Genomic DNA, 68,871 nt, shown 5'->3' with positions numbered 1-68,871 from the left:
TCGTGAATCTTCAATGTAAGATGAAGGTCGTACATTTCGGGTGCCCAGAAAGACGTGTCAAACTTTGTGTGCCATTACAATCCTTTGTCTTAGCGCCGATGTCATGTAGGGCCTGGCACTGGTATGAAATATTCATCCTGCATAATAACTTTCATAGGGGAATAAAGCATGCAGTTAATTATTAATAGCATGTATATTCAACGCATCACCCCCCCCTCATCCCAGCCCATCCCACCTCCTCCACACCATTTATTTTTCTGTTGCTCCGGAATATTCCCTGACAGTCGCTACCAGGCAAAAGGAGAATCCCCTTGATGAAGCGCAAACAGAAGAATGACAACCACTTAATGCTGATGCAACTTGCACCAAACAGCTAGCCTACATATAGCAGATACCATCAAGGGGTGGGGGGACTCCTTGGTGACCTGTGCTTATTTATTTTCTCCCTTTTTCAGAAAGCTCAAAAGCTTAGCCTGAGTATTTAGAAACCAAGCAAAAGCAGTCATTCGGATTCTGTGGTAATGATGATGACGGTGGGCGTGTGCAAGCAGGCCTCCTGGTGGACGATTTGGTTTCCTATAGTTTTGGATCTAAATCAGTTGATGAGTCATTCCTTCATGCAATTTGCACCGGCCCCCCTCGAACAACTTTACATTTGATTCAAACAGCTGATTCGACGATAAGGTGTAGATTAGTATTGGGCCAGAATTGAACTATTATGGGATCATTCCTTCATGTGATTTGTCAAATGAAAGCAGCAAACACTAGATTCAAACCCCCCTCGGACAGCACCTCCTCTGGTGAAGAACACGTTACTGCAACCGCCGTTTTTCTTGGGCTTAAACAACTTCCAGGGGATGTCACTTGCACAACAGTTTGCACTGCAAATGGCACTAGCTTGAGCCAATCAGAGACCAGCAAATGCGAGAGGGGGTGGGGAGTATTCAGGCCAAGGTCAGCTAATTGGCCCCAGCCACGTCATAATAACCCATCAGGCTTCAGTCGGGGATGAAATCAAGCCACCCCCCCCCCCCCCCCCCCCCCCCCATCTCTGATGAGGGGGAAACGCAATCTGCTTGACGATGGATCTCATTCACCACATTTCTGTCCCATTTCAACACAATTTGCGGCGAGCCTGTTAATATGCACGCTTTATCCGAATGTTCTAAGGGGGGGGTGCTGGTTGGGAGTGTGTGGGGGGTGGGGGGGTAGCATGAGGCGAGACGGACCCGTTTCAGTGTCAATTTACAGCAATTCCGGACGTCCAAAAAAAAAAAGGAGAGAGGAAGGAAAAAAAGTGTAAAGTACTCGCCGTTTCTTCCCAGATCTCTTTTAGTTTAATTCAATTGGACCTTTCAATACCTTATTTATGACGCACAGGAAGCGTCCGCCCTATTGCATTATGGGGATGGGGGGGGGTAGTTCTTCTTTAAACGCTCTCTGGTACACAATTGAAGATAAAAGCAGATAAAACTGAAGGGTTGGTTATCTAAACTTGTTTTTATTGCGTTGGGGGTCTAAGTACCTTCCTCATCGCAGCCTGTCTGTGAAACAAGAGCCACACTTAAACTGAACTTTGGCCAATAAGAGAGAATATTTGGATCTCTTTCTTTAACACTTCCATACGGGCCGTGCACCAAAGCTACTACACACAAGAGGACAGTGCATGGTTGGGTGTGGACAGGGCATTACCTTGAATGATCCAGTGATCCCATTAAGGGGTAGAATAGACACCGCCGTCTATACATAGATCCCATACTCTCATTTGGTATTATTCAAATGTAATGCCCCTTTTTTGATTTTTTTTCCAACGCAACCGCCTAGCCAATCATATTCATGGCTCATGCAAATGCTCCTCGGCAAAGATATTCCTACCCCCCCCCCCCCAGCCCGGCCCTACCCACCACCCTACCCCTCCCGCTCCCACAAATTGTATTCCCATGAAGCTGGAGCGATGGAGCCCGCCATTGACATTCACACGCTCTAAACAGGCCATGGAGATCCGGCAGCTGAGCGTGGGCCCTGTTTCCTGACGCCGGCGCGCATTGTGATGGACACATTTTGATTAGATCATCCAGCAGAGCTGCGCCCAGCGGACCGGTGGAGGAAGCTACTGGCACGGCAAACGCCCATCGACAACCACCAAATGCACAGGAGGGAATAGTGCCCCAGACCACCAAACAAACAAACAAACTAGCAAACAAACAAACAAACAAACAAACAATCAACAACAGAGGACCACCGAACAACAACCTGAATCTGGTGGAGAGAGACCAGCGCCGGGTTGTTCTGTCCACCGGTGCTGCTTCTCATCGCCTCCTTTCCCTCTTTCTCACAGCAAACCTTTCATAGAGGAGGAGGAAGAGGAGGAAGAGGAGGAGGAGAAGAAGAATAGGTCAGATGTGATCGAACAGCACAAGCGTTGAGAGCCAACACATCTCCTGGCTTTTTTCCTTCCTTTTTTCCCCCCCCTTCTTCCTCCCTGTGAATTTCAATCAATAGTGTTGGCTAATGTCTATGGCTGAAAGGGCCAGAGACGTTCCATATTTAAATAATGGGGGGGAATGGTGGTTATTGTGAGGTGAGGGGTAGGGGGTTCTGGGGGGGGGGGGCATCATAGCACGCATCGCCTCCCTGAAGTCATATGTGATTATGCTCGATTGCTACACCCAATGGGACAAAACAGAGGGGGAAGGTGGAGGGAAGGTATAGTGGAGGCAGGGTGGGGGCGGTACATTAAACAATCCATCGATAGCTCAGCTGTGGAAAACCTGGATTAGACGTGCTGATGGCCAATGTGTTGTAAAAAAAAAAGGAATAAATTATGACACGTTTGTGTTATAATTGAAATACATTTCAAGGAAACATTGAGTGTTAATTAGTCATTTCCTTTTTTTTTCACTTCACATGCAAAAAAAAAAGAAATATGGAAACCATGCCCTTAAACTTGTCCTTCAAGAACAGCGAACCCTTGAGCGCCGAGCGTAGCGTGCCCACGTATAGAGAGGAAGACATTACATTACATTCTATGGTACAAGCATGGACGGTTGCCAGATAAGGCGGTATTTAATGCAAAAAATGTCGGTTTTCCTCACTGAGGACTCGTGCCATGCTGGCTCGCGGCACCACCTTTGTCTGCGATGACTAAAACCCGTGTATTGTAACACGACACCCCCGATTTCATGCAATATGGCGGATTACAGAATCCAATGGAACGCTCGTCTCTCTTCTCTTTTTTTTTTTTTTGCAGATTTCTAAATTAGGATTTTCTGCCTTCATAATGACAGAGAGTAGTCTCTTAGTCAAAATCAATGGATGCTATTTATATGAGCGGTAATCCCTCACCCAGCACTGAACTGCCAGAAGAGAAGGATGGCTTTTAAAGTAACGCTGCAAAACAAAGGAGACACTAAACGAATGCAAATTGGTTTCCCTCTCCCGCCTTCCCTCCGAATGTCCGTCTATCACAGCTATGTCCAGGCCTCGGGGAGCGCAGGAAGACGCCACAGAAATCTACCTTTTTAATACTGAATCGCCTTGCCCTTAAAACATCTCGCTTTATCAATAAACACGCTGTTCACTGTCGCTTAAGCTTGGGATAAAATGTTTAAGCAGCTATCCCCCCATACTTCATCCCCGCTCCATTCCTCCCGCTCTCTCTGGCTCTCCCGCTCTCTCATTTCTCTGTCTTGCAGCTCAACAGAATGGGGCATGAATGCCTGACAAGTAGGCTATCATCCAAGAGATCATTAAGCACAGGGGTTGAAGTGCCATCCTCAGTGCCATGGCAACAGGGTTGAGAGCCGAGTTAAAAACAATGCGAGGCGGGGGGATGTGGGCTGACTCTCAACGATCGCCCCTGATCGATGAGACCCCCTCGCTCTCCCACTCTCTCTCTCTCTCTCTCTCTATTTTTTTCTCCCACCCTCTCCATCTCATCCTCAGCCCCCCCTCTATGCCTTCGGAGGCCGTGCAGGCAGGGTGGTAAAGCCTGGAAGAGAGAATCTCTCCCTCTATCCCTCCATCCCTCCCTCACACTCTCTCTCCCTCTCTCTCAGATGCTGGTTCCGCAGATCATTTGGTTTCACGAGGGCGGTAATTGAACAGTGTCAAGCAGTTGCATTGTTTGCTAAAGGGCCAGGGGCCTGGAATGCTTCCCGTTCTTATAAACATCTGCAGTCCATGCAGAGGGAGGAACTCAGGGACACTTGAACACACGTAGAGGAGAGACGGAGGCTGTGAGGACGCGTGCCAGCGCCCGTCGGACCCTACGGTCCATCCATTCAACCGGCCTCCATCAGAGGATGATCAAACTGATACCAGGGAAATGATTCGAGCCCATTCATCTCACAGCTCAGAAGAGAGCTGTGAGATAGAAAAAAAAAGATAGCTTTTATATTTTTAAAAGACAACAAGAGGGTGTTTTCAATGACGAATTTGCGAGTGACTGAGAGAACTACGTGTGTGTGTGTGTGTGTGTGTGTGTGTGTGTGTGTGTGTGTGTGTGTGTGTGTGTGTGTGTGTGTGTGTGTGTGTGTGTGTGTGTGCGCCTGCGTGTGTGTCTCCCTCCTACAGTACAACCGTTTAGGGCTTGATGGAGGTGAGCCAAGAGGAGTCAGGTTTATTATCTCCTGCAGCTGTCAGCTCTGTATGTATGTGAGCACTGCAGCTCAGCGGGGGGGCAGCTAAATGCCATCAGGTTACGACTGGGGTTGTTTGCCTTTTTTTTCTTTTTTTTAATTTTAAGCAGGAATGCTTTTTGAAGCGTAAGATAAGCTCTCCATGACTCCCACTCTCTCTGGGGCGTACACACTCTGCGTGTACTACACACATACGCACAAAAACACACACACCGTGCATATGCTACACACAAACGCATACACTAAGTTCACATACCCCAAAAATACACAAACACACACACACAATAAACACACAAAATCACAAAGATACCCACAATGAAGACTCGTGGAAAGACACACAGACGAACACACTCACGGTTTGGGAAGTTGGTTCCCCAACAACATGTGCTAATCAATCTGCTGAAAGCAATCTGTCAGGAAATCTTTAGCATTAAGCAACCCGGTGTGAATAGGGATGAGGCCCCTTTCCACGGGGCAGGGCACGGCGGGGACTTAGCCATAGCCTGTCTTTACGCATCCCAGAGTGTCAATAAGGATTATGAGAGCCGGCTTTTATCTCTTCAAACACACAGACCAGTCACTCATTTAAATGGATGAACAATTCAGGTCTGCTCAATAAATAAAAAAAAGAGGGGGGAAAAAAAGAACACACACCGCCGTCAATGCATTCAAATCCCAAACACTATTCAAATTCCTACCACCATATGCTTAGTTTAAGATCCAATCTCCCTCCCTCCCTCTTTTACTATTCCCACAAATTCAAGGAAGGGGAACCTTTGTGCACATAGTTGTCTAAGACTTCAAAGGATAAAGACAGACTACCTTTTGTTGGCGTCGCTGCGTGGCCCTTATCCTTAACTTAAGACCTACAGTTCCTTTGAGAGCATTCCAGACGCTCCCAGCATGCAAAGCTGTCAGGGTGAGGGTAACATGCCCGACAAAACAGACATTATTGCATTTCAGACACACATCGCCCCCCCCCCCCCCCCCCCCACCCCCCGAAAAAAGACAGGCTGAATATTAAAAGGTGACAAAACTGTATTTACTCATCATTTCAATGCCACCCTAAAATAACCTGCTTTCTATCTGGCGCCATCAAATGAAAAGGAGGCAATGAAATCTGCCACGGGAAGAACAAATAAAAGCAAATTTTGACATTTTGCTTTCCTTTTTTTGACGCGCTCGCTTTATATGTCAGTGGAAACGCCAGCCGACCTCTCATTGTTTTTTAAATGCCATTTTGTAAAGCTTGGGAAGCAGGAATTAATTAATGCAATAGGGGGATTGGAGGAGGGGTGGCTGCCACTGTCAAGAGGCAGCGCATTAAAATCAATGATTAATAAATTCAAAACACACAACAAACTCAGCTGGGAGATGAAAATAGCATTGCACACTCCATAGGAAGCGGCCCCAGAGCGGGTCCTCCCAGTGAAGGAGGCGTCCACTCAGATGCCTAATGGAAAGTAGCCGATGCCAGCTGTGTGCCTGTGAATAAAATCACTTTAATTAAAGGAGCTACAATGGACAAAAAGGAGTCGGGATGTGTGGGGAAGAATCGACAGGAAACGGCCTCTCTTGGTTGACACACAGGCATGGATTAACGAACATGCACACGCACGCACAGACACACAGACGCACACAAAATCATGCAAAAAGTCAGACAATCAATTACAAAGATGCGCAAGAATACAAACACAAGCCTATCTGAACACATCTGCCGTATACAGTCTTATAAAGAAACTCATATGAACACCCATACAGTAAACAGCTATTTATTGAAATCATTCATATTCATAATCTACACACGCTTCATTCTACTGTACTCAATGTGCTCTGATATTAAGAGACAACAAGGTATGAAGGTATTCTTTTTTTTAACGTGATGGAGACAACAGGTGAAGGTGAAGTAACACCATGGCTGGCCAAATGCTCTGTCTTTAGGATGAACAAAAGAGGTGATATAATACATGGACCAAAGCTAAAATTATTCCAATCTTAAATAGCCTTAAATAGTCTGAGTGAAGACTTAAAAAAAAAGTGTGTGTGTTTGTGTGTGTGTGTGTGTGTGTGTGTGTGTGTGTGTGTGTGTGTGTGTGTGTGTGTGTGTGTGTAATGAGGTCATCTGTGGCTCTTGACTTGATGCAAATAGTCCACTGCTCATTATGGTGTGTGTGGCATTTGTTATGATTTGATGAGTAACCTATAATTAACTGTCACGCAAATACACAAATCCTGGATGCGACAAGACCAGCTAGTTCCTCGGGGACAGCCGCCCCTCTCTCCTCTGAATATAGGGGACGCAAACTGTGCTTTCTCGATTGGACCTGATGTGGTTAATTAGAGTGGCCACAAGAGGGAGACAGACGTAGGTTTAAACACCGTGACAGAAAGACCGGCATGTGCAGTATATTCCCAGTGCGAACTGACATGTTCCATAGAGTTGAAACCTGGCAGGCAGGGGCTGTTCTGGTTCCTCATTATACGCCGGACTGGTTCTCGGACTGATAGACGTGGGTGACATGCTCTGCATTTAATTGCAGTCACTTATGCGGCATTTTCTGATCATTAACTAGGGGAGTTTTCGAGCGCACGGATACTTTCGCATGCAATTTTGCTGCAATCGGAGGAGGAAGAAAAAAAGAAAGAAAGAAAGAAATGAAGTCAGACGGGTGACATCAAAGCGTCTGCCTGATATACACTGAAGCTGCTTGTTTACACGGGACGGTGTCAGAGCCCTGAGGGAGGTCTGGCCCCGATCTAACGCGACTCAGCTGTCGCAAACAACACCGTGGGTACTCGTGGCAGCGCTGGCGCTGCGAGGAGGGGTAACCCATAGGGACCAACAAGCCTACATCTGCGATTGGAGTTTTACCCCGGTTACCCAACAATATGAGGTTTAAACCGCAACTGATCTAGTTTTCATATGACGCACTCCTTAATAGTCTAAATGGAGGAAGTTCTACATCTAAAAACGTTGTTGTGTACGGTGTTGCGTGTCCAGAATAGGGGTGGGGGTGTTCCCGACAACATATCGACAACATTATATAGGCTACGTGTACACATATAGAAAAAAAAAAAAAATATATATATATATATACAGTGGGGCAAAAAAGTATTTAGTCAGCCACCAATTGTGTAAGTTCTCCCACTTAAAAAGATGAGAGAGGCCTGTAATTTTCATCATAGGTATACCTCAGCTATGAGAGACAAAATGAAAAAAAAAAATCTAGAAAATCACATTGTCTGATTTTTAAAGAATTTATTTGCAAATTATGGTGGAAAATAAGTATTTGGTCAATAACAAAAGGTCATCTCAATACTTTGTTACATGCCCTTTGTTGGCAATGAAAGAGGTCAAACATTTTCTGTAAGTCTTTACAAGGTTTTCACACACTGCTGCTGGTATTTTGGCCCATTCCTCCATGCAGATCTCCTCTAGAGCAGTGATGTTTTTGGGCCTTCGCTGGGCAGCACAGACTTTCAACTCCCTCCAAAGATTTTCTATGGGGTTGAGATCTGGAGACTGGCTAGGCCACTCCAGGACCTTGAAATGCTTCTTACGAAGCCACTCCTTCGTTGCCCGGGCGGTGTGTTTGGGGTCATTGTCATGCTGAAAGACCCAGCCACATTTCATCTTCAGTGCCCTTGCTGATGGAAGGAGGTTTTCACTCAAAATCTCACGATACATGGCCCCATTCATTCTTTCCGTCACACGGATCAGACGTCCTGGTCCCTTGGCAGAAAAACAGCCCCAAAGCATGATGTTTCCACCCCCATGCTTCACTGTAGGTATGGTGTTCTTTGGATGCAACTCAGCATTCTTTCTCCTCCAAACACGACGAGTTGAGTTTTTACCAAAAAGTTCTATTTTGGTTTCATCTGACCATATGACATTCTCCCAATCCTGTTCTGGATCATCCAAATGCTCTCTAGCAAACTTCAAACGGGCCCGGACATGCACTGGCTTTAGCAGGGGGACACGTCTGGCACTGCAGGATTTGAGTCCCTGGCGGCGTAGTGTGTAAGTGATGGTAGCCTTTGTTACTTTGGTCCCAGCTCTCTGGAGGTCATTTACTAGGTCTCCCCGTGTGGTTCTGGGATTTTTGTTCACCGTTCTTGTGATCATATTGACCCCACAGGGTGAGATCTTGCGTGGAGCCCCAGATCGAGGGAGATTATCAGTGGTCTTGTATGTATTCCATTTCCTAATAATTGCTCCCACAGTTGATTTCTTCACACCAAGCTGCTTACCTATTGCAGATTCAGACTTCCCAGCCTGGTGTAGGTCTACAATTGTGTTTCTGGTGTCCTTTGACAGCTCTTTGGTCTTGGCCATAGTGGAGTTTGGAGTGTGACTGTTTGAGGTTGTGGACAGGAGTCTTTTATACTGATAAGGAGTTCAGACAGGAGCCTTTAATACAGGTAACGAGTGGAGGACAGAGGAGCCTCTTAAAGAAGAAGTTACAGGTCTGTGACATTCAGAAATCTTGCTGGTTTGTAGGTGATCAAATACTTATTTTCCACCATAATTTGCAAATAAATTCTTAAAAAATCAGACAATGTGATTTTCTGGATATTTTTTTTTCATTTTGTCTCTCATAGCTGAGGTTTACCTATGATGAAAATTACAGGCCTCTCTCGTCTTTTTAAGTGGGAGAACTTGCACAATTGGTGGCTGACTAAATACTTTTTTGCCCCACTGTATATATATATACAAAAACATAGGCCTAACCCATTGATTTACCCACTATTCTAACATAAAATATCTTAACTTGATTATTCATAATCATACATCATAGGATTGTGATGTAATATCATCTTGAAAATGTTTTGTATTAGTCATTTTGACAACAAGCTTGACAGTTGGCAGACAAACAGGCACACACATCTCAGAGCGCCGGTCCAAAACAAGTCATAAAACAATAATAGTATGGACTATTTACACCAGATAGATCTAAAAGACAACATTACGGCACAGTCAAAATTATTAACAATATTAAATCCCAGAGCCATATAAAACATATATATCATATATAAGCCAAACACTAAAATATACAGTGATTATTGTTTGGGCATTGGTAGACGGCCTATTAGTTTTGAAAAGAAATGTAGCCTATAACTCCAAGGGCTGGAAATCAGTATATACTGGTAGTATTTGAAATTTGTACATCACCAGCTGCAACTCATTTGAAATAGTGTATTTCTGTAGACCATTTTCTAAAAGTTTCAAATAAAACCGCCGTGTTATACTGCCATCAAGTGGTCGTTTGGTCTAATGCAGAGTACAGTGGTGAGATGCTGCATTAGCCTCAAACGATATCACGTCAACTGACAAGTTTGATTGTCTGTATAATAATTGTACCACTAATAAATAGGGTAACCCAGCTACATCAATTAAAATGGATAGGCTATGTTTACTTTAGGTTCAGCCCCGAGAGTGACCCATCATGTTGGGTCACAACCAAGGGCGTAGGAACCGGGGGGGACGGGGGGGACGGAGGGGACGTGTCCCCTCCAATATCGGAGACAGTCGCATTTGTCCCACATAAAAATTATACCGGATCTGTCAGGTTTCCGATATGTGTCCCCCCCAATGTTAAACTCATTCCTACGCCCCTGGTCACAACTAATGCACTATACTCCGTCATTGACTCAAACAGTGATTAAAAAATAGTGAGGCAGAGGGCAAACTTCATGTTTACTTACTTTCACCGTCGTCGTTAGGGGTCTGAATATATTTCACTCCCGAGTTTGACTTTGATTATCCGGGTTGAAAGAACATTCACAATGACGTGTCATAACATTTATCTCTAAATATGGCCAGCACAGTTCGACGATGCTCGTTTACTTATTTCAGCTAAATTGATGCAACCTAGAGTCGACTAGGCCATCACAACTTCGATCATTGGCTGCTTGTTAACTATCGTCGAAGCACCTGAGGCTTCTTTGTCCGTATCAGAGCCATATTAGCAAAGAAGTTGAGCGGCCTGATTTGCAGTCAAACGTCGAGCAATGATTTAACAATTAATACTGCGGTGTCGTACCAGTACGGCTCAAGTACTTCTCTTCAAACAATAAATGTTTTGTAAAATACCATTATCATTTACATAAATGGACACCATTTGTAGTGCTTTTCTAACCTATCGCCACTCGGGTGCTTTACAATTAGTGGCTCACATTCAGCCAGTCGTAAGCACATGGTGGTGTCAACCACTTGAGGGAACGTCCAGCTTTTGGGAGAATTGACGAGCAGAATGTTCATCATAAGTATATTGATATTGTAGTGTACAAGGTATTGAAAATGGAAGCCGAAGAAGTTGTCCTTGTTTTTGATATTTGCTCATCAACAGTAAACATAGGTATACATTTATATAGGTTTAAATAAAAGCCAGAATATAGAAAATGATCTTTAGACAATCTTTATTGAAAAATATATGTAGCAGCATTTCAGTTTAAAATGTCAAATATAAATCTTACCGTTTTGGTGGGAAAATACGGTTTGGGAGGGATTAAAAACCAAAGAAATACAATCGACCATTTGAGCTTCAGAAGCTGGGCTGGTTCACTTATCCATTAAGGTAGCAGGGCTACTGGTCCCATAGCGGAAATAAAAATAAAATGTCCCCTCCATCAAAATGGCATGGTAGGAGACACAAACGCATGCAGGCACACGCACACACAAACACACACACACAAACACACACACAGGCGTACATTTCCCCACCATTATGCAAAGTCCCCCCTTTAATAGCAGCACAGAGTCAAAGATGACCCTGGTAAAATGTTTGTGGGCTAGTGGGTCCCCTGTAAAAACACCTGCAAATAATAGAAATAAAAAACACTCACTCCAAACAAAAAAATATTAAAAACATATTTTCAATTAGTTCAACCTCTGTCTAAAAAAAAGGAAAAAGTTACAGTTGACAAAAGGGTCCTCATGGTAATTAATCCAAAGCGTATTCTTGTTTTTTCTGGAATTCCTAAAAGTGACTGAGTGGTCTTGTTCCAGAGAGCCTTTCAATTTCCGCCTCAACTTTCTGCTCAGCATGTAGACAGAACACCAAACATAAGTGGGCAGATAAGAAGGAGCGGCACAGGGGAGTATCCATTAAGCTATTTCATACAAAGTTAGCATTTCCCCCACTCAAAGCTCCCCCCCTCCATTGTGTTGAAGTCAATTCATCCCGCTCGATCTCGAACAGAACGAAAAAAAAAGAAGCTTTTGGTCTGGTGTGAGCAGCACGAGCAATAATTAAAAAAGGTCCTCTTCAACGATTAATTTAACAGCCTGGTCAGCCATCTCAGCTTCCGTCCCGTCAGAGTAATCCACATTTGGGGGGGGGGGGGGGGGGGGGGGGGAACTGGCGTGTAACCCTTCAGTGCGAAGAACAAGCCCGTGTCTGTAATGCTGGCCTCGTTCTTCCGGACAGGCAAAGTGAAGGTAACATTTGTTTGTTTGAAAAGGGCCTTCCGGTTGCCGCTCCTCTAATGACGCGGCCTGGGCTCCGGAGCAGAGCTGGCGCTCAGCCGTTGTCCCATGCTGCAGACAGCGGCGACTGCGGCAGCGTTGACTCTGGGCACCTCCTCCGTCTTCTCGCTGCTAAGGGGCGGAGTCAGGACCCCCGAGGGCATGGGGCAGTTGCCAGGGCGCTCCAGTTCAGAGGCCTGATACGAGTGGGCCTTGTCCTGTGAACGCAACGTACATGACGTTTTTATATGGTGCCATCAAGTGAACTGCAGGGTCATCGCTGCCATTTTGAGAAGGGGCGACTTATTGTTTCTCTTTCGTTTTGTACAATTTGCTTGACACTTAATAGCAATTGTGTTTCGGAACAGGTAGTGAACAAGCCATGTTGATCGGCTACCAGCTGCAAAGCCCTGGGTTCAATCCTCAGTGTCTGTCGGTACACTTCAGCAAAATTCCCATGAAGTGTATAGCTCTATACTCTCTGCCAATCGTTTCGATGTAAAGTTAACTTTATAAGGATGAATTAATAAAAAGGGGTTAGGACTTTGTAGGGATTGAACTATGTCCATCATTCACCTACATGTAGCAGATTATGGTTCGTATTAGAAACAAATATGTAATTTTTTTATATTTGTTGCTTTTCCGTCGGGCCTATACCACAAGTATGCTATCGGCAATCCATTTTTATTGTATTTTCCGCAAATTAAACCTTGAAGCGAGAGCTTTTCCACGTATGGCGGTGTCACAAGCCATTGGCTTTTACTTGCAAATTCAGTAGAACACACATTTATCAATACATTTGCTTATGCTAGACAATTCATACACCTCAATATGAAGGAGAAGCAATTAGTCCTATGAACAGAAGTAATAAAAATAGCCAATCAATACTTCTGAACATGAATTGCCTAGCTGCAATTCTATGTCAAATATACTCTATAATTTTTGTAATAGGTCTTGTCTTTTTGTTTTAAATCGCTTTCCATAATAAGCTTGTGTTCCATGAAATTAAAACAGTTTCAGATTACACAGTAATTTTATCCATCATTTTAGTAGGGCTAGGGTTAGCCATTTTGAACTCCCCAAGACGTATTGTAATAGAGTTAACCCGCTCAAACACCTAGCACATCGTATGCATGGTGGGGCTAACCCTTACCAGCCATGTCAGGTAGCCGGTGTGTATCTGGATATTGTGTGCGTTGTCCTCTAAGATTCCTGGGAAGGTCCTCATAGGGGAGTCGTCGCCTTCTTCCCGGATGGCCATGGCGAAGGGCACCATCCACCTCACACACTCATCCACCTCCATCCTCTTCAGGGCTGCATTTACGTAAGCGAGAGAGAGAGCAAGTGGGACCGTCAATATGGAGCTGGTCCCCCAAATACAAGGGAAATTATACAAATATGAAAGGCTTTCAGGAATACATACACCTTTGAATAGATTCAAATTGGTACGGGTCTAGTGGATTAGGGGTTTTGTCTTTGACCAGAAAGCTCCTGGCTCTGATCTCTAATGTTCGTCTAAAAGTATCTTTCAGCTTAGGTCACATAGTTTGGATAAATAATTAATAAGTAAAATAGATGAGAAACTATGTATACACTGATTAACGGTATCCTGCTCAGAAAGTCAAAGTCCTAATGCTGTGCCAGATTCATAAAATTTGTGAATTCAGTAGTTGCACCTTGTTACTTGCAACTAGCTCACAGATGCAGTGGACTGGCTGAACAGCGTTAGGAAGGACAGATGCACCCTTAACCTCTGAGCATGTCTTTTACCTGACACATTCTCCACCAGCTCCAAGGAGGAGAAATGGAAGAGGGCCGAGGCTGCGAGAACACCGTAGGGAAACTCTAGACACCGCACGTCCAGCAAGCAGAGGTCCAGCAGCTGAGGAAGAGGGAAGGGAAACGACCACTTCAAACCGCATGTCCCATATAGATACATACATCATGCAGCTGTATTTCCACGTGTCTATACCATTGCAATAGTCAATTTAACATTTATTGTAAATTGACTGGCACTATGGTTTAGGGAAGAATTACAATCCATGAATCCAGATATAGAGCACACCTTGGTAAGTGACACATCACCAAGAATCTTGGTATACTCAACAAGTCTACTCATACACACATACACACCTTCGCAATCTGTGTGAATGTGGCTTGGGGGTATCTGGGGATGAGCAGCTCCTCTGTATCTCTCAGGTAGGCCACCTGCATGTAGACGTTGAGCCAGGAGATGGGCGTCTGAGGACTCAGGCTCCAGTTCAGCTCCTGAGCACAGAGGAAGGCGTTGAGAGAAAGAAAACATTTGAATAAGCACCTGGCAGGAGGACATAACACAAACTACTGCAAAGATGGAGGAGCATGTTCCCTGCATCCCCATCTTGCCCTACCTTCATGATGATGACCTCCATACTGAGGATCTCGTCTTCAGTGCAGGCTTCGTCCGTCACATAGGCGAATTGGTGCACCTTTGGAGGGTACATCTCCTGCAAAAGAGAGGCCACACTTTATCAGAAGCAGCAATTACTATGGTGGTTGGAGCAAAGTGTGTGTATCTAGATAGTCACAAGTTTGATCCCTGGCAACTACTGGAGCATAGCTCCCTGATCCCATTTCCCCTTAAAATGATTGATTAACTCAGCAGAATACCAGATTTATGACTCATAATCAAGCAGTGAGAAGCTGGTGCATCCAAGTGCTGAAACTGATTACAGACTAGAGCAGAAGACCAACTTGGATCGGGCAACACCCATGTGTTCATAATAAAAGGACAGAGACACTGCTGATAAAAATCGTGATCTATTCAAAAACTACACCACACTTTTAACAACTAGAGTAGATCGTCATTGTGAAACATTGCATGAGAAACCCACCACACAATGCACAAGCAACATAAACAACGCACACGCCAACAGGAAAAAGCGCAATGTTTCCCAAGAGCGGCTGTCATGCTAACCTCCATCTTGGCGGCGATAAAGAGGCAGCTGATGCCAATGAGCTGCAGCGTGGACTTGAACACGTTGCTCTGCGTGGCCATGAAGCGGTCGAAGTAGTCCTGGGCCAGGTGATACGTCTCCCTATGCAGCTTGTACACCTCACTGACCTGTGATCCAACACATCATTGGTCACTTCAAGGCTGTGGTCAGAAAACATGTGTGCACTATGACAGGGCATTCCAATAGTAAAGACAAAAACATGAGCAAAACAACTGTCTCTGCAGAGTGTGGCATGCAAAACAAAGGTTAAAATGCAGCCATTTCCTTCAATTGGTGAGTAGACTTGTGGCCCTTTCCTGAACCATACTGTGCGACTCCCACAGTATGAGGCTAAGGGTGGAAATGGGCCTAATGTCTTAATGATTAGAAAGAGTTACTTCTATCTAAGGGGTAAGGTGAGTGCTTCATCATAACTATTTTGTATTTAAATAGTCCCAGCCCTACTGAAACACAATACGGAAATACCCACACACTTGGTATAGCACTGGGCACGGATGGATTTTATGAACTAAATGACTATATGACACTTCAATGAATGTTTTGAGCAGATAAAGACAAAATGCCAAACAACTATGTATGAGCCATCAAGTTTAATTGGATTTTTGTTTGACAGACCTCCATGAGCCAATCCAACAGAATGGCCCTCATCTTGGGCTGAAGATGAGGATGCTTGTCCATCATGTGGACATCCCTAATGTAGCTCTTGTCCTTTTCCAGCATGTTGTGCCACACAACGTCCTTACTGGCCCAGCTGAGCGTCAAATAAAAGAGGGTAGGAAATACATTTAAATAAATATCTTTGTAACACACAGATTGACAAACCAGTTATTTCAATTTCTGCTTTACGACAGTCACTGATTATATCTAAATCCACAAAGACGTTAGGATTTCATCTTAACTTCAAGTCCTTTACCCAATGTCAAGGCACATTAGAAGGTAAAAACTTGAATTAACTTCCCACTGACCACAAGGCGTTCTCACCATAGTGCAGGAAGCGGGGATGATCGCACAGGGGTGACAAAAATGTGGCCAAATGTGTAGTGAAGGAATCCTCCACTGATCACCGGTTGGTCCTCTTCCTGATCAGGCGTGGGGTTCCACCTCTGTGGACTTGTACAACCAGTGTCGGGACTCCTGCAATGCTTTAAAAGAGAGGAAAAAAGAATCTTAGGTTGACGACACAGAAGCTATTTACGATACTAAGGCCCCGTTTACACGAGGACGCTTGCGGGTAAAAACGACAAAATATTTTATCGGAAGTGCCTTTCGTTTAGACGGTGACAGCGTTTTTGGGGCTTAAAAACGCAAAAATCTGAAATCACCCTCCAGAGTGGAAAACTTAAATACGCTCCGCCGCAGCGTTTCCGTCTACACTGCCAAGACGCAAAACTCTGCTCAGATCTGCTCCCGTCGCGTACGCGTTTACGTCACATACAGCGTCAGGACAGGGAAATAAACAAACATGTTGGATTATTTCCATGCATCGGACCGTCAAGCTGCTCTGGCAGCTCTATTAAACTTACAGGAGTCTTTCCACGAAATGTACAAGATATGTACAGATATTATTACTGAACAGAGAAGGATCTGCAATTATGTTTTGGTTTTCGCGGCGCAGATAAGAGAAGGAAGATTCTCCGCATGCGCTCAGACATGGCGGTGTTGTGCGATAGTGTATCACAGCACCATCTAGCCGCCTGACATGCATACCCAATCGAATTCCACAAACTTTTGCGTCACGGTATGCACGCAGATCTCCTCCCGAAAACGCTTGTCTAAACGCGGAATAAAAAGTGAAGACGCGACGCCACTTTTGCGTCTTCTGTTCAGACGGTCATCATGTAAACGTAGCCTAAATGAAATGCAACAAACACTGATTTGCAGGGACAGCAGCATTTAAAACCTGGAAAACTATTGGGGAGCAATTACTGTTAATTTATCTTGGAATGATAAAACTTCACCAACATTTGACTAGCCGTAGGGGAAATGTGGGACAGTATTGCCCTGATGGGTGAGATCTAGGCAAATAACTACCTTTGAATCCCGAAGTTTCTTCTGGGTCATCTCGGCCACCTCCTCATCTGGATCAAGCAAATACTGAGGAATGAGCATAGAGATAGGTGAGCTTCATATGCTGCTGCCTTGATATAGATGTGGACGCAATCTGTCAAGTATTAAATGAAGGTAAATATATAACTGTACCCGCATCATCATATGCCATTCATGTCAAGTACTTTTGAATCACATAACTTAATTAATAAACACATATCAGTCTAGCAATGTGACCTAGACAGCTTCATCCTACTGAAATATATACTTAGGACACCAGTATCAGACTAGATTAATGCGTTCAATGTATTAATCTACCCAAGTACTTTATTCATTATAGCTACGTCCTCCGTATGTTCATGTCAGACATGTAACACTGCAAAGTAAAGCTACAGCAACACTCAACAAGTAACCAGCTTGCCATCCAATAACTTACAATAGCAACATCTGCCTTCCTCTTCCTCGACCGCGTTGCATTATCATGAGGAAGCGCAGCAACAGACTTTGGTTTTGCCTCTTGCCTGCGAAAAAAATAAAATAAACATCTGTAAAATGCAATGTAGACAACGTTGACCTTTGCATTAGGGTTGAACCCCGTTTCAGTAAAAAAAGGGGAGATATAGTAGCAGCGGGCTAACTAGCTGAGCCCGCTAGCAACACCAATCCACACAACTTTCTGTGACGCCACACTGTAGGCTCCATAATAACGTTAAACTTACCTTGTTCCTAGCATTATACCCAAAGGCGTATCCCTCTGTCTGAGAGCAAACCTAAGGAGACGATGTTGGCTGTTAGTTTATACAATTTTCCACTTTTAAAACACAGTAAAACACAGTCCCAACCCCCACTCTCAGCTCGTTTTCTGCGGACACAAAGCCCAGCTCAGCGCGGGGAAATAAATGGAAGGCGGACATGATGTGTTCACGTCAACAATATACACCGAATATTGCAAATATTACTCTTACAATCACATTGATGGCAAGACCGAAGTCTATATGTTGAACATCGTATGTTGGTGGAGAATATCGTAAATAGGAACACCATTATTTTTTGCCAACTTTGGACAGCTGGCTTGCAAGATAATGGCCGAACACCAGGCAGCTGGGATCTCTAGGGTTTCATTCATCAATTCTCTTATACGACTTTTATTGCAATGACATGTCGGTGATGGTCATTGGTAGGGATTAACTCGAAAATATGCACAAGCTTTTTAATTGTTAGACCTTAATTAGCATTAGCTTAGCAATAAAATAGCCTAACAAAGTTAAAGTGTACACTGTACTCAACTCACCTCAAGATTGCCCGCTTGAAGTACACTCTTATTGCAAATAAGCGTTGCTTTTAGTACGCAGGAGTCGGCAAATTGTTAAAACACTAAGAGTGTCAGTATGGTTGGAGTCACACAGACGGTTGTGTGTGAGCCGACAGCTTGCTGGTTCTTCTGAGCTGCTGGCGCGACTATTTTGCGCCTTCTTTGGTAACAGATGACTTGATGCATTACACGTCAGGAGGTTGGATTTAACTTGGCGCTAAACAACACACTGCCGGTCCTCTTTATACCGCTTTATATAAAGCACCTCGGACCCGCTCGGTATTCTCCCTACAAAATAGTGTTTCACAACACAGTTGCTTTAATAAATACCCCATAATATAAAAAAAACAAAATTTCACATTTTACCGGCAAATCGAGGGGGGGGCGGGTCGGCGGCAATGACAGAAGGGGCGGGGCTTACAAACAGGAAGTGTTGAATACCGCGTGGCTACGCGGTCAGATGTAAACAAAGAGCTGTAGCCTTCTCCAAGCAGCCAAATAAACTATATTTTATTATTTTATTTCGCAGGGATAATGGCTACATCTTACGGAATCATTTGCAGCAACAGAAGTCCCATGTTGTCATTGTGTATAAATGTCTGCTTTGGCAATTATTATCAGGGTTGGCGTGTCAAATCGCATAGCTCCTTGCACGTCAACGCGGGGGACAACAATCTTTAACGCTTTCAAGCATAACATCCACGGAAATGTGCTTGGATGACCTTGATACATATCAGTTTCCATTGTGATCTTCAATCTCTTCAAATAACTCGTTTGGTTAACTATTTTGATTAGTTGTTCAGTAAAGTAAACTTGGACATCGGACTGTCACGTGACCCAGATAGCCTTTCCCTCAAAAACACTGGTTTCATAGCTGTATTTGCATTTCTTGACCGTACGAAAATGAAGTTCTCGCAACTTTTTGGGCGACTTAAATCTGTAGTTATTGGAATGATTCATGTCCAAGCCATGCCAGGTAAAGCTTTATTAAGAACTACTGTTTTCTGATTTGTTGATTATCATCCAAACGTTGTCTTTGTACTTTGAAATGATTAAATATTTTATGCCATGCTGTATGATATCCCAGGTACGCCTTTGAATAAGATGAACATTTCTCAAATTATCTATGAGGCATGCAAAGAAGCAGAGATATACCTAAATGTGGGGATTGTAAGTAGATACATTGCACTAAGAATGGTCAAGAACAGCTATCAAATAGTATGTTTGAAGTAAAGTTTTGTATTCCTCTGTATTCCTTTTTAGGATGGCTTGATCATTGAAAACATGCATGATATCCCCTACTCCTTAGCCGTGGGGCCCGAAGTGTGTGCCTCCATGACAGCAGTGTGTACCACTGTGAGGGGCCTCTGTCCTACTCTGCCCCTTGGAATACAAATACTGTCTGCTGCTAACAAACCCGCCATAGCTGTGGCTCTCGCTTCAGGTACAACACCCACTACTATATTTGAAGACATCTGTTCTCTGTTCATGCCTCTCAGATGCATGAACAGATGCATGATCATTTGTTGTCATTCAAAATCCCACAGAATCAAAGGCTGGGTTTTCTGAAGTTTACCCACATGTTGCTCTATATCCGTGTTTTCGTATGGTGCCTTTTTATCAGGTCTAGATTTCATGCGAGCCGAGGGCTTTGTGTTTTCCCACGTGGCGGATGAGGGCCTTTTGAATGCATGCGCTGGGGACCTGCTGCGGTACCGCAGGCAGATAGGAGCAGAGCATATCCAGATCTTCACTGACATCAAGAAGAAACACAGGTGTGCTCACCAGAAGTAGGGGACATGGGAATGAGTTGGAAGTCCGATTCCCTAGGCGAGAGGCCCTGGGTTTATTTCCATAGACCCACCTGTAGGCCTCTAGATGCTTTGGATGCATAGTAAATCACAGACTTTCAAAATAGCTGCATATTGCAATAGCTAAACATTGTCTACTACTACAAACAAAGACGTATGTCATTAAGAAACCTTTTCACAGGCCCGCTAACCACACACCATCTAGGTTGATGCTCGAATACGGCCTTGTCTTGGTCTTTCAACAAGTGTGTTTGTGTGTTTGCTTCCCAGTTCTCATGCCCTGACATCTGATGTTAGCATAGAAGAGACAGCGAAGGCAGCCGAGTTCTTCCTCTCAGACGGCATCATCGTCACGGGGATCGCGACCGGTGCGCAGGCAGATCCACAAGAACTCAAAGGTGGTTTTCACCAAAAAATTATGTGTATAATTACTGTCCTGCCGTGTACACTGTCTTTACAATGCCTTATGCAGAAGTTAAGGATAGTCTAGCTGTAAGGGTGACACGCTGCCCAATGGTTGTGTGTTTGAACCCCTGGCTTGTGACTGACTTAGTGTAACGTGGTAAAGGGTAATAAGCCCTCTCAAATGTGATCAAGAGGATTCCCCTTTGATTTAAGGAGCACGGCAAGCACTCCCAACATTCCTGATGTAACTCTCAAGTCTGCCAGCTAGAGGGCCTCCATGAGCGTAGCAGGGTTTGAAATCCAGACTTGGTGTCAGCTTCAGAGTTGACATGGGTTGTTACCCAATAAGGCAGGCGGAAATATGGTTGTTGGGCTTTTGAGATTCTGCTTTCTGAGGAAAGCATTTGTACAGATACTGTACACAGACCACCACAGGCATGCTCCTTGTGAAGGTTTTAAATGAATAACTAATATAAATTATCAAGTTTATAATTAGAATATGAAACAAACTGAACACATAGTTTCAAATACAAAGTTCAGTGACCATATTTGGGTCAGTAGGACATTCAAAACCTCTGACTTACCAACAGTCTGTGATAGTTTAATTTTAAATGAATGTGGGCAGGACAACCTGTTCAATGTGTGAAGCACACTGTACAAGCCTGGCTGTTCCCCCATGATGTGACACTCCAACTTAGCTCGCCTGCGTCAAAGTCTCAGTGTCCTTGGGACTTTCCAAGCTAATTTGGGCCTCGGCATTACTATTTAAAGCCCCCTGATCAACCCACCACTTCAAAATACAGTGTATTTCTTATACACAAAGACAAAGACATGCAGGCAAGAGCTGGGAGCAGGGATCAAATCACAGTGTCAGGGAGGTTAGCTTTTACAAAGTCTGAGGTTGCATGTTTGTCGAAACCTTAACACTTCTGGGAAGTATCCTACGCATATGTGACAACTGCAAGAAACCTGCACGAGTGTCAGTCAAAGAGAGAAGAGTGGCAACACTTGAAACATTTACATGTAAGGTTGAAGTTGAGGTCATTTGGGATACCGCTTGTGGAGGAAAAATAGGCCACGTTGACCCTTGTTCCCACGCATGAGATACATTACATCTGGCTATAGCTGGCCGATGCCCTTTTGCACAATATTTGGGGGCATGTGTGTTGGGTTGCAAGGGCCCTCAGCTGATTGGAAGGTTTGTGATTTGAAGTGGTGTGCCTCTCTGTGGTTGTTGTTAATGAGCTATATACTGGCAAGGGCCCTGACTTGGCTGATTCTTGACTTGGGGTCTTTGTAGCTGAAGGGGCTGCGGAGGGTAAGGGCCCAGGAGAACTGTGGATTTGACAGCTGCTTCAAAGTGCTTTCAGTGTGTATTTTTGGAAGCCACTTGTGAACACTGTACACCATTTCAAACTGCTATAGCATGACTCATGATCATAATTCAATAATGGCTTACTTTTAAGAACATATATGCTAGTTGCATCCTTTTTCAAAATCAATGCCAAATAGAAAAAGCATAAAATAAGCTTAAGAAATATTACCAGTTAAGCAGACAACATCAAGAGATTTCATATCAAGAATAATTCCAGAAATTGTTGTCAACATGCAATAGATAAATGACAATATGGTCATCTTTTTGTATTGATCCATTCAGCGGTTGCCCAGAGTGTGAACATCCCTGTGCTGATTGGCTCAGGAGTGACGTACGACAACGTAGATCACTACATGGACGCAAACGCCATGATCATTGGCTCTCATTTCAAGAAGGACGGCCACTGGGCCAATCCTGTCGACCAAGAGAATGTCAGAAGATTTATGGGCAAGATCCAGCAACTTCGAGGATAAGGCTGTTAGGTGGTACCGACTTCTTATTTCACCAGGTTGGAATATGTCCAAGTGTTTTCCTTTTGTAGAAAATGTTATTGTCTAATAAGTTGTGTGCATGGTTGATCACTTAACCTGTAGGCATCCTAGAGACAGATGCCTTATCCCCACCTACTCCTGTATTACCTTTATCTCAATTCACTGCAAGATGCTATGGATACAAATAACACTGAATAGTACAAAAAAAATTTCACTTTATATTTTCTCAATAAAATGACACCCAGGACACAATTTAAAAAACAAGATTTATTCGATTTTTTTTTTACATTTTTATAAATATTCACAAATACAAAACGGCTGTACATAATACAATTTCATACATTATGTAAAGGCTTCAATGATGTAACATGTTAAAAATAAGAATCCACTGAAAAGTATAAAATGGTATACATTCTGTAATCTTTAATCAGAATTAACTTGAATTGCAAAGACGTTTGAACATTAAAATGACAAGTTAGGTTTCTTCACAAATCATACATTGTCTGTAAAGCGCCCTAAATGCATAATCTAAACACAACATCTAAATGTAAGGCACACAATATGACACACATTAAAGATAATGAAGAACTATCAACGTTAAACTTCTAACTTCGATACTGTTCACACTTTTTCTTTTCCTAGTGGCTAGTACTACAACTACTTAATCTGAACAGCTATACGAGAATTTGATACTGTAGCAGGATTTGTACTGAATCACAAATTTCTGCTTCCACTTCTCAGACCTGAGCAAGAAGAGTGTTTACTCTGCAGCGTGGCTCATACAATGTTCCCGAAAACATTTGATACATATGGTGAAATAGTGAAACTGCTGTGTACCAACAAGAGGAAAAACATGTTCATGCATACACAAGGAACGTTTGTGTAATAATAAATTTTGGTAACCATAACCAATAAAGGTTTTTAGATGTAACCTGGCTAGTCAACCCAAGTATGTTCATGTAAAAAAATAAAATATCCAGCAGTACATTGAGCGATTTGCCCCCGGGTCAAGGGTCAAAGAACTGTGCCGTGCCGTAAATCGACATGTTTGGGAGGTCACCCACGCAAACCCACTCCACCCACCAGGCCAGGGATCAGGCTTCTAGTAGTTGTAGAGGCGCTGGCCCGGCTGCTTGAAATATCCGTAGCGTTTCTCGCTGGGGGAGAAGCGTGTCTTGACCAGATTCTGCCTGTTGAGGGCGCTGCGGCTCATCTTGGGGCGCTCCCCCTGGCTCTGGGCCCGCTGAAGTGCCAAAAACTGGACTGCACTCGGGAGGGGGATGCCCCAGGCAGCCAGACGCCATGAAATGTGCCGCCGCAACGCCACTGACCTGTAGGAGAACACCAGGAGGGGGCAGTAGTGAGCTTTGAGTAACGGTAAAGCAGTATCGGATGTGGGGAGGATCTTGCTAGACCTTTGTGGACAACGGAAACCCAAGGCAGGAAAGAGGTACCAAGTAAAAATTGTATCAAAAGAAAAAATATATTTTTTATATTGGCCTTATTGGTCAAGTGCGGGACACATTGGATCAATTGGCTTTTGGACATCTGCAAAAAGCGACTTGAGACAGTATGTCTTGCTTTGCGTGCGTGCAAATGTAGTAAACGTACCTTGCCGTGTTGCCTTCTTCCTCGGAGGCCAGATCCTCTCCTTCGGCGGTCTCACATCTCCTCTGGTACACGGACATGCTGGGGTGTTCAATCAGCAGGTTCTCCAGGGGGTCCACCAGCGGCACGGACAGAGTCATGTCCTCTGTGCATTGATACGTACATAATAAGTACATAATATATCAGTGCAAACAGCTCTGTGTTATTTCTGTCATTAGTTGGCTGTTACAATATTCCATACGGCTGCAGTGAAAAGCTGAAAGTTTGATTGTGTGAATCGTCACCTGAGACGTTGACTATAACCCAGCCTCCCTCCTCAAACTCCATCAGGTCTTCATAACTTTCTTCACCAGCTTCAAAGTCTTCAGCGCCATTTCCAAGGAGATGAGAAAGAATCTTTCCAATCATCTTTTCACCTCTATCACAATCTGAAAACACAAAGTAGTTAAAAGCAGAGGGTAGAGGGTTGATTGTTGGTCGTATGGTAAAACATTAAATATAACAATCTTTACAGTCTATGATCATCATGTGAAATGGCGCTCCCATGCGGTCATTCCGGAGCGTTTGAGAGAAGCCTCCAACGAAAACATTTTGCCACTCCCCAAGACTCAATGGTCAGCATTTCGATCTTGGCTTCAACCACCACTGTCAATTGCTTGTTTAACGTCAGCTGGGAAACCCGAGTCGCTTCGAGGCAGACGATCGGCTGAATTGCTAGAGGCTAGGGGCCTGGAAGTAAACAAAGTTCAGTCTCACGAAATGGCAGTGACCCTCGGAGCAGCTGTCATGTCTCATGGAAAGTTAGGTTAGCTGGCTTGTACGTCATCAGCCCGATGGTATAGTTTAAACCCTCATGTTAATTTGCTTGTTTTGACGAGATGGTTTTCATCATTACGTTTCGGAATCCACTAGATTTATTAGTAAACATTTATTTGCATGTTCGAGAATGTCCAGCAGAAAAACGCACCATTTAATTGAATCGCAACATTGTATTTCGTAGGCTTTGCTCTGCTTTTCTCCTTGTTTATTGTCTATCGATTTTGCCATATTGTTAGGCTTTTTGCAGTTCAACAGACACACAAAAGCGAAATGGCTTTTTCTGTTTAGAAATAAACACTTATTGTTTAAATCGCCTTAATCAGTCCAATCTTTGGTGAACAGGCAGATTGAAGAACAATAGGCAGCAGAATACAAACCACTTCCCAAACCACAGGCCGACCCCAAAAAACACAGTAGAAATACAATTGGCTTTCTGTTGAGAAAAATGCTCATGCCTTACCTTTCGATTGTAACAAAAAAAGTATATATCCTTTGAAGCGACCTCACGTTGAGAACAGTCTTCAGGGATTGTTGTTATCTTTAAGTTGTTTACGTGCCCGAGTGCGTCCCCATATACCGGATACGTCACAAAGCCCCGCCCCCAAGGCGTGGTCAGTTTTATCTCTTGGTCTGTGTTTACATCCACTGCTCTCACCTCTCAAAATGACTCATTGTTTCGCAATGCCTTGCACTCCTGGACCGAGACGTAAAACTCACAAACATGTTTTGATCTCTTTCTCCACTCAGCACAGGAGAGACGCACTTTTAAGTGTATTATTATGGCTTCGTGATCTCCTGTGCTGACCTCTCTGGCACTCATTATGCCAATTATTAAGTATCCTTTTTTGATTGAATGTGTCTAACCCTTTTAAACAATTGATTATTTAAATGATTGTAGAACATCGATTGAATTGTTCTACTTTGTACTAGGTTCTAACTATTGCTAAATCTGAAGAAATAAAATGAAACCTCTGTTCCATTATTTAAACAATAATAACTCAAAATATTCGACTCGCTACTGTATATTTGAGAATGCAATTTTGCTTTGTGTGTTTTTTATAATGTGTTTATGATACTTGATATTGGGAAGGAAGCGATATCTGTATAGCCTACTCTCAAAGCGAAAGCGCATCAACATCCTGGGTTCTCCTGTCATCAATCCCATGATGCATTGCTGCTGAACAGACTAAACTTTCCAGTTAAAATCGAGTTGAAGAAGGTAAGATTCATTTGTATAGATTCAATTCTTTTGTACTGTCATAACGAATCGAATGTGTTCTTCGTTCGGTTTGTGCTTTTATGACCATGCCTTACTATCCCTACTTCCACACATGTATCTCAACACTGCCTTAGGTATCAAACCTTGTCTGGTTTGTGTTCTTACTTTATATGTTATATTTTATGAACTGAACATCGAGTAAAGAAAGGATGATTATTCAAAGGGTAATCATAATGTGGCTAGAGCTACTGAACCCCTATTGTGTGAAGTCGCTTCAACATATTCTCTTGCTTGTTACTCGGCCTTCGACAACACTAAATGTGGATTTATCAACTGTTTATCTAACCTTTGTTTTTAATCCTCAATATAAATTACGGTCTATAGAAATTGTCTTTCTAATAAGTGCTCTGTGGGATTGCCTACTTATCAAATTATCCTTATTTTTTGTAACTTGCCGAACTTGAAAACGAAACCTTACCAGCAGATGGCAGTGTGCAACCAATAATACAATAAAACTCAAGTTCATGAATATTTTTTACACTTATAAAGTAAGGATACTGATAATAGATAATTTCCCTTGCAGCTCTTCCTAATGTCGAATTCCAATATGTCATGTTTATTTTTATTTGTATGTACATTTTTTGTTGTCTCCTGTTATTCCAGATACTGGCATATTCCTGGTGAACTGAACAGAATACTCAGGTGATGTAGTCTCTTATCTTTCTAACTCAGCTTTTCCAAGTCTATATTAAACCAACATATGTGTTTGATATTAGATATTTGTGTCACATTTAGTGTTATTTTCAACTTCAATTTTCCTTTTTAAATGGGTGACATTATGCCACATGATGTGAGTGTGAATAGCCATTAAAAGAATTGTTATGTCACTAAAACACAAGAAAAGGCAGATTTCGAAACGGCTTGTAATGGCTATCTCAAAGTTATTGTGAAATAGGATTAAGGCAGTTGTACTTGTTTGTTCTGAATGATTACTAAAGTCACTATGGATTAATCAGACAAAACAATGATCCTTGATCAGAAGTGATTAATTCACTGCAATGCTAATATCCCAATAAGCAGTACAGGGTACTCAGTACATTAATCAATGTAACGTAATGTTAAAACGTTTGTTGTCTTATTTTACCTCCCCAAAACCCCAATACAGGGATGTCTCCACGAATGGAAGACGTCATGCGTCTCTGCTGTGATGTCTCAGCTCAGCAGAACATTAATATAACATTTCGGCAGTCTACCAAAGGAGCTATGATGGCTGGAGGGTGGGCCTTAATAGGAGGGCTGCTTTGCGGGCCATCGGGAATAGCCGTCGGTAAGAGTCTTCTCATAAAACCCCAAAAACACATTAACGCCATTCAAAGAGACGGGAGTGCTCTGATGCCTAACTGAAATGTCCTCTGATATGACCTCTAGGATTAAGGATGTTTATGTGCAAACATTTATGTTCTAGAATCATTTGCTTTGATTCTAGAGGCCCTGACAATAATCGACCCGTTGCGTCACTCTCATCTATATCCAAATGTATCATTGTGAGTTTATTGTCTTTTTCAGTCTGTAAACCTTTTTAAAAACTGCTTTTTTACATTATAATATCTGATATCTTAGGCCCCTTCCACACTGGCGAAAACAATAATTTCCCCTCCGTTTTCCTTTGATGTGTTTCAGGAATATCTCGGTCAAGACGGAATCATTGCGAAAACGCATCTAGCTGTAGAAACACTGTAGTACATATTGAAGGCCACTCTGTGGCGCAGGTTCTCCACCAATAAAAGAAGACAGGCGGAGAAAGCAGTTTTTAAACCTTTTAGATTGAGCAGAATATACTTTTTCATGTACAGTTAGTAAGTACATTTATCAAGGGGCTGTATTTAAAGCTACAAAAATAAGAGAAATCAAATCAAACAAAACCAATTCGACTGAGGTTCCCCTCCTGGCGGAGGGGGACGATGACATCATCGTCTGCATTTTTGGCGTCCACACGAATCCAAACATAAAAACGCATAGTGATGTTTTTATCTTATCCACCCTGGGACCTGGTTTAAAAAAGTGTGTTATCGGCCACCGAAAAAGGCGTATCCGTCTGGACGGTCGGCCCAAAGGCACTAGACGTATGCGTATTCACAAATCGTTTCCGTGTGCACGGGGCCTTAATCTCAAGCAGAATAAATTAAATGAATACCTGGCCGCAGGTGGTGCTTTGGGGGGCCTGATGGGCTGCTTGGCGACGGCGGGGGAGTTCCGGCCCCTGCACCAGGTCCTGATGGAGCTGCCTCCCAGCCAGCAGAAGAAGCTCGCCGCCTCCGTCATGGCCATCCTGAGCAGCCTGGACTGGACGGATGTGGCAAAGGTCGTCGCTTTGGTGATGGGCAACGCCACGCTCCAGCAGCAGGTGACCGCGGCGCTGCTCAACTACGTCACCAAGGAGCTGAGGGGGGAGGTCCGTTACGGAGCTTGAGTGCGGAGAGATGGCCCCAACCATGTCTTGGTCCTCCAACCTACATCCAGGATGGACAGATGTTTTCAACAAGACTGTACTACGCAGCTATCTTTACATTATATTGCTGTTTATAGCCGTTTGTTGAATGTGCATAGAACGGGTTAACTGGAATTTAGAAGTGTTTTACCACCAGATGGGACTTTGATGTTGATTACTTTATGGTGGTATCACTCATGGGAGTGTCCAACCAGATGTATCGTCACCCTACCAGCCTAGCTGACTGGTTCACTGGTAGGCTGGTAGGCTACATCCATCAGGATGTGACGCTCCCAGGTGTGATGATCAACTCAAGCCTTGGGCAAATCTCCAAAAACAACACAGGTGGCTGGCACAAGCCAGGTATCCGAGTGCTGCATAAAAAAGTGAATTGGTTGCAATTAAATAATCCACAGACTACTATTGTGGCTTGGCTGAGGCTAGATTTGCTTCAGTGGTTGTTATTGTGTTTAGTTTGTATCAGACTGATGAAGCACTTTAAATGATACTTGTGGTACCATAGTTTAAGGCTTCACCTGGATGAGTTTATATTTGACCAAATGTTATTCTATATGGTTCATCATGTAGTGAGTATTATACATTTAATACCATTTGATCATATATATACTTCAGTACAATTCTCTTTGAGCATTTAGCTTTAAAGATACATTTTGTAGTACATTGGATTTGTAGATCTAGTTGGGTTATGAGAACAAGCACCACCTGCACTGGGTTTTCAGTAAAGTAGAAGTCTGGCATGTAAAATAGTCTGGAAGGCATCTTGACCTCAATGATAACTCACGTAAATGTTTTCTACATTAGAGCACATTATTTTGAACAGTGACGCAACAGACTTTGCGGTGGAGATTTCTGATTGCTTTTCATTTCCTTCCCTTTTATTTGGAGCATTCATGTTTTAATAAATACTTAGTGAAACATTGTCTTTACTTTAAGTTATTGATTTAAGTCAATCAGCAGATGCTTTTATCTCAAAGTTATGCATAAAATAATCTGCCTAGATATAAAAAAATATTTAAAGAAAATTCTTAGACTGCATGGTGGCCATAGGAATCAGAAAAACAAAGATACATCACATATCTATATGCGCTTTCAGAATTGTTGAGCGGAACAGCTGCTAAACAAAATGTATTTATCTCTAGTTGATCCAATGAACCGGTTATGCAAAATGAGTAAATGCACAAGTGAATACCAGTAACCTTATGTTACTACAGTGGATTAAAGCAAGTGCCAGTAAACCCTTTTACAATGCTGTCAAAGTGGTGTCTGTGACTTATGAGTCCTTATACAGAAAAGCAAATAAAAGCCAGTAAGGCTGATAGATTTCCGGTAACTTACCTCTTGTGACTTCCAATGTATTGCGCCACTCAGCTATAATAATAAATTGGATTTATATAGCGCTTTTCTCGCACTCAAAGCTATGCATTGATTGGATGTTTAATTAAGCAACCTGGTAGCATCTGGTAGAGCCATGGTATTTATATGGCTTATATGTGGCTTAAAAGTTTACGGTTAAAGAATATGGTTTTATGTAGGTATGGTGCAGTGGTCCCCAACAGTCATACCCCTGTGAAAATCTATCATCACTGATGGCTCACAAAAAAAAATTGTAATTTTGCTGCATAAAAAAAAAGTGAGCACGCACATATGTACATTACAGTGCAATTTTCTGTTGCCACTCTGTGTTTGGGCTGAACTTTGAGACATTTATCAATTCTATTTTTTTTTTTTTAAAGTTAGAGATGTGAGTTTATTCTACTAAAGGCGATGAAGATCGATGTATGACGTTTTTTATTTTTCTTAGTACGAGAACATTGGTTTTCATTGGTTGGATTGGATTGCCAGGAAACGTTTCTACACCATGCTAATAACTATTTTTAAGTGCCAGGACGTAAAAAATACATTAGGTGCGGAAATTACGTGGCAGGACTGTGCGTAACAGGGTTTTTTCCGGAGAGTAAGAGGAGAAGGGTTGGTGCATCGTCCAGGTGAACTCTGAACAAGTGATTCTTGAGTCTCTTGCAGAAGCTGGTCAGGGGGCGCTCGTTCTACCAATCTTCGCTGTAGATCTGTGAGTGCTGGAGATTCCCAATCATTGATAAGAAGAAGGGGATTGGTATTACCCGGGGCTGCATACATGTATTTTTGGCACTGAGACTTCAGTCAGCCACAGGGCTGTTTGGGAAGGTAAATCACTGATTAATTTCAAGTAACCCCTAGATCAATCCACACACCCCCCTTTAAAGTGCATTTTGAATACATTTCGTAAACTACTAACAATTACAATTGAAGCTTCTTGCGACAGACATGGTTGGGAAACAACCTTCTTCACCACTTCAGTGTACATATATATTTCTCAAGTCCCGGTCTATTTGGTAAATCTTTTTAAAATAAAAATCACATAAGATTGTCTGGAGAATTGTTCATTTTCCCAGGCCGCAGGTGTGCTGGCTCCATAAATACGCGGGGACCAGACTTGTGTCTGGGAGTCCACCTGCTGGGCCCTTGGGAGTCCATCGTCCCCTCACCCTACTCCGGCTGCTACACCCCGACCCCCTCCTCCTCATCATCATCACTGACTTCCAGGCCCTCCCCCCTGCTGTTCCCCATCCTTTCGGCCCTCTCCTGCCCCTTGAGGAGGCTGGTGTGGCACAGTTTGCACACCCTCTGGGGCTCGCGGCAGTGGATGTTGGGAAGCACGGCCTGCTGCTCGGAGCACGCCGCGCACACCAGGAAGCCGCAGTTCCTGCAGTGGTGGCGGCGCTGGGTGAAGGAGAACTTGTTGGGACATCGCATGCATATGGCCAACACATGGTCTGGGATCCAGGTGGGGGCGAAGGGTTGGAAGCTGGAGCTGTGCTGGCGTACGGTGGCGTCCTGCAGCAGGCGGTCGCGGCACTCGACGATGCGCTCCATCCAGGCGCGTTTCTCCTCGGGGCAGCCGGCCGCCACGTAGAAGGACTTGCGAGGCGTGCGGATCAGCCAGTGGTTCTCCATTGGTGGGCTGTCCTCGTGGTCCTCCAGCTCGATGTCCTCTACAACCATGATATAGATTTATATTATTTGAAATTCTATTAATATATCTTTATAAACGAAGATTATATCTTTCTCTCTCTCACACACACACACACACACACACACACACACACACAGTGTCTCACCTAGACGTACGATCCTCAGGTTCTTGTACCACCGACACGACTCGAAAACTGTGCCGTACACCAGCACGTCGTTGAAGAGGAAAAATGCTTTGGACTGATTCCCGCGGCGGCTGCGCTTCAACAGCCGTCCCTCTCCAACTAGCACCCTGCCCGGCTTGTGAAGGGGCCTCACACAGGGCCCGAACGAGCGCTCCACCGCCTTGATGCGGGCACGGTTCACCTTGGTGAAAGATCGGTTGTTGGCTGCCATGACTTGACTTGCACTGTTAAAAGTCTAGTGTTAAGACGTTGAGCAGCGAATGCAGATCAATGCGGTTGTGTGGAAAGGTTGTGGTGTGCGGTACATTTCAAGACTCATTACGAGGATGTTGCCACACCATGCTCCTCCCCCAACAAGTGACAACCCCGAACTTCCAATGAGGTCAAGTTGCACAACATGTCAAACCTTCCACCGAACGGAAACAGGTATTCATCAATATTTTACACATTCAGATTACTCAAGAGTTGTATTTATGTGGAACCCTAAATCAATAGAATATCGAAAACTTTTGTGGTCACTCCATATACAAAAGAGGTCACTCCATATGCTTCATTGATATGACAATGAGACGATTTGTGCAGGTCAACGGCATCACAAGTCAATATTCAATTTGACTTGTGATGACGTGAGTCCAAAAAAAAAAAGTCCAGTAATACTTCATGTTACTGGAAAGTATTTGATAAGCTGTAATTTAAAAAGAAAGAAAAACATGAATAAAAAAGGAACACTTTGATGTTGAAGAATGTGCTGGTTTAGTTGAGTACCATAAAAAAAAAAACGTGAATGCATTGTAAGCAATGTCAGGTCTGTCACCATCTCCCATCTCATTAAATCGTACAAAAGTGATACCTTTTTGAGGCTTCTTACTGAAACTTGACTTAGACCTGATATTTAAGTGTTTTCATGTAATATAAACCCACAACGTATATTACTATTGATGAATACACCAGAGCTATCTGTGAACTATGAATTGAACAAGGCAAGACTTTAAAACATTTGTTGCAAAAAATAGTTACTTTAATGTCTCCTTTTTGAGTATGAAGAGTACGTTTCCATTCTTCATTGCAAAAACAAAGCAAAATTACCAAGTACAATGTTGTATAGCAAATGTCTAAGTCTTAAATCTGACACATTTCATGTTCAAAATAGTTGATGTCAAGCTGCAAACTCTGGGGAAAAAATTATAATAATCCTATAATTGGAATAAATAAAAAAGTCCTGCTGTCATATAGTGGCCAATAACAGTAAACAGTACTGTTATATTTCAATATAAACCGGAAGGGCGAGTCGAAACTCATTTGCGCTCACGCTGTAAGGGGTACGGCCACACAGAAACAAAAGTCTAACAGTACTGTTATTATTGTCAGTTTTTCAGATGGATAGCCTAGAGATACCAGGCATGAATGTGGGCAACACTGCTCAGAATGATATACTATGTGTATGCCAGGTTAAAATCCGTAAAGGTACTTCAGAGACTTATTTATTTGGGGCAATGCGTTTACACCTGACCTGACAGTCCATTCTTGTGGCTTTTCCTCGAGTGTGAACATGCAGATCTAGCTCATCTTATTTCACACCATGGTGCCCAACTACAATCAAGACGCATAGTACACTTGCCAACAGCTGGGGCCCCAATACGGACAATCCAACTCATGGCTTCCCGATACCAACAACAAAGGCGCAGGATTCGGTACACAAGCACCAATTTCACCAGTCCACCGAGGCCCATGATAGCATTGGTCCCAAGGTCCTCACTACAAGTCCAAAAGTGAGTAAACCATGACCGCCGTCACAAGTCAATGCTGCCCTTGACTTTAAACTTCTTGACCGAGCGCTCGCTGGCGCGGAACTGAAACTTGCTACCGTAGATATGGGAGACGAAGCCGTTGACTTCTACTGCAAACACGCTGTTCTTCTTGGGGATTACTACGTACGCAAATACAAGAGTGGAAAGAGGGCAGGGAGGTGGATTAGAAGAGACGCAAAGTTATTACATTTCTTTAAACAAGCTAAGATCGGACCACAAGTTTGAACAGGACTCACAGTCTGTGAATAAGAACCTAGATCATCAGTCCCAGAGATATTAACTGAGACATCATCTCAACGATTGCGCTGTGCAAAAAATATCTAAACTTATACTGCAATCAAATTAAATAATTCTAATACAATTATTTGCAGCCATGTAGAGCTGGAGTTCGGCTAAGTCATTACCTTTAAGACGATCCTCCTTGGTGATTATTTTAAAGATGTGCTTGAACTCCTGGACGAGAATGCCTGTGGTTCCAACATAGGATGGACACTTGGACCGGACCACTGTGGAAGGAGAACCCAAGTTTATGGTTGTAAACACACAGTCCTCATCAGTGGCCTAAACAATCTAATATGTGTGAAATGCAGCAACAGAACACTAGGGATGGAAGATGTAGCAACAAATTGGAATCAAATACAGTGTCCATATCCCAGCGAGTACTTGTGTATTCATTTTGTATGCCCTTACAATTGTCTACTGTTGTAGAGACATCAGGATACACTTTTAATGTTATATCCATTGGGGACAGTTTTAAACTTGAGCTGTATCCATTTTAAATGCATTTTTGTTAGTCTAATGTTTAGTGCAGGGCACTTTGTAATTCGCCTCTTCAGTAGAAACAAATCAAGTCTCTCAAGAGGAGTTGGGCCACTGGACAGTCTCCTCAGAAGGTAAACAACGCTATACTCACTCGGACTCATACTGGTGATCGTGTCTTTTAGTTCAATCTGATCGCTGTTATTCAGTGCCTGAATATCTAGCCAAATATCCATCTTTAAAAAAAAAAACGACCATGCTACGCTGCCGTAAATTAAGCTTTTGATTTCGGGACAAAATACTGTATGAAAGAGGTCAGGACTTTACTGGTAGGCGCCCACAATTGTATACAACTTGAACGCCTAACCGGGCTCACTCATCCAGTGTGGAGAACCCACTTGGAGGAGGCATGGCTGCCAGAATGCCCAAGTAAGATCACCACACACTGGCTGTCAAAGTGGAGAGATGCGGAATGATGAAACTATCTAATAGAGACCGGGGGTATGATTAGGGGGCCATGTAGGTACAAGAGCTGGGTTTGGAATTTAACCAGGACATCATGGTTAGCACCCTTCTCTGGCGATGAGTGCAATGGGATTGCCATGGAAATCGCAGGGAGTCAGGACCTCGGTTTAACGTTGGCTAGGAAACGAACACCCTCACCACAACGGGCTTATCCAGCGACATGTTCCTGGGGCGGCGGAGGCCGCTCACGCTTAATCTAAGCTGATTTTTTTTTTTTTCTTAATGGAGAGTGAATGGTCAAGTGAAGCCTACCTGTTAGGACGGCCCCATGGAAGTCTGCTTTCAGTAGCTTCTGCTGGACAAGTTGTGGACTACTGTAAAACAGAATGAGATTCTCACGAGAGACGCAAAACTAAATCTTGAGTAATAAATCTAAGGTTATACGGCCCAAGGTCAGACAAAAGAATATGAAATCCAATCTTTACCTCCCTGGTCTCAATCCGTTGCATATGCTGAGGATGTACTGTTTCCATAAGTCATTCAGGGGTAGAAAAAGCTCATATCTTCAGAGAAAACATAATGGGTATTTTATTCAAAGCACATTGTGCAGAAGTGCATTCTGTAATGCATACCCCCATCCCAGAAAGAGCTGTTTTGTTTAAATTGATGTTTCACACATAAACTTGCATCTTGAAGTTTGCCTCTTCATTATCTAAATTAATACACACTATAAAGGTTTTATTGATATTTAACATTAACACAAAGTTTGTCTCACAACAGAAAACAGTAATAAGTGAATTGGGCAATCCATTTCCAGTATGTTACACATAGATTTAGCCTATGCGCATGGGCTGATGATGGTGAATGTTTTCTTGGTAAACCGATTTCCTCTATATTTATTGAACCAACCTCTGGTGTTCCGGCTTGATGTCGAACACCTTGAGTCTCCTCTTCGCCCCGGCACTCAGTCCCTTCCCCCCCTTGCTTTTCCTCTTGGCCGCGGGCCGTTTTTCCCGGGCGTACTCCAGGACCACCGCTTTGCGGGACAGGGCTTCCTCCAGGTACGGTGCCTCCGACTGCTTCATGCTGTTCGCAATGAACGCACGGGTGAAACGCTCCGCCACCTTCAGAGTTTTATTCTGCTAGCAAGAAAGAGAAGGCCTCAGCAAGGTTGGCGAATACACCCCCCCCCACCCCCAAACACTCAAAATACATTGAGAACAACAACTTGGGACTATTGCGAATGCACATTAGTATTTCACATGCACACATAGCTGTTACATGTGACATACAACATTAAAATTTGCATTAATCCCTCCGTCTCGATTAAAATAAATATATATGAGTAATTCTGCACGCAAGAAGGAGCAGGTCAAAGCATGACGATTACACCCCCCACACAATCCCTGTTCCAAAGAAAACACATGGAGAACAACTTGGGACCAATGTGAAATACCACACATAGATGTGCCACACAGAGAATCTTCAGTTCGTCACAAAGATAGTAGTGACGAAATATAATCACAACGTTAGTAGTGACGAACTGAAGTATGTCCCATTAAGAGATTTCGTTTCAACAATAAAAAAGTAATGACAGCTGGAGTAAGTTGGAGTACTTACACCAATACCGAGAGCCTCTCCCATCTCGAAGGGATTCTTCAACTGCAGAAGTCGCTCTGCAAAAAGAGAAAGTTACTGAATACTGTAAATAAACGACATGCCCCGTCACTAGCAATAATATGTGAGCAATACGGAATTAAACATCTGAATTGATATACGAAAATACCAAAAACGCAAATATATAACAGAAGGCTTTATTATAAAACTCACCTTCCATCGTTGTGTTCAGGAAGTGTCCTTTATCTCATCAAAATAGTTACTTTTAGCAATAAGGCGACGATGTTGGCATAATAAATAACTAGTGAGTTGCAACGGCAGCATGGACGGCAACAGAGGGAACTTCTTCCGTTTTTACTTTGGTATTAGAAAACAACTGCAATGGCGCATCATCGCCACCTACTGTTGGCAAGTACCGGCTTGGTAGGGCTTTGCTATGTTACTCCCATTTGTGCTGAATGACACAAATGTTTGGATTTCTGTTTTTTATTACCTTGATGGATTGAGTGCAGTTGAAACACTACAACAATAATGAAGCAAAACTATTAAGGAATGTAAATAACTAACCTCATAAATATTTCAAATTCAATATTTCAATGTTGGCCGACCTGAAGAACGCATGTAATGTCACCATAACAGTCTCCTGTTCTCTGTTGGGTCTTTTTTTTTTTTTCATTTATAGAACAATAATGTGATTCATTTCATCAAATCATAACATAACATAACAATCATCAAACTGTTTATTTGTTCAGGTAGGTTTTCTATCAAGTGGTTTTAAATCCCATTGAGTCGTTCACAAAACAACAAGGCATAAGATTTCAAAAATATATCCCCACCCATAAATAACAAGATCTAAAAATATCATAATTTTTTAATAAAATATAATCTCATCAAACTGAAGGCCTGTGCTGCCAACCCTTGGCAGCACATTGGAAAAAAAACATCACCTTTAAAATTATTACAAAACTATTATTACATTTTCTACTCTTTGGAAAGATTGTATGAAATCAGCTTTATGCTTTGATTTGCTTTGTTTACAGCTCTGAAGATAACGTTGGCTAATGTTTCCCAGAGGATAATGTAGTTCTATTTTTTTTCATCAAGTTAACACATGTAGCCTCCAGACAATTTGTGACACACTAATATACTCCTTTTCTCATAATTAATTAAAAACAGATACATTTTGCCAGTGGTTATGTCAGAAAATCTGAAGTACATACACAACAGCGTCAATAACTACAATGAACTTGGACTCGGGTTGATTTGGTTTCATCACTGCTTGTGATTTTAGTGAAGCTGCTGATGGAATACTTGGCTATGGATATTGAGTGTGTGTTTGTGTTTATGTGTCAACAGTACAGCGTATGTGTAGGTGGGGATGTTGCTGCAGTTGTCTAAGTAGCTCCTCTTCGGTCGGTTCCTCAATGTGTTCTCTGAAGACCGAGACAGAGAAGAGATACAAACAGAGACAGACGAGAGAGAGAAAGAGAGAGAGAGAGAGACAAAAAAGAAAGACAAAAAAGAAAGAGACAGAAAAGAAAGAAAGAAAGAAAGAAAGAAAGAAAGAAAGAAAGAAAGAAAGAGAGAGAGAGAGACCGATACAGACAGAGAGATATGGACAGAGTCAGACCGGCAAACAGGAAAAGAGAGTCAGCCAAAGACAAACAGCGACAGAGAGACAGATAGACAGAGAGGTCAGAGACAGTTCAGAGGAAAAATTGAATTAGGCAATGGCAAATTAACGAATGCAACAAAATAATAATATAATGAAATTATTTAAGATTCAACATGTTAACAGAACGATGGGCTCTTTTGACTACACACTTCCTATGCTTGGGGGTTTCCCATCAAACGTGTAAACGTGGCAGTTTAGGCAACATTAATCTTGTCAATCTTGTACAGATCATCATCATGACCCCTTGAGTACAGCAAATCAAAGGTCACGCTTTTTATTTCACTGCCAAAACCTACAGATACGCATGTCGATGTGGTATGGCTTACTTAAACATGAGTTGCACTGATGTCTCGTATCTCGTCTTCTCCATGTCTGTCACCGAGCAGGTGTGACTGCGGTCCCACTTGTAGATGAAGTTCTGATAAAGAAAAGGGTGGAGATCTGAGCCACCCTGAATACTTTTGCTGTCCATCTGTTGTACAGTGATTTAACTGATTCAGATGCAAACAGCTTTTCACAATTTGAGTCGTTTCTCAACAATGAAAACAAATGCATCTCTCAGGACGTGACGTTCCCATCCATCCATTCATTTTTAATATTCAACAATCACTTTTATATTTAAACAAAGAAAGTACATTTCAAGCTCAGTTAGAAACCCACTGGGCGTGTTAAAAACCACACCACCCACCATGACATAAAATCAATCCATCAATCTCATGGGTAACGTGAACCTACCTCTATCTCGTGGGTTACGTGAACCTACCTCTAAAATTAGCGCCACAAACAAGTTGACCCACATGACGGAGGAGGTCAGCCACCAGCACACAAAGTACACCTTGGCCCACCTGGAAGGACACAACCAGAGACCGTCAGCAGGAGTACCAGCCACAGCTCCTACTACCAGCACTACCATCCGGGCAGTAGGACTTACTCTGTTGTATATCTGCTATATGCGTCCATGAAGGCCTGCCAGTTGTTGACCACCATGATGTTGTATAGGAGGATGATGGCCGCCTAATAGAGAGCGGGAGTGAGGGAGGGAGGGAGTGGTGACTCAGTGAGTAGGGGGAAGGGTGATTTTGTTAATGTTGTTCCATGATGGGACAACGTTACTGAATGTGACGGATATTTCGTTTTTTTTACTCACGGCAAAGTCATCAAAGTTGTTTGGCCAGTATTCTAGCTGTTCATAGGTGCCGCAGGTCGTGGTGTAGTTAGAGGTGATGTTGTCTATTGTGGAGTTAGAGATGACACTGTTGGAAGAGGAAAAATAGTAACAAATAGCAACCATCATCAGGATTAGGACAGGAGAGTGAAGTGGATAATATGAAAAGGAAGGAGTTCTGGTTAGTAAATGTGTAATGGGATACCTCATTGTGGTCGGAGGCTTGATCGCTCCCTCAAAGAGCCAGATTCCAAACACAGCGAACACGTAGAAAACCACCTGCAGGGAGACAAAGCCAACCGCTCGTGAATGACACGCTTCACTGCAGCATTGATGTACAACCAGGAGACACCGTGAGGTTTAAATCTGGGTAAAGTGCTTTTGTTTTTTTTATCTCCATAACACAAAAATAATATTTTTTTTGGGCTCTTCTTTTAACCTCTTCCTCACTAGGCCTATTTTTTTTCTGAAAATAACATAACTGCAAGGACAATTATATTTTAAGATAAGATAAGACAACACCTGAAAAATTGATGTGCAAGTGGAATAATCAATGTGGATACTACTTGAATAAAGTGACTAACCAAGTAGTGGGTATCAAAATATCAAAAGGTTATCAAAGTGTGAATATCAGCTAGTTCATTATCAGTTGGTAGCCCTAGGGCCATGGCACAATATCTTATAAGTACCGTGGTCAATATTTGATGTCAATAAAGTGAAGTAGAGCAAAGATAGTTTTGGTAGAGTTGGGTTTAGGCAAAATCTCAAAATAAAATGCAAACCACCGCTAAATTTACAATATAAACTTGATGAGACACAAACAGGTGGATATCTATTTCTACATCTGACCCTTATATTTAAAAGGTCTCGGCGAATAGAATTAAATGATACAAAGCCAAACAATCACAATTGCACCATATAGCCACTAGATGGCGACGAAGGACAAAAGGTCCTATGGACCAGTGCATCCTTGACGATTATATTGAATTGATATGTCCTTAAAGTATAACTAGCAATCACAGCCCCACAAAGTATAGCAGACACCTTTTCATTTTTAGCTTCTGAAAATATACTAACATTTTTATTTTGTAGGGGCTACGACTTGACTTGATTTTTCTCCTTGATTATGAAATGAATAGCATTGGTGGTTCTCTATGTAAGCATATCATGGTTGACAACAGCAAAACAAGAAACTTGAAGAGAAGTGTGGCAAAACAACACTCACCACCAGTATCCCAGCAAAGGCGCGGAGGTTCTTCACGAGGTCAAGAAGAGTGCTGGCAACGAGATTCATGAGCTGAGTCCGACAGAGAAGAACCATCAGAAAGGTATAAGGCCCACACAATAGGATTCTATAAACAAGTAACCTGACCCATCACTAAATCTACTGAATAATTAATGATATTAATGATAATTACCGATAAACTGTCATGGTTCCACTAGTGGTTTAGGTTCAAATTACATTCATAATGTGTTTATTTTGTAACATCAACCCTTATTTCCCGTTTAAGGTATTTTACTGGTAAATAAGCTACTTCCCGTGTTCAAAAACCGAGAAACCACAGGTTTTATAACCATCTGCATAAATCTATGAATGGTGAATTGATGGGGTTACACAAAAGAATCTTGTACTATTTGCTGATGGGTAACGCAACAGCCGTCTCAACTGTACCTTGATGTCTGGGATGATGCGCAGGAAGCGGAAGACGATGAGCAGGTTGATAAGACGCACCATGTCCCACAATGACATCGCATGAGAGATGGGCTGCCTGGGTGACAGAACGACAGGCAGAGAGACAGACAGACAGGCAGAGCGAGACAGAAAGACAGATGGGAAGTCAGAAAGACAGCCAGGCAAAGAGAGAGACAGATATCAGGCAGACAGAGAGACAACAGATGCATGTGATTGCAAGTTTTTAAATCAAACCTGAAAGTATACCAAATCACAAATTAATTCAGTGTGATAACAAACAGAAACATACCACTTGGAAAAGGGAACACTGTAGTTGATCAATATAGTGATCTGCAGCACCTGACGGAAACATATTTCAAACATTATAATAGAATATTGACAATGACAGTTTGCAGCACATTGTTATGTCGTTATCATGCCTGATAGTCCATAATCTGCTACAGCAGCGAAGGGTGTTGCCAGATAATAAATGTCTCCAGGAGGACACGTTGGCTCTTGTCATAACAGCGTAAATAACAGGGCATTCCGGTGTGTGATTGTCTAACCATTAGCAGGATTGTGAGGAAGCCATCAAAGATGTTATTCCGGTAGGACAGGTAGCCTCTCAAGCCAAAAGCTAGAAGCTTCAGAGACATCTCCAGCAGGTACCAGAAGATGAAGCAACAATTGATCACCTGTAAATGAAGATGGAACAAAATAACATATTCAAATCTTTTTTTTTTTTTATTGTAAAAGAAACAGAATATTTCATAGCATTTGGTTAAGATATGAACTCATGGATTATCTCCATTGTAAGTGAAGATTTTATGTGTGTAGTTCAGCAAAAGCAATGGTTGCTATCACGAGACTACCGTTTGACATCTGCAATACAAATAAGTAACATTAACTAAGTAAGAAATGTATTTTATTTAGAGATATCGCATTTACACGAAACAATTAATTAATTTATTAAAAAACAAATCAAATCAACCAAGTATATTAAAAACTGAATAAGACCAGTCTCAGAAAGCGACAGACCTCCAAGTAGTAATCATTTCTCTCTGAAGTAGACTTTTCGGCATTCAACACCAATATTGTCTGTTGGGACAAAACAACAAGTTATGTTCAGGAACTTATTGGTGCATTGCCGTATACACACAAAGCAAACAGAACTTACACATATGCAGATGACGTTGGCCAGTGCAACTGCATTGCCGGCCAGAGTTGTGTAGTAGTGACTGAAGATAAACTGGATCTTCTGCAGGCAGGTGTAGTTATACTGTGGTGGGGCAGGGTGCTGTGGGGGAACACACACACACACACACACACACACACACACACACACACACACACACACACACACGCACACACGCACACACACACACACACACACACACACACACACACAAATGAAAAAAAAAATCAAAACTCAAATACAACGCAGGCTAGTCAAGGTTGTTGGTTCACCTCAAACCCCACACTTATCCTGAATACATCCTTGAGCAAAATGCATCTCTGTTACCTGCTCCTGTATCTTAATCTTCACTATACGTAGCTTTGAACAAAGGCGTCTGCTGAAGAACCAAGAACCTACTGTTGCATTAGATGAACGGTAAAGAGGGAGAGAGATGGAGCAGCTGTACCTCTTTGACCCGGTCCTTGTCCAGCTGTTCGAATAAAGTCCCAAAGGCCTTGTGATCCATGTGCACATCGGATGCATTCCGCTGCACTTCCTGGAAGCGAAAGAGAAGGTGGTGTTATAGAAGTAACAGTGCAGAATGACGGCGGTGAAGGGAGTACACCGGGTTAGATATACAAGATAGAAAGAATGAATAGTTTAAAATCTACAATACAAAATATGCAAATCTTATGAAAATAAGTGCAGCACATCCTCCACTACAGTGGCCCCATGTGTTAGCCCTGACCTTGATGATGGCAGCTCTGTAGTAGGACTTCATGTTGACCTTGTACATGACCTCCAGCACGGTGTCCACACGAACCTGCTCACTGTGGGGGAACAACAAAGCTAGTAAGACCCAGCAGTGACCCAAAGCTGGGAAATGAATAAAAAGAGGCAAGCTTGTGTCCATTTGTGTTTGTGCGCGCATGTGTGTGTGTGCGTGCCTGCGTGCGTGCGTGTGTTTCTATGTGCCTTTTTGAGTCACACCAGGATGTGCCACTTCATAGGTGAAGACCAGGGGCCCTATCTTGCATCCAGCGCAATTGACTTTCTACACTGACGCATGTGTCGTTGCTAGTTTGCAACTGGCGCAGGGCGTTCTTTTCCCTCCACCGCCACGCGTCGGTAAATTAGGGAATGATCTTGCGCCCCAAGGGGCGGTTCGGCGAAAGGAGGAGGCGTGTTCTGGCGCAAACGTTCCCTGGTGCTATTTTGCAGTTTCAGAAATCACTTGCGCCACAAACCAGGAAATACCTGGTGTAAAGTCAGTGGCGCGTTGTTCAGATGCTATTTTAAGGGTGCATGCATAATGTTGCTTGTGCACCTCGCGCATACACTTTGCTTCTCTCATCTATCTAGCCACACATTCTTGGTAAATTATTTGGGAAAGAACAGCTGGTACAGCTGTAATAAGTTGTACTTTTAAATCAATGCATCTGCAAACACCGTACATCAAACACATATTTTCTTGACACAGACATCGTGTACAAGCCCATAACTTGATCGTGAGAAAACATTGCTTTACCGCGAGTGAGTGTTAAAAAGAATGAATGAAGGCGGGCTTGCGTAAAATAATTAATGAATGTAGTCGCACGTGTGTGCATCCATCTGTTTAAACACACGCAAACTAAACACGTAACTAACGCATAATACAGTCCATGGCAATGTATATTAACGGGGGGACACATGCATGTTAGGAACACAAGTCGATAACGATAATGCATACAATACTGGTAAGAAACGATGTTTGTTAATGTATGCTTGTATCATTATATAGAACCACAGTTACCGCATATCACATGTGTTAAGTTTTCTTTGCCGAAATTTATTTGAGGACTCAGTATTTCTCAAGTTGTGGAAGAAAACGCTATTCCATGTGTGATTTGGACCATATTATTTTGCCATAAACTGAGCCATTTGAAGTTTGAAATTCATGTGATCATGCAATTGTCTCATCGGAGACTGCAGACGCGCTGTCAAAATATCAACTCGTCAGATTCAAATGCGCTCATGGCTCTTAAAGGGGATGAGAGATGGCACTCTCATCGGTTTATTGCACGTTACGCCCAAACCACACCTACAGGTAATTAGGCTACTTCAGACCAACCCTTATTAGATTTGCGCCGGGCGCAAGAGTCATTTATCCGGGCGTTAAAATAGCAACATAGCCATAGAACCGCAGATAAAGCACTTCTCACTTTCGTTTCAGACCGTTAAAATAGGTCCCCAAGTCTTTTTCACAGCGAATTTCAGAGAGGGCGGTGCAGTTTTTGCAAATGTGGTTTGTGGTGCGGCATCAATATATTGGGTCTTCCTACGCACATACATTTTTCTAAAAACTTAAGGCTATTGTATTAATAGCCTATGAATAGGGTAAGCATGTCCATATATGTGACCGTGTGCGCTCGTGTGTGTGTTTGTCCATATACATACATGACGGCAGCGCTGGATCCCTGGCAGCGGAGCACCTGGAAGGCCGCCCTGATCCCCAGACGTCTCCGCAGGATGGAGGTCTGCACCGACATCTAGAGTCAGACAGACAGACAGGGGTCAGACAGACACACACAGGGGTCAGACAGACAGACAGAGGGGTCAGACAGACAGACAGAGGGGTCAGACAGACAGACAGAGGGGTCAGACAGACACACACACAGGGGTCAGACAGACACACACATGGGTCAGAAAGACACACACACAGGGGTCAGACAGACACACACATGGGTCAGAAAGACAGACAGAGGGGTCGGACAGACAGACACAAAGGGGTTAGGCAGATAGAAAGACAGGGGGTCAAACAGACAGAAACACAGGGGTCAGACAGACACACAGGGGGTCAGAGAGACAGACACACAGGGGTCAGACAGACAGACACAGGGGGTCAGACAGACAGAAACACAGGGGTCAGACAGACAGAAACACAGGGGTCAGACAGACACACAGGGGTCAGACAGACAGACACACAGGGGTCAGACAGACAGACACACAGGGGGTCAGGCAGACAGACACACAGGGGTCAGACAGACAGAAACACAGGGGTCACACAGACAGACACACAGGGGGTCAGGCAGACAGACACACAGGGGGTCAGGCAGACAGACACACAGGGGGTCAGGCAGACAGACACACAGGGGTCATACAGACAGACACACAGGGGTCAGGCAGACAGACACACAGGAGGTCAGACAGACAGACACACAGGGGTCAGGCAGACAGAAACACAGGGGCCCAACAAGACAGACACACGGGGTCAGGCAGACAGACAGAGGGTCAGACAGACAGAAACACAGGGGGTCAGACAGACAGAACCACAGGGGTCAGGCAGACAGAGTGGGCGAATGGGAGGGCACAGGCTACTGCTGATAGCTGAAAACTACAGAATCGGTTTGTAACAGGACGTGACGACTCACCATCAGGTATCCCCTGAACTGGTTATATATGATGGCGGTCAGCAGGTTCATAAGGAAGTACGTTCCTTGAATGCAGAAAATAACAAAATCAGCTTTTTTCCTTTCTCCCTCTCCCCTAATGCATACGTTTCTGGAAGGGTAGAGCTAGAACCAATGTTGGGCTGATAGCTTACCGAACACACTGAAGGTGATGAAGAATATGGAGTATGCTCTGTTCAGGGTATAGGCAGGTATCATCACTGTGATGGAGACAAAGACGCACATGTGGGTTTACAACCATCATCCTCCTCATCTTCCATCAAGTTGCGAAGGAACATCGATACACTGGCACTCGACTAGCGTGCTACGAGCTCAGAAAACAGGGTTACCGTCTGGGTTATTAGCTGTGGTGAGCAGCACCAGCAGAGAGGTGATGGCTTGGGGCAAGTTCCTGAAGTACAACCCCCACTCTCCGTTCCTCTCCGGCTCCTGGAAGGCAGGAGAACAGCAGGAGGTAAGGCTGAGAGATCAATGAATGACGGAAGAACCGTCTGTTTTGTAAGTTGTTGTTGTTGATTTACCAAAGGAACAGAATGTTACAAATGTGAAACCTAGATGTTTTTCCAGTGCTGACTTGAAATATGTGCAAGAAGCGAACTGAAGAATGGTAGCAGTGAAGGAGATGATACAGTCAATTATAAAGTATATTTATAAGAAAAATATCAATAAAGAAACCATGTGGCCATACAGTAAATATATTGTTTATGTTACGGTTACCCCCTATTCATCACTATATATCTTGTTTTATGGCAGTGCTTAAGATCATCATGAAATTAATATGTTGTATGCAATGAACATTGAATTCATACATTCTCAGAATACTAATCAAGCACCCTCCTACTGCCCTTGACTAATTCCGAATGACAGGACATACCTGGGAAAAGAATAATCCAGAAGACACATACTGCTGGCTTGAGTAAGTATGTCGGGAACATGTCTAAGCCAGGGGTTAGTGTAGAGGCGTGAGTGGTATTACTGTCAGGCAGGGTGTGGAAGGCAAAGTGCTGGGACTCACGTCTGTTTTGGCAAACAGCAGCATGCCTATCATAGTGAAGAGGCACAGGTGGAGCGCCAACAACAGGATCACACTGGGGACCAAGGGACGGAGACAGATAAACAGAGAGACAGAAGGTGAATGGTTGTGGTTGTGAGTCGCTTCAGGAGCATATCGAAACCAGTTGGGTTTCGACTGTCAACATGTGGAACCAAAGAAAGAGAAGTGAGAGCACAATATGTGCTCTCACCAATTTTAAGCGTTAACAGTCTCGTAAATCCATCGATGTATCCATCTATTCCTTTGTCTATCCATTCATGCATTTGTTAAGATACATGGAAGATTCCTGGGAAATAGTTCCCCATATTTAAATTCAGAAGCATTTCCAAAACTGGTTTAATGATTCCCTCTGAGGGGAGAAAGAGGGAGGGAGAAGGGAAAAGGAGAGAGAGGCACCTGGCTATCTCTGGCAGGGTCCGCTTGATGCACTTCAGGGTCTTTTTCATCAAGGACGAGTTTTGGAGGAGGAAAAAAGGCCGCAGCAGGCGCCGCACTCTCAGTTTCTTATGATAGGGTTAGGGTTGGGAAGCAAGGATCAGCTGAAATGGATGACTTTAGTAGCATTACATTAAAAACATCCGTCATTCTTCTTTTTGACTAATGTCATTACTCAGGGATAACCACAAGTAGACTTCGGCCATTGGGGTTCGAACCAACAACCTTTCATCTGTCAGTCACCCTGAACACTATTCTATCACGCCCCGTGCACTGCATGCACGACTACTGATACAGTTGTGAGACTCACCTCATCACACTCCATGCTGATGGACAACATCCAATCAATGATGGAGGCAGTGATGACCACGGTGTAGCCCATCAGCCATTTGCTCTTCCTGAACTCCTCCCAGCCAATCAGATAACTCTGTCGATAGCAAAAGGACATTATTAGCTTGAAGCAAAGCCCATCCTGTGTTGTGGCTTCATATATGGGGTCTAAAGCTTTCAAATAATGTTTCAGCTATGAATTAAAATAAGGTGTACTTTGTGTGTGTGTGTGTGTGTGTGTGTGTGTGTGTGTGTGTGTGTGTGTGTGTGTGTGTGTGTGCGCGCATTTGTACATGCATGCATGCGTGCGTGTGTGTTTATGTCTGATTGTGTGTCTGTGTGTGCCTGCTTGTACTTTGACAGCGAGGTCCAAGGTGAAGACGAAGAGGCAGAGGGCCTCTATGCCTTCAGTGAGGCCGCACGGGGGTTCCCAGGGCGGCAGGCGGTACCGGGGGTCCGATGAGGTGGAGAGGGAAGAGGGTTGCTCCACAAACGCCAGCAGCAGCACCACCGCTATGGCAAAGCCCAGTCCCCTGGGAACAGATGGAAGGAAGAAAGAGAAAGAGAAGAGAAAGAAAGAAAGTGAGAGAAAGAAAGAAAGTGAGAAAGAGAAAGAGAGAGATAGTAAGGTTGGGGTGCCGCCGGTGTGGATATTACATCCCCTTGTACATGTCATTAATGAGCAGGTCGAGGGTTAGGGGCCCTCTAGCTCACGGATTCCAACAGCTTACCCAGTGACCAGCTGTGGACACTGGGGGATCGGACCCCGTTCCTGACTGTCAGGAGTCCAACGTCCTGGCTAGAATCACATCCTGTCTCCCATCGTGGAAGGCGGGGGGGAAACAGAATCACGGAGGAGAACGCATGACACACAAAGACTTACCATTGACAGAGCCTTGAGTAGTACCAACGATGCAGGCGTAGGGAGCTGGCATCTACACGGTGGTTGATGGACCGATACTGTGGACGTCAAACATGCAACACACACACACACACACAGCTTAGCATGTGCGTCTTTCGACATTAAAGTGCAGACAAACTTCTTCTGTTGATAATTACAATTGTTTTTGGCTGCCATGAGTTAAAATCCAATCTCTGGCTTGAACAGCGCTATTAATCAACCAATTATTACCATTATATTACATTACTTTATTTGACAAGTAATGGTAATATATGTCCATACCTCAGCTTGATTCTGAATCTGCATGAAGGTATGCATGTATTCATTTAGACAACAATTTATAGAAAGGAAAATGGCAGTAAGTAATAAGTAATAAGTGTTCTTATCGTCAAATCGGTTCAATTCCCAGGATGAGTTTCTCTTCTCATTTATGGGCCACAATTTCCAAATCCCGTTACAAAAAAACAAAATAATGGAGGATGAGGGTAAAATTGTAGGTGTAGCCTTACGTGTATTGCGTCCTCTATGAAAACCACCGCTTGTTGCATGTAGAGAGCCTCGTCACCTGTGGAAAAAAGCAAGGAACAGGTAAAAGGTGAATCAGGCTGTCAATATGGACAGCTCAGCATATGCCCAACATCTATAAAGCAGCATCAAACGTGGACATTTGTTTTTGGGAAGGTGGCAGGGGGAGGTCAGAATAGGCTGACTGGGCAAGAAATTCTGATGACTGTTTTTTTTTTCCTATCCAGTGTGCTACTTATTTAGAATGTGACTAATTCCTCGACTTGAGTTTCCCTTCAGACAATTTTTTGAGTCACACTAGGATGTGTCACTTCATAGGTGAAGACAAGAAGTCTTTTTCACAGTCAATTTCAGAAAGGGCGGTGCAGTTTTTGCAGATGTGGTTTGTGGTGCTGCGGCAATGCATCGGGTCTTCCTAAGCACAGCACATAGATTTTTCTAAAAACTCTGGGCTATTGTGTTAATAGCCTATAAATAGTGTAAAAAATGAACACCGGCCAATGTCCGGTGCGTTTGGAAATCAACGGTTAGGAGTGTAATTTGCGGGTGGGCTATAAAAATCAGACAGGGATAAAGTCGCCCTTCTAAAGGTGAATTGTGAACTCTGCTGTCTATGAAATGACAATGGTAAGGCTACAGGTTATGGCATTGGCGAAACACCCACACTGACAAGCCCGTTTTTGTAGGGTAGTAGGCAGGCACTGATAGCTGATTACATGTCATTCCAAAATTACTTTAATAATCAATAGCAAAATACTGGTAAGCCTCACAAAGTGCCATTCTCCGAACTAATCACAAATCGGTTTGCCACATAACCAATGCAATATGTATGTTGTGCATTGGGCTTCAGGAAGTTCAAGGGGGACACATAAGCAAAACACAGGCGGTATACGAGGTCCAGGGAATCAGACTGCTCCAGTCCAACTCACCTCCTTTAACCGGACACGACTCGTTATCGCCGACTGAATGAGGCGATCTGGTTCCGAACCCGGGAGACCCATTATCGGGTTGTCCATGTTCTGCTGAGCCCGAATTGGCGCCGTAGTCCTGCGGAACGACGTTAATGCTGCCAGTAGCCAGTAGCTTATCTGTTTCCATTCAGGAAACGTAGTTAGACGTATACCTTCAGATCACAAGAACTTTCTGATCCGGTGGACTGATCATGCTTTCCAGTTTTTGTGTTTTAAAAAAAAAAGTACAAGAAAACTCGTGACGAGCCGAGCAAGCCAGAGGAAAAGTGTTTTTTCTTTAGGAAACGTCGCTCGTGTGTTCCTCCTCCCACCACTGGCTATCCTGATGCGGCGCCGAGTTTCTTTACTGCCGTTTGCGACAGCGCAGAGGCGGCCAATTAAAAACACGCACCTTTAGCTCTGCACCCATGTCTGAAAATCTTTGTTTACAAAGTAACGTTTGGAGATTGTGTTTTGTAAAGACAATAAAAGGAGTGATCAATTTAATGCAAATTGTGAAATAGACATATACATTAGGCCTATATCTTATTAAATGGAGTGGAGGTGAAATAAATGACAACACGGACAGTGTGCAAGCAAAGTGACTTACTGGGTAGGATAATAGTGACAAATAAGCCTCTTATTAATACATTTAAATGCAAGACTTGTAAACGGCCTGCAGACATTGTGGATCCCGTAGTCGTAGTGTCTCCCTGTCTCCTGATAAGAAGATGCAAACTTTTATTGACTTGGCTATGAATAATAGGTTGTATTTTATTTGAATGTGCCACTGACATTTTGCTTTCATTCCTATATACAACTAGTATCATGATAATGATTATGAAAAAATAAAATAAAATGTATTTTCATCACATACTTGGTCATCAAGGTCATCGTGTTTTATGTATTGATTCTGAAATATAAATAAGGTACTGGTAGAAGAGGAGGGGACCAAATGGATCATTTCATGAGGAGGATGTCCCCTTTTTTTTATATCATTCAAAGAACGAATTTGTAATCTCTTCGAACATCTCATATTTAAATATTGTACCAGTTACTATGTAGATTGTATCAGATGACCGTTGGTGCAAATCAACATGAAATCAATTAAGCATTAACTTTTAGTATTTTGGACAGAAATATGGTTGGAAAAGCATCAATGGTTATGCGTCTCCTTCCTCCATCTTAGACACCTAAGAAACAATACAAAAATAAATGAGATCTTCAAATAGATATTAGTTTCGAAACCAAGGACTAAAGTATAATTATTAGTATAATTGAGCAAGATTCCTCTACCTGCTCATTATTGTAGAAAAAAAAGCAAAAAAAAAAAAGCAATGAAAGTGATGCAAAACAATAGCAAAAAACGATTCAGTTCCCGTTGAGTTCGATCCTACCTCGTCGTCAATGCAGCGGAACTGCAGGCTCCAGTGGGTGTTGTAGAGGAAGGGCCGGAGGTCGAAGCGGTTGTCGTCGGGGCTGTAGCTCTCGGCGTGGTAGGACGGTGTGATTGTGGTCATCTTGTGCCGGTTCACAGAGTACCTCCGGAAGAAGTGCTTCACGGTCACTGCAACCTACGAGACCGGAACGAACGTGTATGCAGAAGTAAGAGGTAGCTTAGCTTCCCCTTAGCCTACACAGGTTGTAAAGCAAGAACGTGTTCACATGAGAACCTTTAATTATTTTTAAATCACAGGGGAAGCATAGAGGAATGGGCATTGTGTTTGACTCATAGCTGAAGGGTACTTATTTTGATCCCCAATGTCTTGTATTTGCCTGTAGGCATTCTTGTCATAGATGCCAACTCCTACCTGCTCCTTAATGACAATGTATCTGGAATCACTGTAAGCCATGGATAAATGGCATGATGGCAATGAAGCACAACAACCAATGCATGGTTCCAATGTGGGCAGATGGAAGGTCAATGCGATGGGGTCAGTCAAAGTACGTTTGCGGAGCTGAATGCAAACTAATGCTGTAAGCCAGTTTATAACTTTTATCAGAGCACCAGCTCTCCTGACGTGTACAATTTATGATGCATCTAAACTAAATGGCTCATGGGAATGCAGCTGAAGCTGACAGTGGTATTATAATATTATTACACGATGTGCTACATTGATCTCATCCAGAAACAGTATCCCTCATCACTGTCAGTGTGTCTTTTTTTATTTCTTTGTCATTTAGCCTACGGAAAGGCCAGACTGAGGCAGGTAAAAGCTACAGCCATGGCACATTCTGATATATATTTTTATTATTATTTATTTATATGTATATTATTTTAACTATTTCTGAAGGTGTTTTAAGGAATGCCTTTTATTCTATGCTATGTAGATGACCCCTTGACGTGCCATGCGAAATTCCTTGGGAAAGAATAGCAGTAATAACACCAACAATAGCGACAAATCGGGTAAAATTATCCAATATGGCTTCAAAAGAAAACCGTTGCTTTAGCTCCGGTCAAAAAGAACAAATAGGATACCAGAACATGTAGGTAAACTCCAGGCCTCGGAAAGCGAGTGTCCCACCTGCGTGGGGCTCAGAGTCTCCCTCCAGGTGTGGATGAGCTTACAGAACATGCTGTACGGACCGCACTTGGAGATCTTTCTCAGCCGGCCCATCACAGACAGCTCCGCGTAGGTCATCCCCATGTCCGTCTGGGGGGGGGTGGGGGGAAGGAGGGGGTCAGAGGTCAGATGTTGGGAGCAAAAGATGGGTCATGGTGGTATGACAAGCGACGGAGAGGAGATTGGGGTAAAGTGTCGGACAAATGTAAAGAGTGAAAAAACGAGGACTGGGATTTTTGTAGAAAACCGGTAAAGGTCAGATGGGCAATTTCAATTAGAGAAGTCAAGGGAGAAACTGGAGGGTTTGGGTAGATCGGTAGGTTGAGCTACACTGGTTCTCTGAACTTAGCAAGAGTCATGTCGGATTAGACAAGTTGCAGCATACATTTGACGTGGATAATATGTACTTGGTGGCATAACAACTATTTTCACCATTATTTACTAAAAAGAGAAAAACTGTCTCAAGAGCAATGGGAACAAAAACATTATTTCCCATAATATCTGCTGATGTTGATTCAGGAATTAATTATGGGTTTGGTTTCCTGTAAGGCGGTTAAGCATTGCATCATCTTTCCGAGACACCTCTGTGATTACCTCATCAGTCTGCGACACCTGTCCCTCCATCAGGGGCTCCAGTTCGGCAGTTGGCGGGGCAGCCAGAATGCTACGGCCAAACAAAACAATGATGTCAGCCTCTAAAAGACTACAGGCAAATGGGATGACAAGCCAATACAAACTTTAATAAAAAAAACGATATGGAATACAAACACATATTGCCTTGAACCAACGATTGGTGCATTTACTCATGGTCCCCTAACAAAATGTTTGCTATGATTACATATTTAGAATGACCTATGAATGGGGAAAACATTTTCAGAAGAACTCTGCTAAAGCTAAACTGAAACGGTTTACATTCGTAATCTTTCATGAGCAGTAGCATTATTTGTATTATAAAAAAAATAATACAAGATAATGTAGATCCTCTATTTACTTCCCTTAATTGAATTCGCCTTAGATTCAAGAGTTATACTGATGGCATGAGATATGGTCCATACAGGAAGTTACAATAGATTGCGACGAGCAAGAGCAGGCATTGACACGTACGGCTCTTTTCAGTTCACACATAAAAGACCTGACAATGGCTCAGCATACCACGGAAAGAAAGACAGTGCTGTTTCCAGTTACAGGCAGCGTTTTGAAAAGTGAAACTGCAAAAGGATGAGAATAATGTATGCAGAAGACTCACCCTTGTTTCTCCTGATCCAAATTCTACTACTTTTCTGGTATCATTTATTATTTATTAATAGAATAAGGGGCACTGAAGGAACGATAACTTGGGATAAAGTGTGATAAATTCTAAAATTTTTGGTTTGTATCAAAAAGTTCACTTCATTCTCATAATTATGTATTTTATATTTTAAACGCATCATATTTGGACAGACACACACGTTACCCTCGGAGCGAGTGGAGCTGGAAGTGGTCGACGCAGTATTGAAGGAAGCTCTTCAGGTCTGTCTTGCTGATCCCTCCGATCGGGTTGATGTCAGCACTGGAACAGTCGTACTTTGTGAAGTACCCTGTCAGACTTAACACACACACACAAACATGGTCAGTATAAGAATACACAGCCAGTAGGAGAGAATAATGGAGTATGAAGAAGGATATTAGAGTGCAATACAAGCCGCGCTATAAGCCATTTGTAAGACCAGTCCTTCACAGAGACGTAATCATATTAGTTTCCCTCTTTAAATCTTTTCCTTATTTAAAACAATGTCACAATTTCCTTCTTATTTTAATAATAATAATTTATCGAATTTATATAGCGCTTTTCAAGGTACCCAAAGCGCTTTACATAGTGAGTTTGTGCATGTGTGTGTGGGGGGTATGACACCTCATTTCACTCTGTGACCTAATGCAAGTACCTCTCGTCTACATTGGCTGAGCCCAACACCAGCAGGCCCCCTGGCCGGCCCTGGGCCCAGAGACTCAGCTGGGCAAACAGGTAGGCCAGAACCATCCTGATACGGGCCTACAAACACGCACACACACACACACACACACACACACACACACACACACACATTATACGTGGCATGTTTTCTGCCAGTAACGCCTAGCACTGCTCTAGAGACAGTGCGAACAATGTGGTCGAACCTGGAAAATGTCTTCTCAAAGTGTGATAACGTTGTGTCATACCGAAGAAATGCACCATGTGAAAGACAGTAGCAAAGGAAATAATGAGAGCGAGAGAGAGAGATAGAGAGAGAGCGAGAGAGAGAGAGACAGAGAGCTAGTGCGAGAGAGAGAGAGCGAGCGAGCGAGCGAGCGAGTGAGAGAGTGAGAGAGCGCGTGAGAGAGAGAGCGAGAGAGAGCTAGTGCGAGAGAGAGCTAGCGCACGAGAGAGAGAGAGAGAGAGACAGAGAGAGCTAGCGCGAGAGAGAGAGAGAGAACGAGAGAGAGACAGAGAGAGAGAGCTAGAGAGAGAGAGATAGAGAGACCGAGAGAGAGAGAGAGCAAGAGAGAGATAGCGCGAGAGAGAGAGCGCAAGGCCAAGAGTGAGAGAGAATTCAAGTATGAAAAAACAAAAGACAGAGTATGCAAATACGAAATCAAATCAAGAGTGAGTCTAACAAACCTGAATATTCTGCAATGCAAGGTTCTCTCGGTCACTACCGCCATTGGCGCGAAACGAGGGCCATTTCCCTGTGACCATGGAGAAAATACCCAGCATGCCCTTCACCGCCAGCGCTATGTTGATAGTCATGTGTGTGCTGTAAAGACAAACATTGGACAGAAATTGAGGAATTGTTTTGATATTATTAGTGATATGGATCATTTGTATAATGTTTTGTTGGAAATTCTCTATGATAAAGAATACTTATAATTAAAGAAAGAAAGAATGTGAAAAAGAACAAAGGAGAAAAATATAAATATTGAAATAAAGAGGAAAAGAGTAAAGTTTACAAAGAAAGTCAGAGACAAAAGAGATCAATGACGTTGAAGGCTTGATAGTCACCTGCCGATCTGATTGGCCAGCTCCTTGGCCCTGTTGTGGGTGTCTTCTGAGGAGTTCTCGCTGTCCATGTAGCAGGTGGTGAAAACACGGCTGCACAGCTCTCTGGGTTCCTGGGGACGGTAGGACGGGTCGCACACCACTCGGCGCACGTCCTCCAGCACCTGGCTGTCTGAGGTGGACAAGACATTAGAGGGGTAAACATTTCAAAATAAATGCGCAGCATTCAGGTGAGGTGGTCGTCGCAAGCCGGGTTGAGTCAGATGCGTTTTGTTCTTTAGAATACCTGTTCACGTACCGGAGTCCAACAGAAACTCTACTCTATTAAGGGGGAGTTTAGCAGCCGATGTAACAATCAGTTTATAAGTATATATCATATTAATTGAATCCAGAAAAAAAACAACAACATAAAAGGTAAGCAAATGCTCGATTCAGGCCAGGTACTGGCTAGGGTGTTTGACAGATACCATGTTCGATTCCCCATTGTCTGAAGCATATCTGTATGCATCCTTGAGCACCAATCCTAACCCCCTACCCGTTTCTTTCTCACCTGTATCTGAATTCACCGTTAACACACTGAAGAAAATCCAAATGACTTAATAAATATATGCGTTCCCTTATATTAGTACTCACTGCCATCCTGGACTGCCCGGCAGACGAGAACACACATGGAGTAGACGATGCAGGCGGTGGATGAGCTGTCCACCCCCCCACTCAGGGGGACCAGGAAGCCAGCCTGGGACACAAGGCCACACATACATACTGAGCAGACTCTACTGTACTATATCTATATCTATGCATAGATCCCATTCCATGGACAATTTCACAGGTTGTCACACTAGTTGTGACCATTTAGTGAGTGAGTTTTAATATGTCTTACTCAATACAAAAATAACAGAGATTAAGGCTGTGAGTGACGAAATTTAGGATCAGTTGTGACAAGCATCATCAGAGCAAATTAAAAGTAGAATTAGTAGAATAGAAATCGGTCATATTGCTATCCTAAATGGTAATGGTAAACAGATTGCATTTAATAGCGCTTTTCAGACCATTGGCCACTAAGTGTGCTGTACAAATAATGGCTCACAATCACCCATTCAGACATTCATACACCAAAAGTGGTGTCAGCCATGCAAGGCAACAGCCAGCTCGTCGGTTGCCAGACAACCCTCACTTCCTCCTGGGACACCGAGTCTGGGATCGTTGTCAAAAGGATATTAAACCCTGATTGTTCAACTCTAGCTCAATAGGCCTTGTACATCACAATATCACATTGCACCACCACCAGTTTTGGAGCATTGGAATGCTAGTTATTATGTCAATTTGTATTGGGGAGAGAATTCTGTGTTTGAAACTGCCATGGCCATTCTTGTGAATGACATGGCAAAAAAAAGGTTTTCATCAGCTGACTATACGCATATTGATTTTGATTTAAGAGTACTACAATTTGAGTCCAATTTGAATATGACGTACAAGCCCTATAGACAGTTTCATTGAGTTCAGACTCTGGCCTCACCTGTCCACTTCTCCTGAGGTAGTCCCACAGCCAGCAGGCCGGACCGAGACTGGAAGACAAGTTACCAGCCAAAAAAGGATTAGGTTTATTAAATGATCACTATTAAAGATGGAAGCTCTTTCTGAACATCATTGCTTGCGTTGCAATAGGAAACATTACAAGGCAGTATGAGGCTGGCAGATCTAAATACAAGTATATCTCTATATTAAAGTTTATGTTTGAACAAGTATAACAAAATGCTTAGGTTTATAAGCAAGGGTAGGCTATTTATTGTGGAAGCATTGTCATCTTGTTGTCTTTACATACCGATAGCAATAAATTAGCCAAGACACATAAAATAAATCAGGTCTCTGTGGCTGTTGTTGGCCTGCAAGAGCCAATACATTCATTTCATTCAGCCAGAATGACTTCATTGGATGGACAACCGGTCTGTCTACCTACCTACCCGCCTAGCTGCGTGCACTCTGCCTGTTCATCCATTGTGCAGAACTGGGGCCTTACACAAGGCTAGGCAGACCTGTTGCTAAAGCCAGCGAGCTATTCATGTTTTGGGGTAGACATGAAGGGAAAGGTGATTTTTGTTTTTGGTTGGATACATTCAAAATCTAGCTTACTCTGGTTGGTTTCTAAAAGTTGTCTTATCTAGCTTTAATGAAAAAGAAAACATCTGAATTGCCACTTTGGACAAGGTAGGCATGGTAAGATAGAAACATATTCTGTGTTTGGCCCCCATTGGTGGAGTAGCCAGTGAAGGGGATACCTTATCTCTTCCTCCGGAGTGTGGAACTGCCACGTGATTGGTTGGTGGGTCGGAAGGCCGACTCCATCTCCGGACAAGCTGAAGTCCACCTTGACTCTGTGGCACGGTTTGCAGTCCAAGTCCTACAGCAGTGCATATAGAGACTGTATGTCATGCTGAACAAGACATGCCAGAGGCTAGAGTCAACCATGCTATTCTTGGTAGAGGTCATTAGGCAGGGCACTGTGACGGGTGTTAGCACTCATCTGTAAACAACTGCTTACCATGCAGAATATGTGCATACGAGACCTTGCACAAAGTCCCTTCAAACTCGATGGCGTTATATTGCATAATCAACACTGTATACTTCTGAGGTCAATTCAAGTAGAGTTGATTACTGGACAATTAATTGATACTGGATTGAATAACAAGTAATAACCGTCTATATCCCGTCTGCCCTGTCTTGGGGGCTTAAAGGTAAACTATGTAACATTGACAGTTTTTAAATGGTTAATGCTGTCCAAATATTTGAGAGTTATCTCTGCCCGCCCCATCTCCCAACACTCAAAGCTCACACGGGTTGCCATATTAAGGTCAATGAACAAAACTGACTGCAACTTAATATTTTTGAGGAGCACAATTATTCTGTTTTGACAATGACAAGCTGCCAGTATATTTTCCTTAGAGTTCCGTAGAGTAAAAAGTATGAAAAGACACCATCTGTTTATCTTTTAGTAAAGAGGGATCATCTTACAGAGATAGTAAAGACCAAAAAGTACTTGGATATGTGTATTTGTGTATAGTGTGTATTCAAAACACCTAGGACAGGTACCCTCTGTAATAACACACATTTTCTTTATTGTTTGTTTATCTTTAAATGTCAGGCTTCCACTCAGCTGCAACCACTCCTACACTAGGTGTGAGCAAAGAGCCCAAGAAGAAATGTTAAAGACAAGAGAATCTGGTGGGTGTGAGCCAAAACGTTTATCTCTTTTCCACAACCCGCTTGACAGTTCATCCTGTTTAAAACATGTCTTCCCTTATCAATGTCAACGCTGCAACAGAGGCCAAACCAGGGGCAGGTTGGCAGGGGGGTGGACATTATTGAGGAACTCACTAGGTGTGGCTGGCAGGTCTCTCCTCTGTAGCTACGCACATCCTCAAGGTCAAAGGTCGCAGTGACTACTTCCTGCAACACACAACAAAGCACCTTCCTTTAGGCAGCTTTAGCTTTTACCCCTAGATTGTGTGTGTTGAAATAAGGTTCATGGACAACTCCTTTTAGTGTTTAGGAACAATAATCTTGATGTTTGTACAATTTACATTTTTAATATTAAGATATTTTATATATTAAGTAGAATGGTAATGCATAGTATTTTCCAAACACAATTTAAAGAATGCTTCAAGAAAGAGTGAAATTGCAACACTGACTTGGTAAACTCAAAGTACTTGCACTCTGCTCCAAACAACACAGACATCAGGCCTGTGTGGTTGTTGGTTGGCTGTCAGATTACATTTCTGTCAGTGGAAATGTTAAATCGTGTCATGTTTGTTTGGACATTGTGCAAGCAACTTTAAAAATGGGATCAGTTTTGAGAAGTTCACGGAAAATATGACCTTGTCTTGAGGTAAAAATATGTCTGAGTTAAAAGCAATCCTGTTGTGACGCCCAAGATGCTTTAAACTAAACACTAGCTATCATTTTCCCATACCACGTCGTCCAGGGAGAACTGGGCCCCGCGTGCCACAATGTCTCCGTTGACGGCCAGCATGGCACAGCCGTCATAATACAGCCGGTCCCCGTCACAACCCTTCTGGTTAGCATACAGATAGATACCCCCGCTCTGAAGAAACAAAAACACACAAAAACAGTTATTGGACTAGATATCTATCACAATGGTTGCAGCTGAACCTAACAGTTAGGCCTTATTGAATCTCAAGTTGTCTAACATAGCTAAATCGTTCTTTGGTCTCAAATTAAACTGACTAGGCAAGACTTTCTGCCTTGTCTGATTCATTTGAGTAATTCATTGGTATGATTTGTTTTGGTATTGAAAATACACAAAACCCCCGAAGAACCCCTTGTCTAAAAAAAAAAATCACAATGTCACAAGTGGCGGTTTAACACTGCCCTCTAGTGGCTACTTGGTGGTTATCGCATGCAGTCAAGATAGTTATTTTTTGTTTGTGTATTGAATATTCACAGTACCTTGCGGGTCGCAGACTTGATGAGGTCGACTCTGGCGTCAGCCTTGCGTAACTCGTGGTGGCTTGCTGAGGAGTTAGTGATGATCTCCACTCCGTCCAGACTCATGTCTATATGAGGGCTGGACAGAGCACAGCAGCATGATTCCTATTAGATCTGTAGACAGACGCAACTGTACTGTTGTGTATGGGCTGAGTCAACATAGTGATCTTCATGCATTCATGTCAAACCACTTCAATACTAGGAAGAAAGGATGCACCGGGAACGATGTCAGACTATATTTTGTAAATGTCTAAATGTGACGCATTGTGTTCTGATAAAAACAAACATGGGGTCTAATGACTGTAATGACTTGACCAAATACTGGTTGTTAAAATCGCAGTCAATTCAAACACACTTTTACATGCTTAAAGAGGAAATGTTGGATGGAAGCATTGCAAACAATACCTCCTGGGGCTCCAGAGCTCAGCACATATCTCACTGCCGATGCATGTGTCTTTGGTGGAGAGGACGCAGTCACCAAACGGAACTGTGTCCTACAGGAACAAACACAACAGTGGAAGAGGTGGAGGACATTAGCCAATCATTTAGCATTTTCGCAGATTCAGATCCCTAATTTCCAGAAGTGTCATTGACGGTTTGGTGAGATTTAGAGACCCTGTTGTAGATTGCAAAATTAAATTGAGTTAAGCCATATGGGGATGGTTTGTGTCCAGGCGGTGAGATGTGGCTCTTTACCTGTCCTGTAACCTCCTGCAGCATCCTGGGTAGAAAGTACTCCTCTACTTGTCTAGAAAATAAGAAAAGGTTCTAATTAGTAATAGGGGTGGGAAATGATTTAGTAAAATATTTCACATTAGATGAATCCGATTTTGCTTGACTTGTTTTGGTGCATCAGGGTGATGCAGTTGAGAAACGGACCCTAACTAGTTTTGGTGTATCAAAGGGATGCAGTTGAGAAACGGACCCTAACTAGTTTTGGTGTATCAAAGGGATGCAGTTGAGAGACACACCTTAACTTTTTCCATGGTGAGAACCACCGCAGCTCCCTGTAGTTTCCGTTATTGGCCATCATCATTTTAGGCCTGATCAGCAGTATCTTTCTACAAAGAAAATAATCACACAAATACTATGAGCTGAAGCTGAACTGAATTGCAAATCAATGATGTGAATTAAAAAGTAAAATGAATGTGCAATATTCTTCCAGCCTTGATTATGTTTTAAAGAATTAAAGATCCTAGTCGTTAGATGTATCTCAACATAGATCAACTTTAACTTTAAACCTCTTTGGGATTGCACGCATTCATTTCCCGTGCCAACAAAGCTTGTTTGAATTTAAACAGGGAACACTATAGAATGAGCTGGTATACCTGTTGAGGAATAGGACTCGGCAGTTGTACCGCACATTATGATGCATGATGGGCCTAAAAAACACAAATATAAAACACGAAAACAATACAAATACTTAATACTTAATTTGGCAGTATTATGAGTCAGCTAGGCTTATTTTAAAAAGGTATTTGTAAAACCGTCCACTAATTTGTTTTATATTTGGTTTAGTGTTTTGCCAGTTACGGACATGCCCACATCACAGATGATGTCCTGGGTGCTTGGAGACTCCAGAAGCTTCTTGAGAACCTGGAAGCTGTGGAGCAACGTGTCGGACTCATAAAAGTGGTCTCCACAGCCATAACCACTACGAGAGAGAAAGGGAGACACACACAGCAACACACACACACACACAGTTATAACAATGGCACACTCAAAGCGAATAGTATTATCCTAGACCCCTACCAAAATGTATTCCAATAGGTTAGCTCAGTGGGTTAATATATATAATACCAAATTTTACCAGATTTCAAGCTCTGGTCCTAGCCTGTATTTTGCCCCACGTGACTTAGCAACGTCGATACCTAAGGAAAGAGAACATATGCAAGTGGTGCTGTTATATCAGACTGCTGCAGCGTGCAGGCATAGTGAAATAATCCTGCTGTGGTGGTGGAAGTTGCAGGAGCAAACGAATTCATAAAGCGCTGTTTAGAGTATGAACTTCGTTTGAACTTCTCCTATTGCAACTACGGGACTTACTTTTCAATATCCTCTCAAAGTTGCCGTCAAAGTCTAAAGCCCATTGATTTAATGAACAGGTAGCGAGGGTGACCTTCCGTCCCATCGCGTTTGTAGTTTACACACAGCCACACACACAACCATACGCACACTTCAGTTAGAAGTTATGACTTTGGAAATCTTAAAATGAATAGGTGCGTTATTAACTCATACATTCACCCTGCAAACACAACAGGGGACGTACTTCTTCCTTCACGTAACACGTCATTTAAAGACACAGACACAAATAACCTACTCAAGTTATTTAGGTGATGTTCAACATCTGTTAGACATAATACATATTTTATTACTAATACAGTGATAATGTACATGTTTTAGATCGAGCTTGTCCAATTTTTGAACTGACGCAATAAACATCAGTACTACGTATTGGTTTATATATTTTAGCACTAATAAGTAGCACTCATATATACTCTTTTTTTTCTGGTGATTGGTATTTATTATTAATAAACAACCTAACCAAGTGAGATATTTGACACACATCAAATAAATTATTTATCTTTTGTCATTATGAGTTCATCAGGCGCTGGTGGCTCCAGTTTCGGATAACCAATCAGATGCCTGAGTCTACTCTGAAGCCCGCCTTGCTGACACACCATTGGTTCTGTTATTTTACGTAATCGGGTTATGGGCGGAGTTTATACCGCGTTTTGCGACGCCCAATAAAACTACCTGGAAGGAAGGGGCAACAGCAGCTGTCTTCACGGTTGTGTAGCGGTAAGTGATATCCAACATTATTTACGTCTCATTACTAATCTAACTTAGATTGTCTTTATTAGCATGAATGTAAGAGTATAAACCATATCTAGGATGTAGAGCATCTCTTTGCAGCCAACAGGCTTTGAACAGGTTCTGTGCGATATTATTGGGTTATTACTTATTATTCAAGGTGGTATAAATGAATTGTCCAGTAATCAACTCTACTTGAGTTAACCTCAGAGTATACGATGTCCGTTATGCGATACAAAGCCTAACCCAGTAATTATGCATCAGTCTTTGTTTGGGCAGGAATCCATGGGTAAATATTTATGGTGGTACAATACATTTTGGAACTCGCAGATATCAGATATCTGTCCTTAATAAAGTCGTATGAATGCTGAATACTGTTAACGGACAGTCAATAGCAGAGCGAAGACTGTTTTATAACCCGTTATCCGATACACACACCGTGCAAATGTGTTTGATTTGTATCCCAGTGGATAGCAGATGCACTTTGATTCCCCATATCACCTTGGAACCTGCTACACGCTTTTCTCCTGAGACTAGACTCACCACTTAGACTCAGTTTACTCCAGGTCTCTTAAACCAAAGGAGAGAAGACAGTGACAACATTGTAGCATTCACAATACAAGTACTGTTTTGTTACTCCAAACAGTGGCTAAAATCAGCACCTTATCTCATTTCTCATTTCATAACATTCCTGACGCATGCATATTCCTCTGAATTCCTGACCACAGAGGAACGGTGCAGTGGCAATGGAAGCAACCAGGAGAAGAAACAAGGTGCACAGCAATGGGACGACGGCTGGAGAGAATGAGCCGAAGGCACAGTGGGGGAGAGCCTGGTAACATTACACATCTTTAATTTCCACACAATTTTGTCCACATTTGTTCTGCCGAGACAGTAATTTCATCCTGAAATCCTCTTTAACATAAATAATCAAAAATTGACCTCAAAGCGACTTTGTCCAGTACAGCTGTTCCCTTCCCTGTTTCAATTAGCAGACTCTTGTTTTCAATGTAACAGTAAATTAAAGTACAGTAGGCAGCAGTACAGTGGATTTCGAATTGATCCAACGCCCATCCCGCCCCTCCCTTAAGGCCTCTCTTCCAAGCCACTCCCCAAAAAACATGACTCAATAGCCTTAACAAAAGGTCTGTCTGGCCTTGTGGAAGACACAAGACAGACAGGTATGTCATCCAATTATTTAACTCCGGCCAAATGAAATGACAAGACCAGCCAGGGATACCAGATATCTTTCTATTTTTGTCAGAACATTTCATTTAGTGATTAGACTATCGGGAGACAATGAGAATTTCAACCAATATTATGAAAAATGCTTCTCACACCAATGGTCTACCCTAGCTTTAAGGAGCAGGTAGGTGGAGAAGGGCATCTTTCTCAATTATGACAGCGGGTATGCCATGGACATCGACGGGGATCGAACCCGGCACCTATTGACTTGAAGTCGACCGCCCCCAAAAAGAAACACTACGCTACACTCAACCAAAGCACCACCACTTTGAGAAGAGGGTCTTCTCCCCCACCCAGCCCGTCTCACTCTCTCTCTCTCCTCCACCCGCCACGCTGTCCGCAGGGAGGTGGACTGGTTCTCCTTGTCCAGCGTGATCGCCCTGCTGTGCTTCGCTCCCTTCATCGTGTACTTCTTCGTGATGGCGTGTGATCAGTACCAGTGCTCCGTCAGCCAGCCCCTGCTGGAGCTCTACAGCGGGGACACCACCCTGCTCTCCATCTGGGCCCGCTCCCCCTCTTTCACCTTGGGGGCCGCCAAGATCTACGCCATCTGGGTCGGCTTCCAGGTAAAAGGGGGAGGAGTTGAGAGGGAAGGGGTTTACATAAGGATATATAATATAATAAGATGTGTAATGCTAAATTCAAAACCATATAATTAAGGTTAGATTAGGCCACAAGGATAAATGAATACAACTCTTTTTTTTCCCCTGATTGTGTTTGTCCCTTAGCTGTTCCTGTACATGTGCGTCCCTGACATCACCCACAAGTTCATCCCTGGCTACGTTGGTGGGGTTCAGGAAGGATCTCGCACCCCTGCTGGTACTACGCACACGCACACACACTCACACACACACACACACACACACACACACACACACACTAACACATACACATGCACATACACACACACTCAGCATAGGTATAGGTAAAATAAATTGTACAAAATAAATCACGACTTTTGAGATTATTTTGACCGTTATATGACATGATTGAAAACAAATCTGTAACAAAGATGCAAATTAATTAATCAATTACATAGTACTGTCTAGTGTGTGTCCTTGTGCGTCTGTGTGTGTGTGTGTGTGTGTGTATGTTTTTGTTTTGATGAACTCCTCGGAAATACACGCAACCCTTCATCCTTGTGGTCTCTCTCTCTCCGTCTCTCTCTCTGTCAAGGTTTGATCAACAAGTATGAGATCAACGGTCTGCAGTGCTGGCTCATCACCCACGCCCTGTGGCTGGCCAACGCACACTATTTCCACTGGTTCTCCCCCACCATCATCTTTGACCACTGGATCCCACTGATGTGGTGCGCCAACATCCTGGGATACCTGGTGGCCTCCTTCGCCTTCGTCAAGGCCTACCTCTTCCCTACCAGCGCGGATGACTGGTGCGTGACAAGCATGAAGACGCCCACGCACTAGAGAGATAACCATATTTGCTGTTGAGGAAATGCAAGCTATACAAATGGATTCAGATAATTAACATATGCAGTTCCTCTATATGTGAATTATGAGTTGGCTAATTATATTAGACAATAAATAGGTAAGAGTCTGCGCTGATTCCCACACAGTTGGGTTACTATGCAGTTATCTTGCCTTTAACCCAAAGCATTTTATACATTGAATTCAGATGCATGAATCAGGTAGGGATGGGACTTTTTGGGGATCTAACCTGGTACCTTTCTGCTTTAGTTGAATCCCCCAGACACTACTGGATTATCCAGTAGTGTTTTGTTTGTTCGCATGCAGTTGTTACGGTCAGAGTTGTTCCGATGATGCAACATTTTGTAATATGAAACGTGGTAAATGATTCATTCAAGGAGAGAAAACATTTCAGCCATAATGTTCGCTATGGGTATCCCAGACCCAAACGTTAATATAATTCTGTACTCTCCTACAGCAAGTTCACAGGGAACGTCTTCTACAACTACATGATGGGCATCGAGTTCAACCCGCGCGTGGGCAAGTGGTTCGACTTCAAGCTGTTCTTCAACGGGCGGCCGGGCATCGTGGCGTGGACCCTCATCAACCTGTCCTACATGGCCAAGCAGCAGGAGCTCTATGGCCACGTCACCAACTCCATGATCCTGGTCAACGTGCTGCAGGTAGGGCCCAAGAACCACCCAAGCACCCCTCCATAGTGGATGTCCAGCTGCACTTCCCAACAACTCGAATGGGCAATTTTTGATTTGCTTATTTGTTTACGCAAAAAAAAAGATAAAAATACAATCGTCGAAAAGACTGGAAAATAACAAAACACATTTGCTTTATACAGTGTAACCCTGGGTTTGAACGAAGAAAAAATACGAAATACGAAAAAATTAAACACTTTAGTGGAGTCTAGTGTGTAGGTACTGATTTGCACAAACAAATAAGTACCACAACACAATGTTTATCCCCCTCAGGGCCTCTACGTGCTGGACTTCTTCTGGAACGAAGCGTGGTACCTGAAGACCATTGACATCTGTCACGACCACTTCGGCTGGTACCTGGGCTGGGGAGACTGTGTGTGGCTGCCGTACCTCTACACACTGCAGGTAATCAGCCACGCCCAAACACCTGAGACACGCACACACATGCACACCTGAGGCACACACACACACACACACACACATGCACACCTGAGACGCACGGGGCGTGCACCTCACAGACACACGCATACCTCTTATACACACATACCTCACATACTTACACAGGCAATCACACACACACACACACATACTTGAGACACACACACACCTCAAATGCACACACACATCTCAAATACACCCATGCTTAAACAGCCATGCACACACACAAACACACAGACAACCACACAGACCCACACACACACACACACACACATTATATAAATCCAGCGGATTATGTGTAAATATAATGCCCTCTCTCCCTCTCTCTCTCTCTCTCTCTCTCTCTCTCTGTCTCTCTCTGTCTCTCTCTGTCTCTCTCTCTCTCTCTCTCTCTCTCTCCCCCCCCCCCCACAGGGCCTCTACCTGGTGTACCACCCGGTGCAGCTGTCCACCCCCTACGCCTGCGCCGTGCTGGCGCTGGGCCTGGCGGGCTACTACATCTTCCGCTCCACCAACCACCAGAAGGACGTGTTCCGCCGCACCGAGGGCACCTGCTCCATCTGGGGCCGCCGCCCGCCCGCCTTCGTCGAGTGCTCGTACCGCTCGGCCGACGGCGGCGTCCACCGCAGCAAGCTGCTCACCTCGGGCTTCTGGGGCGTGGCGCGCCACTTCAACTACACGGGCGACCTGATGGGCTCGCTGGCGTACTGCGCGGCGTGCGGCGCGGGCCACCTGCTGCCCTACTTCTACGTGGTGTACATGACCATCCTGCTGGTGCACCGCTGCGTGCGCGACGAGCACCGCTGCAGCAGCAAGTACGGCGCCGGCTGGAAGCGCTACACCGACGCCGTGCCCTACCGCCTGCTGCCCGGCCTCTTCTGAGCTGATGGAGGGACGGGGACGGGGACGGGGACGGGGGACGGGGGTCTGTGTGTCAGAAGAAGCACTGCTGTAGTGGGCACGGATCTGATGGGATGGGCTGGTGTATGTGTGTACAGACACTCTGTGTGTGTATATACGTTGCCTAGCATGTGACTCGTCTGTCAGATTGTGTTGAGGGCTGATTTGATACACAAATGTGTGTTTTTGTGTCTGTGTGTGTGTGTATGTGTGTATATGTTTTGAGTGTTTGTGTCTGTGAGAGAGTGAGAGTGTGTGTGTGTGTGTGTGTGTGTGTGTGTGTGTGTGTGTGTGTGTGCGTGCGTGCCTGTGAGTAAATGACTGCATGTCCATAAAGATTCCATTCCATTCCTTCAGGAGACCCAACCAAAAGCTCCAGATTTGGGGGTTAAGGCTGAACCAAGTTTTTGTTTTCCTTTATGCCTTATGATCCGAGTTATTGGTCCTTACCGCTGGTTCCTCTAATAGGTTTAAAGGATTAATGCAGATGTTAAGCCAGACTGAAATAGGCTGCTTTTGAGGATGACGAATACTCAATTGTATTCACTTGAAGAAAACCTTGCTCAGATACTGACTGAAATAGCAGAAACAATATAGTTTCCCGTTTCCTCACTGAAACCAGAGGCCTTGCCCTTGAACCAATAGTGAAAGCTCTCTTTTTAGGATTCCTTGTGCAATTTTTATCTTGTACAGTACTTTCTGGGAAAGAATTTTAGTATTTTTACAAGAAAGCAATCCTTTTCAAGCAAGTGTCGATGTTGCTGTGTTACTGCCATGTACAATTGTGAAGTGTTTGGACCTTTGTCATTTGATTTCCGTTTACATTCCATTTTCCATTGCCACTGCTTGCTTGCTGATGAGATATAAAGCATCTAATAAAGTGGATATAAAAATAAAGTGGATATAAATATAAATAAAGCATCTCCATCATTGGTTATGGACCCACAGTGCTCATTATTTCTGCAGTTATGAAAGCTTTTGCATACAGATTGGAGACTGATCCATCCATAAATACAATTCACACAGTTCATCTTGTAAAAGATTTGTATCTGATAAAATGTTTATTTTGATGTAGTAACACAGTTAATATTAAGTCTAGCCCAAATGTTTGGTGATGTTAGGAACGCTTGATTAGAAAATGGCTCTAGACTGTAAACTAGGAGGCGCCATTCAGCATGTACAACCACAGTCAAACTGTGTCGCAAGATAGGTCTGGTGACACAAAGAATCTGCTATGTTTGAGTGAGAGCATGATGCTCAATGATGAAAATTGCATCGGATTTTTGGAGATAAGAAATAATCAAAAGTGGCATGTTTTGTATTCCATATAGTTTAAATGATTTAAGTCGTGAAAATAAATTATATGAATTGGTAAACGAACT

At 43.2% G+C, this 68,871-nt stretch overlaps 9 protein-coding genes across 11 annotated transcripts; 3 read left to right on the top strand and 6 right to left on the bottom strand.

Moving 5' to 3' along the window:
* Window positions 1-11,043: 11,043 nt before the first annotated feature.
* ccne1 (cyclin E1) lies at window positions 11,044-18,579 on the bottom strand. The gene is made up of 12 exons (XM_079736166.1): window positions 18,442-18,579; window positions 17,870-17,920; window positions 17,587-17,671; window positions 17,136-17,198; window positions 16,086-16,246; window positions 15,720-15,855; window positions 15,065-15,211; window positions 14,499-14,594; window positions 14,242-14,376; window positions 13,879-13,990; window positions 13,262-13,422; window positions 11,044-12,326 (listed from the first exon to the last, which is right to left on the bottom strand). The coding sequence occupies exons 2-12, from the start codon at window positions 17,881-17,883 to the stop codon at window positions 12,126-12,128; spliced, it is 1,311 nt and encodes a 436-aa protein (XP_079592292.1). The 5' UTR covers window positions 17,884-17,920; window positions 18,442-18,579; the 3' UTR covers window positions 11,044-12,125.
* LOC307075543 (uncharacterized protein F13E9.13, mitochondrial) lies at window positions 17,193-22,766 on the top strand. The gene is made up of 5 exons (XM_079736167.1): window positions 17,193-17,285; window positions 19,726-19,906; window positions 20,087-20,237; window positions 20,544-20,671; window positions 22,336-22,766. Exons 1-5 carry the CDS (start codon window positions 17,280-17,282, stop codon window positions 22,524-22,526), a joined length of 657 nt encoding a protein of 218 aa, XP_079592293.1. The 5' UTR covers window positions 17,193-17,279; the 3' UTR covers window positions 22,527-22,766.
* A 50-nt stretch (window positions 22,767-22,816) lies between these two features.
* Window positions 22,817-25,551, bottom strand: LOC307076067 (tumor protein p53-inducible nuclear protein 2). Its single transcript, XM_079736914.1, has 4 exons — window positions 25,432-25,551; window positions 24,437-24,580; window positions 24,156-24,297; window positions 22,817-23,875 (listed from the first exon to the last, which is right to left on the bottom strand). Exons 2-4 carry the CDS (start codon window positions 24,558-24,560, stop codon window positions 23,647-23,649), a joined length of 495 nt encoding a protein of 164 aa, XP_079593040.1. The 5' UTR covers window positions 24,561-24,580; window positions 25,432-25,551; the 3' UTR covers window positions 22,817-23,646.
* Window positions 25,552-25,670: 119 nt separating this feature from the next.
* On the top strand, window positions 25,671-29,927 carry LOC307076235 (protein C19orf12 homolog). Its single transcript, XM_079737157.1, has 4 exons — window positions 25,671-26,190; window positions 26,854-26,892; window positions 27,356-27,517; window positions 28,395-29,927. The coding sequence occupies exons 3-4, from the start codon at window positions 27,358-27,360 to the stop codon at window positions 28,658-28,660; spliced, it is 426 nt and encodes a 141-aa protein (XP_079593283.1). The 5' UTR covers window positions 25,671-26,190; window positions 26,854-26,892; window positions 27,356-27,357; the 3' UTR covers window positions 28,661-29,927.
* A 1,341-nt stretch (window positions 29,928-31,268) lies between these two features.
* On the bottom strand, window positions 31,269-32,107 carry plekhf1 (pleckstrin homology domain containing, family F (with FYVE domain) member 1; the record flags this gene model as incomplete). Its single annotated transcript, XM_079736210.1, is given in 3 exon segments — window positions 31,269-31,294; window positions 31,297-31,731; window positions 31,858-32,107. Coding segments are annotated over 3 exon segments (711 nt in total).
* Window positions 32,108-32,900: 793 nt separating this feature from the next.
* Window positions 32,901-36,874, bottom strand: pop4 (POP4 homolog, ribonuclease P/MRP subunit). Its single transcript, XM_079737420.1, has 7 exons — window positions 36,759-36,874; window positions 36,549-36,604; window positions 35,838-36,067; window positions 35,414-35,491; window positions 35,241-35,302; window positions 34,109-34,210; window positions 32,901-33,823 (listed from the first exon to the last, which is right to left on the bottom strand). The coding sequence occupies exons 1-7, from the start codon at window positions 36,763-36,765 to the stop codon at window positions 33,687-33,689; spliced, it is 672 nt and encodes a 223-aa protein (XP_079593546.1). The 5' UTR covers window positions 36,766-36,874; the 3' UTR covers window positions 32,901-33,686.
* Window positions 36,875-37,267: 393 nt separating this feature from the next.
* On the bottom strand, window positions 37,268-50,203 carry tpcn2 (two pore segment channel 2). The gene is made up of 25 exons (XM_079737385.1): window positions 49,858-50,203; window positions 48,913-48,968; window positions 48,386-48,462; window positions 47,858-48,035; window positions 47,483-47,599; window positions 47,134-47,240; window positions 46,699-46,771; window positions 46,013-46,112; window positions 45,818-45,883; window positions 45,645-45,709; window positions 44,671-44,762; window positions 42,983-43,064; window positions 42,701-42,790; window positions 42,235-42,354; window positions 42,096-42,155; window positions 41,624-41,752; window positions 41,368-41,417; window positions 41,058-41,154; window positions 40,611-40,682; window positions 39,591-39,664; window positions 39,368-39,473; window positions 39,152-39,234; window positions 38,984-39,065; window positions 38,547-38,638; window positions 37,268-37,978 (listed from the first exon to the last, which is right to left on the bottom strand). The coding sequence occupies exons 1-25, from the start codon at window positions 50,024-50,026 to the stop codon at window positions 37,888-37,890; spliced, it is 2,328 nt and encodes a 775-aa protein (XP_079593511.1). The 5' UTR covers window positions 50,027-50,203; the 3' UTR covers window positions 37,268-37,887.
* A 177-nt stretch (window positions 50,204-50,380) lies between these two features.
* nadsyn1 (NAD synthetase 1) lies at window positions 50,381-62,198 on the bottom strand. Of its 3 annotated transcripts, XM_079737390.1 has the most exons (21): window positions 62,005-62,198; window positions 61,769-61,829; window positions 61,496-61,612; window positions 61,287-61,340; window positions 60,930-61,019; window positions 60,655-60,706; window positions 60,364-60,452; window positions 59,920-60,037; window positions 59,423-59,554; window positions 58,828-58,899; window positions 57,732-57,853; window positions 56,972-57,020; window positions 56,089-56,191; window positions 55,459-55,627; window positions 55,078-55,213; window positions 54,365-54,471; window positions 53,896-54,027; window positions 53,037-53,106; window positions 52,404-52,532; window positions 51,276-51,452; window positions 50,381-51,071 (listed from the first exon to the last, which is right to left on the bottom strand). In XM_079737390.1, the coding sequence occupies exons 1-21, from the start codon at window positions 62,087-62,089 to the stop codon at window positions 51,042-51,044; spliced, it is 2,094 nt and encodes a 697-aa protein (XP_079593516.1). In that variant the 5' UTR covers window positions 62,090-62,198; the 3' UTR covers window positions 50,381-51,041. The 3 variants fall into 3 exon arrangements, 2 of the variants coding, with proteins under 2 accessions (XP_079593516.1, XP_079593517.1); XM_079737391.1 differs by lacking the exon at window positions 62,005-62,198 and having other exon boundaries at window positions 61,759-61,814; XR_013811898.1 differs by lacking the exons at window positions 50,381-51,071; window positions 51,276-51,452 and having other exon boundaries at window positions 52,479-52,532; window positions 53,891-54,027.
* A 526-nt stretch (window positions 62,199-62,724) lies between these two features.
* Window positions 62,725-67,471, top strand: dhcr7 (7-dehydrocholesterol reductase; the record flags this gene model as incomplete). Its single annotated transcript, XM_079736040.1, has 8 exons — window positions 62,725-62,760; window positions 63,501-63,607; window positions 64,361-64,583; window positions 64,746-64,836; window positions 65,194-65,407; window positions 65,920-66,124; window positions 66,425-66,556; window positions 67,004-67,471. Exons 2-8 carry the CDS (start codon window positions 63,519-63,521, stop codon window positions 67,469-67,471), a joined length of 1,422 nt encoding a protein of 473 aa, XP_079592166.1. The 5' UTR covers window positions 62,725-62,760; window positions 63,501-63,518.
* Window positions 67,472-68,871: the final 1,400 nt, after the last annotated feature.

Source organism: Pollachius pollachius (genome assembly GCF_949987615.1).
Source record: "Pollachius pollachius genome assembly, chromosome: 5".
Lineage (NCBI taxonomy): Eukaryota > Metazoa > Chordata > Actinopteri > Gadiformes > Gadidae > Pollachius > Pollachius pollachius.
This window is presented reverse-complemented; position numbering and strand designations above follow the sequence as displayed.

Excerpts from the sequence above, each read along its gene's own strand:
- tpcn2 (XM_079737385.1), bottom strand. The coding sequence starts at position 50,026 with ATGGAAACAGATAAGCTACTGGCTACTGGCAGCATTAACGTCGTTCCG. Across the intron at positions 48,969-49,857 it reads GTCGTGTCCGGTTAAAGGAG|GTGACGAGGCTCTCTACATG; the intron begins GTGAGTTGGACT and ends TTTTTTCCACAG. Across the intron at positions 40,683-41,057 it reads GCATCATCCCAGACATCAAG|CTCATGAATCTCGTTGCCAG; the intron begins GTACAGTTGAGA and ends TGTCGGACTCAG.
- LOC307076067 (XM_079736914.1), bottom strand. The coding sequence starts at position 24,560 with ATGATTGGAAAGATTCTTTCTCATCTCCTTGGAAATGGCGCTGAAGAC. Across the intron at positions 24,298-24,436 it reads GGTTATAGTCAACGTCTCAG|AGGACATGACTCTGTCCGTG; the intron begins GTGACGATTCAC and ends ATCAATGCACAG. Across the intron at positions 23,876-24,155 it reads GAAGAAGGCAACACGGCAAG|GTCAGTGGCGTTGCGGCGGC; the intron begins GTACGTTTACTA and ends GTTCTCCTACAG.
- LOC307075543 (XM_079736167.1), top strand. Across the intron at positions 20,238-20,543 it reads GACATCAAGAAGAAACACAG|TTCTCATGCCCTGACATCTG; the intron begins GTGTGCTCACCA and ends TTTGCTTCCCAG. Across the intron at positions 20,672-22,335 it reads AGATCCACAAGAACTCAAAG|CGGTTGCCCAGAGTGTGAAC; the intron begins GTGGTTTTCACC and ends TGATCCATTCAG.
- pop4 (XM_079737420.1), bottom strand. Across the intron at positions 35,492-35,837 it reads ATCAAGCCGGAACACCAGAG|ATATGAGCTTTTTCTACCCC; the intron begins GTTGGTTCAATA and ends TTTTCTCTGAAG. Across the intron at positions 35,303-35,413 it reads AACGGATTGAGACCAGGGAG|TAGTCCACAACTTGTCCAGC; the intron begins GTAAAGATTGGA and ends TCTGTTTTACAG.
- LOC307076235 (XM_079737157.1), top strand. The coding sequence starts at position 27,358 with ATGTCTCCACGAATGGAAGACGTCATGCGTCTCTGCTGTGATGTCTCA. Across the intron at positions 27,518-28,394 it reads GCCATCGGGAATAGCCGTCG|GTGGTGCTTTGGGGGGCCTG; the intron begins GTAAGAGTCTTC and ends ACCTGGCCGCAG.
- ccne1 (XM_079736166.1), bottom strand. Across the intron at positions 14,595-15,064 it reads TTATCGCCGCCAAGATGGAG|GAGATGTACCCTCCAAAGGT; the intron begins GTTAGCATGACA and ends TCTCTTTTGCAG. Across the intron at positions 12,327-13,261 it reads CCGGCTACCTGACATGGCTG|GACAAGGCCCACTCGTATCA; the intron begins GTAAGGGTTAGC and ends TTGCGTTCACAG.
- nadsyn1 (XM_079737390.1), bottom strand. The coding sequence starts at position 62,089 with ATGGGACGGAAGGTCACCCTCGCTACCTGTTCATTAAATCAATGGGCT. Across the intron at positions 57,854-58,827 it reads AGACCTGCCAGCCACACCTA|GACTTGGACTGCAAACCGTG; the intron begins GTGAGTTCCTCA and ends GCACTGCTGTAG. Across the intron at positions 55,214-55,458 it reads CTGGCCAATCAGATCGGCAG|CACACACATGACTATCAACA; the intron begins GTGACTATCAAG and ends TTGTCTTTACAG.